This window comes from Lathamus discolor, chromosome Z, assembly GCF_037157495.1.
Source record: "Lathamus discolor isolate bLatDis1 chromosome Z, bLatDis1.hap1, whole genome shotgun sequence".
Lineage (NCBI taxonomy): Eukaryota > Metazoa > Chordata > Aves > Psittaciformes > Psittacidae > Lathamus > Lathamus discolor.
In genome coordinates, this window is record NC_088909.1 from 99,609,593 (window position 1) to 99,670,540 (window position 60,948).

Genomic DNA, 60,948 nt, shown 5'->3' on the forward strand with positions numbered 1-60,948 from the left:
TCACATGGATTCTGTGATTATTTTAGCAGCAGCATTTGTTTTTCCTTATTTCCATTGTTTAATTGGAACAAAAACAACCGTAGCCTCACTCTCAAAAATCATAAATCTCCCAGTTCAGTGGTCTGTTCAGTTAAATTGTGTTCAAGCTCTTGGGCAGTATGAGAACTCAGGCAGTCCAGGAAGTGTTTATACAGATAAGAGATTTGCAGAGAGGGAGGAAAGAGTGCATGTGGGATTTCAGTTATTCTGCGTCTCAGAGCGACAAAACAGCATGGCAGGGATTGCAAAGAGGACTGTGGATATGATAGCACCACACAATCTTGTTCCCCTTTTAGAGACCTTCTCCTGCTTGAGATTCCAAGCATATGCACTGAGTAACAGGCTGGGAAGGCTTGATCTGACGTGCATGTACATATTTGGGACTGAGAGGTCCCTGCAGAGCCATTCGCCTGCCAGCAGCATGATAGCAAGCATCACATCAAGAATGATGAACAAGCAACTTGAGGACACATGAGCACCTTTCACGTTGCCCAGAAAGCTTATGATGGAAGAATTAAAGAGTTGCATGGCTTATAAACAAAAGCCAGAGTAAACAAAAAAAAACGATAACTTGTCCCTTAGAAGTCATCAATTTCCCCTATTCTCACACCAAGTGCTGCAGCACCAGAAATCTGTGTCTGCAGCCAGCACCAGGAAATCCTGACCCCTGGGGTCTAAAGCTCAAAGAGATCATTAACTGCAGCAGAATAGCACACATGCAGGAGCAAGGCTGGGAATGAGACAAGCAGGAGCCCCATGTGGATAGAGGGAACCCTATGAAAAGTATACTAAATGAAAGAGGGCATCTGCTGCTTTCCCACTGGGAAAGCGAGCCACAGCTTCAGAGGGCAATGGGCAGAGAGAAATGTGAAATAATATATCACGGTGCTGAGAGCTTCAATTCTGGGGCATTGATTTTATGTGGTTAAATGCAGCAGAGCTTTTAAAATAATAAAGAAAATCTTAGTATTAAAGGTTTCTTTCAACACATTGAAGGAATACACCACCAAAGTGTCTAAATTAGTCTGCTCTGGGAAGCTTTCTGAAGTTGCTGAATCCAATGCAAGAGCACAGGGGTACAGCAACAGGGGCTGCCTTCCTGCTTGCACACACTGAGCAAGTAATTTAATTAAATGCAAGTAATACAGGAAGTTTCCTTAACCCAGCCAGGGGACATGTTGTGATCCTGAAAGGAAGGTGCTGAAAGAGCACAAAAATCGCATAAATTCCCAATTTCATGGTCCCTGTAAAAGTTGTTAAGAGCTAGGTAAACAAACTTATTTTCCCAGTAGCATTAATGTAGTGGGAAGTGAAAGGATTAGTTTGATTTAACTTGTGACAGAACACTTATAAACCATGCTGAGGGCTTAGGCCATACAGATGCGGCGTTTTCAAAGCACAGTTCTTACAGGCATGTTGCCTCGGCTGTTCAAAACTGAGAGTTTCTAAGGACATTTCAAGGTGTCTGGTTGAAATGCCTGCTTGGAGACCAGCAGCTGCCACACAAGCAGGGCTGCCCAATGCCTTTCAAGAGCAAAGGCTGTAGTCAGTGTTGGTAGAATAACGTAGATAAACAGAAAGGGTGTGAAGAGGAAGTAAGAGTACCAAAGGAGAGTACTTAGGGAAGCCTTACCTCTTGATTTGTGTAACTAAATAGCACAAATGTAAACACAAGGTTTCTAAGTTTGCTATTTGGATTTAACAAATGTCTACTCATATACAAAAGGATGTAAAAGTCTACCCAATTATTTGGACCAAGGAGCTATCAAACATATTCCAGAAGAGAGAACTGGGTAACAATAAGGCTGGGAGCAAAAATTCACAACAGGAAATAAGTGTTTAAAATGCAGGTATTGTATTTGATTGACTAGGGACTTACATTGAGTTATTATAGACAAAGTCCTTAAAGCAATGTACAGCTGCAGACAAAAGCTGCTTTTGAGCCAATACCAACCTTATTACACTCTTTATTGACAGAGATGGGGTTTTAGTTGATCAATTCAAAGTATGCTTTTAGGGGTGAATCTCATGTTATTGCTTTCCTAGATCAGCCTCACTATAATTGTCTCCTTCTTTATACAATTGAAAGGAAATTGCTGGTTATCCTGGAGAGCCTCCCAAGGTCCATCATGAGTTTCCAGCTTGCTTTGAGGGGACTTTGTGGTGACAGCTTTCTGAGCTATCCAGACACAGGCAGGCCCAATTTCTTATGGCAGGTAAAAAAGGGCAATAAAAAGACAGGCTCTAGGGTAGCTCATAGTAGACTTGTCTTCTCCAGACTGGCTACAGGAGCAAGGGCAAATGCACACGGATCGTTAAGTCTAAGTGCAGATATGTTCTGCATATACCACTAGGTTTTCTCAGGATTTGCCTTGCTTTGTGGAGGAACCAGGTGCACTGGGGATTAGCAGACATGATTCCCCATAGCCTTTCATGCTGCTCTTCTCTGCTAGCTGCATGCAACAGGGCACCCAAACCCTGTCCTCCTCTTCACCCCTTTCTGCTCTTTCAGTTCTAGTTGGCATCTTCCAGCCTCTCCAGGTAGATCCTGACAAAGCTAAGAGTCAGATCCTTACTCCTCAGCTGAATTGCAGATACGTCTAATATACAAATCACCTAGGGTCATGTTTCCTCTGCTGCTTTCTGTTTAGAAATTCTCCAATGCAGAGCAATGAGCACTTGGAGACACTATCAGACACACACCTATGCTCGAGGTCCCACAGCCTGTGACCTCCTGTGGCAGAGTTGCTGACTCCTTGCTGCTCATTCTAGCTACTTTTCTCTTGGTCCAGCTTAGAGCTGTTGGGATTTCTTTGTTTGTTTTGCTCTGTTTACAGAGCAGCCTGCATAGCTATGCTTCCTTATCCCACTAGGAAATCATCCAGTGTCTCACTGCAGAGGGGACAGAGGTCAGTGTTTGTCCAGTGCTTAGAGAAGCTGAAGAGGATTGACAGCAATGGCACAGCTTTTCCGTGGTGCTCTGAGTAAAACCAGAGTCTGAACGCTGAACCCAGAAGAACAACTCATGTTGTTTGTGTGTTAAAGAGCCTTCATCCTGACTATCCAGTCAGCAACATGCTACTCCTACCACATCACCCAGAACACGACTGTGTTCATTGGCATGCTTGCCTGTTTATTTAGGTGTGTGACAGGCTTCCGTTGTTATTTGGATCAAACCTGCCTCATTATATTCATTCCAAGCACTGCTTGCGTGCCGTTTTGGAGACATCTCCTAGACATGCAAGGCACCAAGGGGATTAATAACATTCATCCAAATGTTTTCCCAGAGGAAGGTGTGAGAAAGAAATACTGGTATTGACCTTGCAGTCTTGGGATACAAATAAGAGGCGCTCAGAATATGAGCAGGCTTAAGGCTTGAAGCAGCAGAGGGGGAATATTACACTCCACAGGAGTTCAAGCTGGTTTTCTTTTTTGGAGACTGCCTCTAATGCAAGGCCTCAGGGAAGAACTGCTCTGTGCAGTTGCAGCCTACAAAGAAGTGTGTGAGCACTGCAGAAAAACAGTGCTCTACTACATGCAGTGAGTCTTTTCAGAGAGACCTTACCATCACCTCCGATCTACAGATTGTCCAGTTCTGTTTATTTTTAATCTATGACTATCATCTGTGACACTTTGAGTAACAATGCTGTCGCAGCTCTCTTATTTTGGGAACTCAGTGTTCAAGAGCTTGCAGCAGCTATATCAGAAACAGCCACAATAGATTTTAATTATCTGGAACTGAAAAGGACATCATTTGGGTGTTCGCTAATAAGAACCTGTGTAGACACCCATAATCATGTCATGTCTTCAATAAAAAAAATAAACTTGTTTGGGGTACTAGAGCTGAAAAAGAAGTATGTGCAAGTTTTCAGATGGGCTTCCAGCACCATCAGGACCTTCCAGGAGCTCCTGTATTTCAGGACAAATCTTTTAAAAGGGTAGTAGCGTTTACCGGTGACGAGTTCCGTAGACACATAGGCTGCATCAAAAGGAGCGTGACCAGCAGGTCGAAGGAGGTGATCCTGCCCCTCTACTCTGCTCTCATGAGACCTCACTTGGAGTATTGTGTGCAGTTCTGGTGTCCTCAACATAAAAAGGACATGGAACTGCTGGATCAAGTCCAGAGGAGGCCACGAGGATGATCAGGGGACTGGAGCACCTCCCGTATGAAGACAGGCTGAGGAAGTTGGGGCTGTTCAGCCTGGAGAAGAGAAGTCTGCGTGGAGACCTCATAACAGCCTTCCAGTACCTGAAGGGGGCCTATAGGGATGCTGGGGAGAGGACGCTTCATCAGGGACTGTAGTGATAGGACAAGGGGTAACGGATTAAAACTTAAACAGGGGAAGTTTAGATTGGATATTAGGAGGAAATTGTTTCCTGTTAGGGTGGTGAGGCACTGGAATGGGTTGCCCAGGGAGGTTGTGAGTGCTCCATCCCTGGCAGTGTTCAAGGCCAGGTTGGACGAAGCCTTGGGTGGGATGGTTTAGTGTGAGGTGTCCCTGCCCATGGCAGGAGGGTTGGAACTAGATGATCTTAAGGTCCTTTCCAACCCTAACTATTCTATGATTCTATATCAGGCTAGTGGGGCCAAGTCCTCAAACATCAGCCCTTTCATTGCCATGAATACCAAGGGAGGAAATCTTCCTCACCCTGAGCACTACACAGCACAGTGCTCACATAACTGAGATGCTTCTGACTGACCCCATGAAGCCCTCCTTTGGGGAGCTCCTGAAGTCGAGGTCTGGGGTTTGCACAGCCTGTGAAGCTGGCTCAAGAAATGACCTGCTGTTTGGGACATGGGAAGACTTGCTGGCTCCCTGCCTCTTGCAGCAAGGGACTGCCACTGCCCAGCACCCCTGTGGCAACATAGCTTGGCCAAGACACCATTTGTGGTTTCAGAGCCATGCAATTGCCACAATGTGTGCCACAGAGGCCGTTTCCAAGCAGTGAGTTGGTTACAGCCAAACTCCATTTTCCTGACCTACTTCCTGTTTTCCCACTGCACTTAAAGCCAAATTTTCCTCCTGCGTTGGAAAACCTGGAGGGAGATTTCTTCCTACTCCTGATGTGGAATTCACTGTCTTTCACCATGCCATTCTGGTCCTTGATACCCTCTTGTGCATACTGTTCTCTCTCCAATACATTAATGCAAAATCAAACAACGCATTAAGTATATGTGCCTTGACATGTAGCCCCATGTCACAGTATATAGCATACCCATATCCGATAACAGTTTGTCTCCTTGGCACCTGAAGCCTTGCTGGTCTTGTCACCTATGCCTGGCTGCTCAGGCAGTTTCTCAGCAGCATCTACCTTAGGTTCTTATTTTTGGCTGTTTGATTTGAATACTTCCAGCTGGGAAAATATACCCTTACATGTTCCACCCTTGTAGATCTTCAAGACATGACTACCAAAGTCCGTAAGCAATTTGATCTAATTAGATCTGCATAGAGGGGAGGTTGGACTAGATGGCCTTCAGAGATGCTTTCAAACCTAAATCATTCTGTGACTGTGATGCCTGAAACAAAGAGCAAAGAGGCCTAGCATCAGGTCAACCAAGGTGGATGAAAAAGGATGGGGTTAAACATGCAGCAGAGGAGTGTAAGACAACCCTGAGGCCATAAAGCCAGGAAGGCAAAAATGGGAGGATTGGCAGCTGGATGGTTGAACCACCAGAGAGAGGTTTAGCAGGCCTTTTGGTGCCGAGAAGGGTTAGGATAATCTATGACAGATTTGGTGGTCCTAGTGGAACCCATCAGTACCAGGCAGGAAGTTTAAAAAGCAGTCTGAAAGTCTGAAGAAATCATTCAGCATGACTGCAGGAATGACGTGGAAAAAGAAATGCAAAAATTTGTCTTGAGTAAGTGCACTTAACATCAGCAGAATGGGTTATGAATTTAACACTGCACTTACAAAGAGCTGGACGTCTTTTCTGCTGTTGTTGGATGGATGCAAAATACCACTTCATTCGCTAGAGAAGGAAGAAGGTAATATGCAATAAATGCAGCACAGTCTAGACCCTCAACACAGGAGAAAATCAGAAAGGTAAGGATGTAAATATAGTTGAGTTAACTCTTTCATACTTTGACCAGCCCAGACTGAAGGTAGTTGCTCACTTTCTTTACTAAGTGCAATCCCAGATCTGCCATTACCAACTCCAGAAGAGAAAGAAATATTACTTACATTATATGGTCAGGTAAGGTTCATGCTATTTTTGGATGAAGACAGGGTGCAGAACCCATGAGTGACTTCATTAAGAAAATAAAGATCTACAAAAGAATTTACCAACACATGGGCGATGATTGGAAGAGTGCAGAGTTACAGTCCCAGGGCCAGTTGGGCATGGGACATAGGGAGATTTTATGTGAAGGCTTTTTGTTTTGTTTAACAAGAAGTAATTCCATGAGTGGAAATCATGTTTATGACCCTTTTCATAAGCCTTTAAAGCCACTTGTTAGTGTTGGACGCTAAATGGGATTTTGGCAAAGAAGTGACAAAGGAAGAAGCTTAACAATCAGTAAAAAACACTGCAAGAAAAGAATAAATATATATGTGCTATGATGATTATTATCCAGAAATAGATTATTTAATGCTTGAGGGACAATGTGCTGGTGAGATCCTTTGGTCTGCAACCTTAGTGGGGTAAGGTACGGAGATCCATGTCACAGCAAAGAAACAAGGGTTATTGATCTGTTAGAAACCACAGAAGCACCTGAGGAGAAAGTGAATGGGAATCAAGGCTTCCCCCCGCAAAAAGTAGCAGGATCAACAGCCCAACTGAAGTGCATCCACACCAGTGCACTCAGCATGGGCAATAAACAGGAGCTGGAAAACATTATGCAGCAGGAAAACTATGACATAGTTGCCATCAACAAAGTATGGTGGGATGACTCTCACAACTGCAGTGCTGCAGTGGATGGCTATAAATTCTTCAGAAGAGACAGGCAAGGAAGTAGTCAGTGGGGTAGCCCTGTATGACAGGGAGTGTTTTGACTGTCTAGGGCTTGATGATGGTGATGATAGGGTTGAGTAGGGGGAATCAGGGGGAAGGTCAACAAGGCAGATATCATGGTGAGATTCTGTTATGGACATACAAAATACTCTGTAAGCAGCTGGAAGAAGTCTCTGTCACTGGTCTTTGTTCTCATGGGGAGTTCAACTTGCCAGATGTCTGCTTGAAATACAACACAGAGGAGAGGAAAGAGTCCAGGAGGTTCCTGGTGTGGAAGATAACTTCCTGACACAGCTGGTGAGTGAGCCAACTAGGGAAGGCATCTGCTGGACCTGTTGTTTGTGAGCAGAGAAGGACTTGTGGGTGATGTGATGGTTGCAGGCCATCTTGGACTTAATGATCACAAAATGATAGGTTTTGATTCTTAGAGAAGTTAAAAGTGAGGTCATAAGGAATGCTAACTTGGTCTTGCATAAAGCAGACTTTGGCCTGTTTAGGAAACTGGTTAAGGAGGCGGTCTCATTTGGAAGCAGGTCTGAAGATCAAAGGAGCTCAGAAAGACTGGGCACACTTCAAGAAGAATATCTTAAAGGCAAAAGAACAGTCTCACCCCATGTGCCAAAAGCCAGCAGGGAAGGAGACAGACCTGTCTGAACAGAGAGCTTTGGCTGGAACTAAGGAAAGAAAGGAGAGCTTATGACCTTTGGGAGAAGGGTCAGGCAAGATAGAAGGCATGCATGGATGTTGCACAATTATGCATAGGGAAAATCAGAAAGTCCAAAGCCCAAACAGAACTTGATCTGGCTACAGCTGTAAAAGGCAATAAAAGAAGTTGCTATAAATGTATTAGCAACAAAAGAGGGCTAAGGACAATCTCCGTCCTTATCAGATGCAGGGGTAAACAGTGACAAAGGAAGAGGAAAAGTCTGAGATACTTAATGTCTTCTTTGCCTCAGTCTTTAAAAGTAAGACAAGTTGTTCCCTGGGTACCCAGCCCCCTGAGCTAAAAGACAGGGATGGGGAGCAGAATGAGACTCCTGCAATCCAATGGAAAATAGTCACTGACTTGCTACACCACTTAGACACACACATGGGGCTGGATAGGATCCACCCAAGGGGACTGAGGGAGCTGGTGAAGTGGTCACTTAGCCACTTTCCATCATGTATCAGCAGGCCTGGCTTACTGGGAAAGTTCCAGTTGAGTAGACGTTAGCAAATATGATGCCCATCTACAAGAACAGACAGAAAGAGGATCCAAGGGACTACAGGCCTGCCAACCTGACCTCAGTGCCAAGGAAGATTACGGAGCAGATCATCTTGAGGGTCATCACAAGGCATGTACAGGACAACCAGGCAATCAGGCCCAGTCAGCATGGGCTTATGAAAGGCAGGTCCTGCTTAACTAACCTGATCTCCTGTGTCAAGATGACCACTTCGTGGATGAGGAAATGGCTGTGGATGTTGTCTACCTGGACTTCAGTAAAGCCTTTGATAACGCTTCCCACAACATTCTCCTGGAAAAACTGCTCACTGCTTGTACAGGCATAGGCTGCAGCTGGATGGCTGAGCCCAAAGAGTTGTGGTGAATGGAGTTAAATCCAGTTGGAGGCCAGTCAGAAGTGGTGTTCCCTGGGACACACAGCTGGGGCCAGTTCTGTTTAGTATCTTTATCTATGATCTAGATGAAGGTATCAAGTGCACCCTTACTAAGTTTGCAGATGACATCAAGTTGAGTGCGAGTGTTGATCCGCTGGAGGGTAGGAGGCTCTGCAGAGGGATCTGGACAGGCTGGAACCACGGGCTGTGGCCAGTGGGATGAGGTTCAACAAGGAAAAGGGCCAGGTCCTGCACTTAGGCCACAACAACCCCATGCAATGATCCAGGCCCAGGGAAGAGTGGCTGGAAACTGCTTAGCAGAAAAGGACCTGGGGGTGCTGGTTGACGGAGCTGAACATGAGCAGCTTGTGCCCAGGCAGCCAAGAAGCCACCAGCACCCTGGCCTGTACCAGCAATGGTGTGGCAGCAGGGCCAGGGCAGTGATCATCCCCCTGCACTGGGCACTGCTGAGGCTGCACCTCGAATCCTGTGTTCAGCTCTGGGCCCCTCACTGTAAGAGGGACATTGAGGGGCTGGAGCCAGTCCAGAGAAGGGCAATGGAGCTGGTGAAGGGTCTGGAGCACAAGTGTGATGGGGAACGGCTGAGGGACCTGAAGGGGTTTAGTCTGTAGAAAAGGTAGGGGTTGATCTCCCAAATAACAAGTGACAGAACAAAAGGAAATGGCTTCAAGTTGTACCAGGGGGATTTAGAATGGATATTAGGAAAAATTTCTTCAACAAAAGGATAGTCAGACATTAGAACATGCTGCCCAGGGAAGTGGTGGGGTCACATGTAGATGACGCTTAGGGCCATGGTTCAGTTGGTGGACTTGGCAGCATTGGGTTAAGAGTTGGACTCAATGATTTTAAGGTCTTTTCCAACCTAAATGATTATGTGATTCTACGTAACAATCCTAAACAGCAACCATCCGTACTGACAGCTATATTAATTCATCTGCACTTAGACGGAGACAGGGACATCAGACATTTAACTTCAATTTTAGTTGTTTTCCAAAATCAACATTTACCAAACTCCTGTTGAAATGAGCAGGCACAGAGCCAGGATTGCACATTCATACCATTACGTTAAGCTCCTATTGAAGTTAATGGAAGATCTGCCATTAGATGAAATCAGAGTTTTTCATATACAGCTGATGTCGGGTGAGATTTGGGAATGCTATTTGAAATCTGATGACTCTGCATCTGATTGATTTATTGTAGTATTAAATTGCATTGTTCATGTTTTTGAGATCTAATTATGATAGCTGACAAATCTGGTTTGCTTCTCCATTTCACACCCACCTTCTAGATACATATTTTTACAGGTTACTCTAGTATAATCACACTATATATTAACTGTGACAGTGTTAAGCTTGAAATTGTTTTCTGGACCTCAGCTCTTCCAGAAAAGGTGTACAATAGACTGGTTTCTTCAGTTATTTTCTTACATCAAGCAACCTAAACTGGGGATAGGGCTCTGAAATCAGGTACCTCTTCACTGTTGGACACATTCTTGGTCATCAGTAAAGCCAGCCTCATGAAATTCCAGCTGGCACATCTTGCTACAGGCCTTAATTAGTCCAGAAGTCAGTTATCCAGACTTAATGATTAGTCTTCTTGGTTGCATCTGGACAGTTCTTGTACCTTCCCTGCTAACATCCTACCAGCTTTTCCAGCAGTTGCTTCAGGGAACATACAGTAAAAATCTGTCTGTCCATCCCAAAGCCCTTGCCCAAAGCATCCCAGGCCTTCCAAAGCATTGCATGCTGTACACAGGAAACCTGGGTGATGCATACCATAGTAGCTTGTGGCTCAATGTATTTTTCATTCCTTTCACAGGACTCTAAGGAACTGAAACTTCATTAAAAGCTCTTCATTGGTATCTCTATTTCTTTGTCCTACTGCTCATTTCAGTCCCTTCTTCTCACAAAGTGTAAGGGATTGGGGTGAGAAGTATGAAAGGAAGGTAGTTTCCTCCATCCCCAAAACTACAGTCACCTCAAAACATTCCACATTCTTTAAGACAGAAACTGCATTCATTTGTAACCAGGAAAAATCCCATTGCATGCTGCAGTTTCCCCTCTTGGCACCAGTATTGAAAGCCTTTTCTCTAGCTGTGGCTCATCTTCTCCTGTTCCTCTTCTCCGAACAATACCATAAGTCTATCTCAAATCAGCTCTGAGGTAATCACCTTTGACTGCTCAAGCAGGCAGATGCACAATACATGGGGAGAACAAGCAGTTGATTGTTCAGCTCCAGACTAAGGTGATCATGCACAGGCTGAATGTCCCTGCAAAGCCCTAATCTGCTGCTTTGTCTAGGTTTCTTTCACTCCCAAATAAACAACTCACTCTGCTTTAAACTTTCCCCTTTGGTTCTAGTGTTGTTTATTTTACACCCTTGTTTTTAATTATGGCCTTGGTCAGCAGCTCCACTCTGGTTTTGCCATCTTTCAGTATTATTCAGCTAAGTGAGCTCCCAGTGACTCTTTTTGCATTTTTTGTCTGTAAGTTTTACCCACTATTGATTCATCAGTTCAGCTCCAGGCTGGGTTGGCTATATGCTTTTCCTCATGTCCAGCAGTTTCTCCTACTGCTACCTTGTTAGTTACCTGCAGCAGATTCTCCATCCACAGAAATTTAGACAGACACATAGAGGTAAAATTTACTATTGGTTATAGTCCTGATCCAAGCAGAAGGCTGGACTACATCTTTGGGTTACAGGACCTCCATAGAACCCTCCTCACTGCTGCTTCTATGATTCCTTCATGGCACAGCATCCATAAGGATGTTTTCTGTCAGTCACTCTGCATTTGGGACCTCTGTAACATCATATAGTCTTTGCCCGATAAGTTTGTATAGCCTTTCTGCTGCATTAGGTATATTTGGCTTATGTCCGGAACAAGACCTACACAGGGACTAAAAAAAAATCAAAGATTTCAATACAAAAAAGAAGTTCTATAAAAATCGGTAGGTCCACCAGCCTAACGCCGATATGACATGCCTTTGTATTAAGCTGCCCCTTAACTGACAACCTGCCTGTCAAGGAACAGACTTAACAATGCTCTTCCATCACCACATCACGCGATTCAAGACTTCCAACATGTTGTGTCCTTTCTTGCCACCACACAGTTATTTTGCTGTTGGTTCCAGGCTGGAGAGCCAGTGGAACGCATTCTTGCAAAGCGTAATTTTGAAACCATTGAGATTTGTACAAACTATTGAATCAAGTCTTGCATCCTTATTCCAGAACTGAGCAAATGGCACAAAATAAAGTGTATTCTAGGAGAACATACTGGAATGTCATAAGAAGCAATAATGAGTAAAATTTGTTTTCATAGTGAAACATTTAATATGCATGACATACACTGCACAATTACTCACATTCTTAAAATGAAATGGATAAATGTTTCCAGCAGGCATCATCTTCTAACAATTCTTTCAAGTTGATGCCAAAGGAAAAAAAGAAAGGGGGAGCTAGTAAAATTTCTGTACAGAACATGCCAATATTGTCTCCAAAGCTATCAGACATGTTTTCATGAAAATTAAAGTCAGGTTAGAAGAGAGGCATCCAAAATATATTTTTTCTAAGGGTGGGGATAAGTAAGTGAATCACGTAACAGCACTGTTTCACGTAAGATATTCTGCTTCCATTAAAAAGTGGCTGTGGACAAGAGCTTCCAAAGCATTTTTATCTGTATTTACAATTCCAGTTTAGCTTAGGCTAGGTTCAAATCTGATCAAATGTCCCATGAGATATGATGCCAAATGGCTGAATGCTTGCAGAGGTGTCTAAAAGCCTGGCTGGGGTATCCTGTTAGCGTAGCTGGCACCACCAAAATCTGCCTATATTTAGACTAGGTGCTTAACTCCCAGGTTTACAGAACCAAATGCAAGAAAGCTGACCAGCTGCTTTCTGGTTGTATTTATATTACCACTCCCATCCTTCTTGCCTACATAGCACTTGAAGCAATCCCGAGCAGTCTGTAAAACTCCCCGTCTTTCCAGGTTCCTATATCTGTCTCTTCAGCCTCTACTTCTGCACCTTTTCCAAGTAGTTTTAGAAAATTGACTCCAATCTTTCTGCTTTGAGAGCCTTGTCCTAACTTTACACTGGAATAATCTGTTGTTATTGCCCCACCCCTGCAGCTGTCTGTTTCTCTGCCTAACCATGCATGAAATTTTATCATTTCTTATTTGTCTATAAAATGCCTGGCATGAGGCAGACACTGACACAAGTTAATAATAATGTTTGGTTTGCACACTGGGATCATATCTAGGTTTTGCAAGCAAAAACAAGTCTTCAGCTATCACCTACTATTACAGCAGTGTTTAAGGTGGCACATTGGCAATATCTCAAATGTCTGGACCAGGAACCTTCAGAAAGTGGGCATGTGATTGCCAAAGTGGTTAAGTGCAGGTAGGGCATGACTGAGCAGCAGTCAGCAGCCAAGATTAAAAGAGACCATCTCATGAGGCAGCTGCCTTGGATACACACACAGCTATGCAAAACTAGGCAGTAATAGTTACTACCTATTGATCACAGCAGTAACAGGTTGCTTGCATACACTTCTAGTTGAACTCAAGTAAATATTGTGGAATTAAACCATCTTTGCTGAGTCTACTGGCCTTTTCCATGTGGAAGGGCTGGACACTGAAATAACTGCAGTTTCAATTGCTTTGTCCTCCATTTCCTCCCTTGAAGTAATACCTTTCATAAGTAACATCGGGTCTGCAGCTCAGCAAAAAGGTCATGTGTAAGTGATCTGGACAGAGGTAGTGAGATGCCTGGTTCTTCCACACACAGATGGGTACTAAAGTCATCCACAATGTGTCACAGATTACACCTGGTATCATAGCCCAAATCTTATTTAACAGCAATTAGTAGGTTAATATGTTGCTGAAGTCAATAATTAAAAAGGAGACATTGCCTGTGATATTGAATCATGGTGAAAGAGTATTATCTCGTGCTATAAACAGTTGCCACAGCCTTATTAGTACAATTCTCAATGTGGCTGGTGACATGCTAAAAATGTTGGAGGAATGATGGGTCTATAATTTTCCTTTAGCTTTTCTCACTGTAATGCCATATAACATTTCTGCAGTGTTTTCTGTTGCTGAGATGACTCATACACTAAATTACCACATACCCAAGTAACTGTGAAATGCTGACCCACTCTGGTTTTACTGCATGTCATCCGATCATGCTGCCTATGAAGGGTTAAAGTCGTAACATCTCCCTGACTTACACTGTCTATGCAAAACAACGGTCTGTGCTGCTGCAGTTCATCCTTAATTGCTCACAGAAAGAGCAGCAAAATGTCTGCAAATAGTAATTGACAGTCTCTGTTGAAAACCAGATCACTACCTCATTAAAAGATTCAGAGGAAATTTCACAAAAGACATGCAAAAAAAGCTAAGAACTTTGTGTTTAGGCATTTATGGTCAGCCTGTTTCAGACCTCTGTGTCTTTTTCTGAATCCTTAACTTTTCTTTGCTGCATGTTTTCTCATTTACACAGTCCAAAATTCTTGAGGCAGGGATTGTCTTTTATTTCATGTAAGGAATGTGCCCACTGTGCCCTCAGCCCACCATCTAGCTTGAGGCCTCTGGACATAAAGAAATAAAAATATTATTACTGAGAATAATAGAATAATGAGTTGTCCTTAGAAACCTCATTAATGCCATATGCCCCACTGTGTGTCCTGTTTTCGTCCTCTCCTTTTGACCGATGACTGGGCATATGAAAGAAGATGCTTGATTCAGGGTTACCCTGCAGAGACTGGTTTGCTATTCTAACCAAGTTCTGGGAATAACAGTACATTTTTCATCTTGGAGAAACAAGATACAATAATAAAGAATATTAATCAAATATTGTATTGTGTTCTCATGTTTGTTGAGCCTGAAACTATTTTCCATGCTAAAGAAAATAAATAATTAATAAAGAAAGCTTTTTTTGGGTAAAAGAACACAAGCTGAAAAACATCCTATAAAGTTACAAAGTAAAATGCAGTGTGTTTTTATAACGACCTTTGAAATGTTTATAAATATTGCTTATTTTCAGTACCATGGACTACTGAACATGGCAGAAATGGCAATGCAGTGTCCAATTCATTTTTTGACGTATTTTTCTCACAAAACTTTGTTGTATGTTCATCCAAGCACGCCACATGCCAGTTCTTCTCTGTTTGTCATAGTAAGTGCAGCCAAATGCCATCTCAGCTGAAGTGGTGTCCTACGAAGACTGGAATGTACCACTTAACTCAAAAAAATAAGGGATTGTAATGCCAGTGTGTTCACTGTTTTTGAAGGGAAAAGCATCATGTTTTAAAGCATTCAATACGTGCAGGAAGCACACTTCAGGATGCCTCTCCTGGTGTTTTTTGTTTCCCTTACTGCACTGCAGACAGTCCCATGTTGTTATTTCCTAAGTGTAGTTTCCCTGCACTAGATACATTCCAGCACAATGGGGAAAATGTTTTGTCCTATGCTATGTATAGTAATTTCCTCTGAAATTCTCTTTCTTGCTGGAGAAAAAGAGCCTGTGCTGCCAGCCAGCACGAAGACTGATTTTCCAGCAGCCATGTACTGCTGACAGAATGCTGCTTGGTTCAGAGACTGCTCATCCAAGAGGAAAACTGGTGTTATCAGTGGGAAGGCAGCCTTCAGAATGACACCAGTATGCATAGAGGAGCCCTTATCTTCTGTTGTAGCCAGAGGGAAACCAGCAGGTTATAGCGTTATAACATGCCTGTTGCACAGCTCAGTATTCTCTCCTCTGGCGGGCCTGGTTCAAGTAAATATCTGTATGTGTGATAGTAAATAAGTACACTCATAAATTAGAAATTCTTGCTAGTATGACTCTGACTTCTAGTGAGGCTGAGTCCAAACACTGCCCAAATAGTCAGAGACTTTGGCTCTTATTTTTAAGGGCATTAAAAAGCCGAACTCTGGCTCTGATGTGCTCCGTGTTTTGATACACAAAGCACTTCCTGCAGATTATTGAGCAACCTTAGGTGGATCCAGATTGGTTAGTTTATTTATTATTTGATCTCCCAAACAGCAAGAGCAGAACCATTCTCCAGGGTTTTACAGCACACTATAGTGAACATTTAAAGCTAAATTGAGACTGTAACTGCTACACAAAATTCAGAGCAATGGATTACAGTCTCCTAAATCTCAGCTTTGCCTTCGTGTGTCTATGTACTAGCCATTTGGCACAGACTGCAAGGAAAACAGTTGTGCTTTGCAAAATGCATTTCTGTCATATTTTGTTAATAGGGTCTTAACAGTTCATTGAATTCTTTGCTGTTCCCAAATTCTTTCCTTTTATTTGTTCTTTGCTGTGTGACAGAGGTACAGCTAGTGAAGGAATTCAGTAGCATGTTTACTTTCAGCCTGCTCTGCACATGGGTAGTCCTTGAGTGCGAGAACCCTTACTGGGATGGTGGGGGTGACATAAAATGGCACACAAATTGAAGTAGAAAAGCACTTGAAAGGTAATTTCAAATCTAGGTGCACTGTGTAGACAGTGGCAGATTTATCAAAATACCTATGGAGCTGGAGCTCCTCCATTAGCCACAAAAATGAGTAATGAGCGCTGCTATTGGGATTGCTACTAAATTGTCCTTCAGGGGACATGGTGGCTTTCTCTGGCTTTATCCTCAGAGCTTGTCTGAGACAGAAGGTAATTGGGCCTGGTGCTGATCTCTCTCACACAAGCTCAGGTTGGCCATTGAGCTGCATGAGCTGTGGCCTTCAGTGCCAACGAGCACAGGACAGAGCTCTGGGGCTTGGAAAGTAGCAAAGGGCTGAGGCATCTTTTTCAGGTGATAGTTGTGTTGGAGCAATTACACTGAAGCAAAACTGAGTTCATCAGAGGTTGGGTTTCACTTTAAGCACTTTAGCTGGCAAGTTATAGGACAGTGGTATAACCTTCACAGGGTGGTGAGCACTGCATTAGCCCAAATTTGCAGGCAGCTGCAATTATAACCATATACACAAAAGTCTTGCCAGTGCAACATTCCACTTTTACTAAATTTAGTTAACTCTAATAGCAATTTCAGAAATCCCAGTTTCAGTAAAATTTACACACTCTACTGGAGTTTGACCTGAGGGGAAGGTCAGAACAAGGCTCCCGCCTTCAGCTGTAGCTAAGAGTCAACCTCCCCCACCACAACTAGTGCAGTAGCCAAAATTCAGAACTCAACTCTCCATATGTTTGGCCCCCTTCACATCAGTAGGGAACACATTGCATATGCTACCTACCGCTACCTTGCTATTTGGCAGTAACTCTTGAAAAAATAGAACATAAACACTCCAGCAACACAGAGCTATACTTTTTGGCAGATCCTTCTTAATCAAACACGTCTAGGTCTGTAAGCAGTGGGCCTTCTGTGGCTAGTCGGCATCTCAAGAGTTGGAGCATGCACGTGGAGGAGCCCCAGCCTGCACGCTGCGTTAGGAGGCAGATTAAATCAGTCATCACTTGGGAATAACAACGGTATAGAAGCACTGGTGACACAGGTGCAGAGTGAGGGATGACAGGCGCTTCCACCGCAGCCATAAATCTGGGGGAGAAGCAGATACCTCACGCCTAAAACTGTCTTTCCATAATGTGACTCAAGCGAGGCTGTGTCTCCTCTTTGGAAAACCTTCAGCTGCCTACAGACAGGATACATGGTAGGTACTGCCTGGCACACTGAAAGACGGGGCAGGGGGAAGACTTGTGAAGCTGCAGATTTCCAGGCAAACTTTCTGTGCTTCTAAATTCCCCTGCCAGATTACATTCCATTGTCTCTACTTCTGCACTCTCTCCTTCCTCTTCCTTGCTGGCAGGAGGTACTCAAACAGGATCAGCAGATTCAGGCAACAGGGGAGCTGTTGAATTGCCTGACCTTTCCCAAAGGAAGGTGGCCCACCAGATAGATGTTTCATCAACTGTTCTATTTTCTTCTTCCAGTGAAGTTCAAGAGATAAAGGAGGATCCTTGTCCCCTCACCATCATCCAGCAGGAGAGGGAAGAGGAAGAAAGGCAAGCTGAACACCGCACATACAGTCTCAACTGTAAAATTTATTTGCATGGTTTGAAGGTGTTTGGGGATTTCCAGGCCACCATTCTCTCCATCTCTGCACATTCTGGCATCACAGCCACCACCACAGGGCAGCCCGCCCTGCTCAGGGCACAATGTCACTGCTGCATCAAATGCAGTTGGAGCTCAGCCCTGCCATTCCCCCTCTTAGCCTATGCATTGTACAGGTCATATTCCTGCTGAATATCAAACATAGACATGCCCCAGTTGGTATATTAAGGCAGAAATGAATCCCTCTTCCATCACAAACTAATTAATTGACCTTGATGAGCCCAGAGGACACTTTAAGGCATGGATTGTGCACTTCTGCCACAGAAACTGCTATGGTGGGACAGATACATGATAGACACTACAACTTCAAATGGAATTCAAAAGCTACCGAGGACGCCATAATAGTATAGTAAAACCTCTGCCATGTGTCAGTACACCTGCAAGGATGTCTGCAAACTTATGACAGTTCTTGGCAATGCTTCCACTGCAGCAGGCAGGCTGGTGGGCTTCCATTAGCCAGGATTGCTGTGCGCCATTGCTAATGTGGTCTGACTGATCTGTCCCTCTCCAGCCAAGTAGCCTGTGCAGGAGAGAGTAGTGGAGTGAAGCGTGTCTTAGCTTTTTGGTTTCTTGGTTACTGAAACTGAAGATCTGGGAGCATCAAGTTTCTGGCCACCAACTTTGGGTCTCACATCAGTGGAGAGTTGAGAGATGACAGAGGCACATTCCTACATGCCAGATTTCCTTGGGCCAAACATAACCAGCTTTCAGAATTTCTGTCCCACATCAGTGAGGTATTACTCTGTCATATTTTCTAGCACTAGTATTCCCTAACTAATGAGACGTGCTACATAGCTAATGATCTCCACATCACAGACAGGCACAATACAGCCACTCTTTCAGAAAGCGTAAAATTTCATTACATAAAAATGAACCAAAGAAAGGTGTTTGCATAAATTTAACTTCTGATTAGGTCTCAGATTCCAAAATAAAAATTCATCTTCCTCTTATCAGCTGGGAAAAAACTTGAGATAGTCTGGACACAGTTAAAGTTCAGTGTCACCTTGGCTAAAGAAAGCTGGAAGCCACCTGAGCAGCATTTCAGACAATCTTGTACCCTTGCAGACACTTTTTAGAAGACCCTGGTTTACTGTGCCCAAAGCAGCACTGAAGTCCAGTGAAAAGAAAATAAGAACCCAAGTGAGACACCATCAGTCACTGACTCCTGAAGATTCATGTAGCCCATAGAGATCACATTAGAAACTGCTGCAACTGAGAAAACAAGTTCTTGTTTCAAGACCGTTTGACCAGAATAGCTGATCAGACACTGGCTTTGGCCTTTCCCCTTGAAACTGCAGCAGATTTTTTGTTTCTTTGTTTATGTAAAACAATAGCCTGAAATAGGACCCATTTTCAAAGTAAGTAATGTAACGCTTCTTGCCAGAAGAAGAACAAACATCTTTGATTGCTGAGGAGCTGTTGCAGCAATGCGGGGCTTGAGTCATTCAGGTGGTGAGGAATTCAGGATGAGTGGTGGGATTTAAGTCAGAATTCAATGCAGCAGTCTCGTATGCTGAGTTTGCTGCTTTATTTGAAGAAATAATATTATGAACGTCAACAGGAAATCGAGAAACTGGAGACTCACTTTTAGTGATGGGAAAAGCAGCTCTGATCCCATCAATTTTTACTTTAGAAAAAAGAAATTAGAAAAATAATTGCTTTTCTTCGCAGAGCAAGAAGTAGAATGATAAATCCTTCCACGGGGATACAAACTCTAGACATTAATAAAATGCTGCCAAAGACTATTCCTGATTCCTGTTTGCAATGAAACCAAATTGAAGTAGCGCACATCTAGCAGGTGAAAAAGCAAAATCCATCATACATGAGTCAGTTACTTTACTGAATGTAATAGCAAATGAGGGTTGTAATTTCCAAACCAGACAGTGAATTGAATGCTGGTTTCCAAGTGAGCACCAGAGGGATCTGGACAAAAACTTTGCCTAGGGTCCTGTGATAAGGGAATCAAATATCAGCATTTTAGCTTCTGGGAAATATTCCACTGACCCATAAGACCATCCTTTTAAAACAGGTAGATGGTGTTACGTGGCTAGTGTTACACCACAGCAATCTGCCTGAAAGAACACTTCTTTTCTTTCCCATGCCTACTTGAGTCCATGAACATGTTCCCACACACCTGAGATGTGCTGGGGGTCAGCAACCACTGTGCAGAGGAGAAAGTAAATGAAATCACATGATTATTTCTCTGCTTTTTTGCATTTCACAAGCATAAGCACATGAAAAAAGATTATGAGATGTCCAGATGCACATTTTTGTGGGGACAACAGAACACCAGCCAGATATAAACAAAAAACTTCGTCTTCCAGGTTACCATGTTCCTTCTTAAAGGCTTCTATTCCTTCAGCTATTCAAAATATACCACAACAAAGTCATATTTTACCCTTCTTCTACTCCTTAAACCGGTCAAACTTCAGGATGTGGTTTCATGATCAGATAAATCTGAACTCCGGCTACACCATTACCAAAAGGGGTGATCTCACTCTTTAGCCCCTGTCCAGCTCCACTTTCCTGCCCCTTTCCTCACCTGGGTTCAGCCTCCACAGCTCTATAGACGGGCAGGTACATAACGAGATGATCTGAATACTACCCATGCCCCTCTCCCAAATTAAAAATTAAGATTGTCTGAAGCTGACCATAACCGATCGTTCTTTTCCTGTCTGTTCGCAGACAGGATTTCTGGGTCACCCATGCAGCTTGGGAGCCCACTACTGATCCTGCAACTGCAAGCACTACGCTTTGGGAGCCCGCACTCCCAAACAGGCAAGGACAAGGTCAGAGAACACAGGAGAGGTGAAGAAGATTAGTGAGAATATGTATCACGCCAGATGCAGCGAGCTAGGAAATGGAAAGAATGAGAAATCAAGATACAAACTGAAGATAGTGCAAGAGATAGTGAGAATAAGCGAGGGCAGGAAGGAACCTGATGATAAGGGAAAATCATTTGCCAGAAGAAAGGAGACAGAGACCTACACACAGCATGCACAGAAATGCAGTTTGCTGAATGCATGAGAAACAGAAGTGAAGAAAAGCAGCCAGCAAAGTTCCTTAGAACAGAGGTGATGAACAGCCAGAGTAAGCTGTTTGCAGCAGATACATTTTACTAGTCAAAAAAAGGAATGAGGGTATTACTCAGATTGAGTAATGCACTTTATACCTATTCAATTTATTTATAGACAGAGAATGAAATCCTTATTATGCTCCCTCAAAAGTATGCACTGACACACACCAAGCATTGCTTAGTGCTTACATTTTCAGCTGTGTCATGAAGCAAAGATGCCACTACTCCTGGGTATCTTGCCAGTAAAGATCATGGCCTAACCAAGTCAGTAAGATTGAAGTCAACAGTGGCTTTTCCGTTTAATACCCTTCAGTGTCTGACCGTTTGCATTTGAAAACTGATGGTCAACATTAACTAATTAAGAAATGTAATAATATAAATAAAGTGGTACTGGAAGAAGAGGGTTTACCTTCAGTTTGACTGATTCCAGGGAAGAAAAGAAAATAATTTGCTTTATTAAAAGATAATGAAGAAACTACCACGTAGACTAAATTCTTTCTCTTTCCCCCTTAACTTCAAGTCCACCATTTTGGAAAAGTAACTTTATATATATAAAAAAGAGCAGTTCTGCTACCCAGCAAACTTAAAAGTGAAAGATGTTGGCAAACTTTACTTCCAGTGGAAAAGAGGGAGAACAGTTGTTAGAACAGCTGAATAGATCAAAAAGAGATCTCAGCTACATCTTGGAAGAAGGATTTTCTTTTAAGTCTATTTCCCCTGTGGGCAGCTTCATCTGTACTCTATTATTCCTGTGCAATTGATATTGTGATAAAAGGTCACATACTGTGTGTTCAGTAACATATAAATCTAGAATAGGAGAATTGACTATGACACTGAGTCGTCATTTCCTGAAAATACATCGATCATTTTTAAATATGTCACTAGGCCTCCTTATCACTTTTAGTAATGCAATTTCTTATTCTTGAATCACAGATCATGCTAAATACATTATTTCCTTCTAACCATATAAACATTCTTTGCCTTCCTTTCAGCCTGGACAGACTTCCAGTTAGTGTTATTTTCTGGTGCCAGGAAATTCACAGCCTGGATCAGCCTTTTGACCTCTAATTCAGTGTCTTGTCTCAAATACCAGCTGCTTCAAACACCTCTCTGATGATGGCAATACAGTTTACTCCATGGAAAGCTGCCTTCTACCTGCCATCGCTTATGCATTGGCTTGAATCCTTCAGAATAATGATTTTCTGTCATGCTTTGATACAAAGCGTCACCAACTGACTGCATACCCTTGTGACAGGTCTCCTATCCTGAGCACGCTCAGTTTCTGGTCCATGGGGAATCTACCCTCTTCTTATAACCCCTCCATCATTGCCTTACAGAAAGGCTAGATGACAATTAATACCAACCGTAAACCACCAGATCAGAGATCACCCTTGTCCCACAGATTTTAAAACCAATGGAAGTCATACTTACAAACCCTGGAGGAGAGCTGTGATCCTCCAGCTTCACACAAACAATCCTATAGCATTTGGCACATTTGAGGTGAGCAGCAGGTGCATGGTGCTGGTACCCTGAGGTCTGCCCTCCCTTCCCCTCTCCCAAAAGCAGAGAGGTTTGGTCTCTGCTCTTCAGGACACAGGTATATGGGGATTTTTATGATACACGTGAAAACACAGAATAGATGAAGTTGCCTCAAGAAGCTGTGGCAATTTCCCACTATTATACCCCAAAAAACATTCTTCCTTCACCAGAAAGTATCTGTTCTTTCCTTGTTTTCGTGGCTATGCCAGTAAATTGCACTAACAGCAACATAAATGTAGTCTGTAGGATTACAAACTGCACCACAAAAATCACAACGGGATAGAAACAGAACTTTATACTTTAATCCCCACTTTTTTACTGCAGCGCTTAGGTCCCTTGTGTAACTGCGCAGAGGAAGTAATAGCTCTATATTCAATATTATAAATGGACACAACAGATCCACATGGATCAGATTATTGCACAGCTAATAAACTTGTTGAGAAAACATGTTAGAAAATCACAAAGATTAGCAGTGATCAAATTCCACAGGATCTGCAGGTCAGCTCTGCACAGGAAGCAGACTGAAAAGAGTCAGACATTCAGACAAATGAAAAGAGATTTAACCTGCAACTGGCTTTAAGCAAAGCCACAGAAAGCCAAATATACATCTAAACACTACTACATCTAACAATTTATAATAGATTTTGATGCTTGCTTTGTAATATTTGTTTAAGAATGAACTAAGACATTGCTCTCTAGCTACAACAGGTTTATATGCAATCAGTCATATGTTGCTTAAGTTGCAGATCTTCCAAAAAAAAGGAAAATATTATTAAAAGCTGAAAGAAAACACTTAAGAATTATATTTCAATAAGCTAAGAAAAGATACCCAGGCCAAATTAATCTGTTGCAATCACAGTGACCACAACAGAATTGCATTTGGAAAGCTTTCCATCAGCTTTGCCAGTCACGTATCTACATCTTACAAAACTAAACCTAATGCAATGAGCCGCATTTCTAGTGCTGTCTACTGTCCTGCAAGCTTATTTGCTTTCACAGCCACTCAGAAGGAAACCTGCCAGTTCAGTTCTGTCACTGCATAGGGCTGACCTGCCAGTTACCAGAAGAGCAACAGAGCCGGTGAAGGGTCTGGAGCACAAGTGTGATGAGGAATGGCTGAGGGAACTGGGGGGGTTTAGTCTGCAGAAGAGAAGGCTCAGCAGGGACCTTATCACTCTCTAGAACTGCCTGAAAGGAGGATGGAGCAAGGGGGTGGTTGGTTTCTTCTCCCAAGTAACAAGCAATAGGACAAGAGGAAATGGCCTCAAGCTGCAACATCTAATCCGATCACTGCTCAGGTTAATCAGCAGGTTCTCAGCCTGACACAGCTGGGGGAGATCCTGCTCATGAATGAGAGCCAGGAATGAGAATGTCTGCTTCACTGGTTACATGTTCATAGAATCACAGAATCCTGGAATGGTTTGTGTTGGAAGCGACCTTAAAGCCCCTCTCTCTCAGTTTTAAGCCATCCACCCTTGTCCCATCCCTACAAGCCCTTGTTCTCCCTACAAGAAAAGAGGGACGATCACAGGATTTAAGGCAGCCAGAGTACTTGGCTGCCTGCTCAGCCAGCGGAACTCTCACACCGAGTCCAAAGCAGCAACTCTGGTGAAGTTGCTTGAGGTGTTCTTGATAACTCCTAAAGCACCCCAAGAACATGATTGTCACCCACCTCATTCCACACTCGTGTGTCCACAGGCATCACCAGCACCAAGACACAAGGACAGGAACCACCAGAGGAGCTGCTGCTGCCTCCTCCACCAGTAGCTTGTGTTCCATGTGGCAGTTGTCGTCTCCCGTTGCCCTGGTGATGGGTTCCATGGGGTTCCATGGCCTGACACACCCCATTCCCACTCCAGAACCAGGGATGTTAGCAACTACATTCCTCCTGGTATTTTTCCCCTTACACATGTGCCTTTTTCAGATCATTTTGGGCCTGCCCCTACCACCCTGTGTGGCAATAGGCTGCTGAAATGCTTTCCTTTTCCTGTCCTAAAACTCTCTCCATAGGCTACATCTAGTGCACCTATTTCTTCTGCTGTGGGAGTTGTGAGAACAGCAATCCTCCACTTCATTTATCTGCCACCTTCTCCATTTCCTAAATTTAATTCTAAACCTCCCAGCTATCTCCTCCCAGATTGGAGAGACCCAGTCTTTGCTGTGGCCTCACACAGCTGCAGCAACACCATGGATCAAACTAGGTGTTCGAGAGCAACTGCCTTTGAATTAAACTAAAGTTCTTTGCTTTCGGCAAAAAGCAAATAGGCAGGAATTGCGATTGTTACAGCATACCTACATTCAGGATGAAACCTAGATGGAGAGTAGGTAGGCATAAGGTTTGAAAGGCAAATATTTAAAATCTCATTGAGTCTTTGAAATACTTTTTTCTAATAGCATAAGTAAATAATAATAATAAAAAAAAAACCCAAAAAACAAAAAACTACCAGTCCTAATTACGGACTTCACAGCATCCTAGAACGGTTTGGCTTGGAAGGGACCTTAAAGCTCAGCCAGTTCCAATCCCATGGCAGGGACACCTTCCACTAGAGCAGGTTGCTCCAAGCCCTGTCCAGCCTGGCCTTGAACACTGCCAGGAATGGGGCATCCACAACATCTCTATGCACCCTGTGCCAGTGTCTCACCATCCTCACAGTAAAGAATTTCTTCCTAATATCTAATCTCAATCTCCCCTCTGTCAGGTTAAAGCTGTCCTGTCACAACACTTTGTAGAAAGCCCCTCTCCAGGTTTCCTATAGCCCCTTTAGGCGCTGGAGCTGCTCTCAGGTCTCCCCTTCAGGAGCCTTCTCTTCTCCAGGCTGCCCCAGCCCAGCTCTCTCAGCCTGGCTCCAGGGCAGAGCTGCTCCAGCCCTCACAGCATCTCCATGGCCTCCTCTGGACTCACTCTAACAGCTCCACGCCCCTCCTCTGTCGAGAGCCTCAGAGCTGGACGCGGGACTGCAGGGGCAGGTCTCAGGAGAGCGAAGTAGGAAGGGAGAATCACCTCCCTCGGCTTACACTCGATGTACCATTATTGAAAGAGTTTTTATGTTGTTAGGCACAGACAAGTTGGATTTTAGTTAAAACAAATTAGAGCATCTTCCACAGAAACTCTGGGAATACCATAATCACAAACCAGCCAGTGGGAACAGCCATTCCCTGCAGATCCTTTGGATTAGATTGCCCACCTGGAGCTGAGTTTTGCTGTCAAAGATAATCACGTTTATACACTAGCCTTGCCCTGGGGCAATCAAATTGTAATAAAGATTTCTCAGTCATCACCTTGTCACATTAGGCCTTTGCAATTGGTTTTAACAGGGAATTCAGAACATCCAGGCTCCACTGTGTAATGTGGTCACGTTAAAATGTAATGTATAGAAGTCCTCTAATTGAAATTACTGGTTAGAAACTGTCAGTGAGATTCAAATAAACAGTATAGGTACTGCAAAGTAATGAAGTTCACAGCATTTCTAAAATAAGTCACGAATGTCCCGACAGGATCTGTGACAAGGAATAACCTAGCTTAGCTTAATGAAAAGCCTTAACAACATTCTCCACATTGCCCGTCTTTTCTAGGATGAAACATTATTTTGCAAAGCAAATGAGGAACCAGCTGACATTTTTCCCCTTTCAGATTCCTTGGAAAGCTGAAGGTCTAAACAAATCGCACTCACATTTCAGAAGATATCAGCCTCCCATCCTGAATGCTCGTCTGCCAGATTTCAGCCTGAAAGATATTTGGGGCTAGGGGGGGTGATATAAAATGTAAACTCCACTGGGTGTTATAACAGAAGCACTGACAGCACAATGACAATAATGCAATTCTATCTTCCTGGATGTTCCATAGGACCAGCTGTCTTTCCCAGCTCGTGGTTTGAAACCAGGAACTGCTGGGATGTGCTCTTTCCAACTCTGTCTTGCGTTACTTGCACTCGATGTATACTCCTTCCAAGGACTCGGGGCCCCTTTCTTGCAAGCTGATGCACGTGAGCCTGCACAAACTCAACATTATCCTCAACAGGGCTTTGTGTGGGTGTGAGGGTTTGCCTGAACAGATCACTTTGCAAAATCAAAGCCTAAGAGACTGCACTTAAGTGCATTTTCATCTCTGTCTCCTCTCCTCCCTGCAGCTGGGCCCTACTATCTCTCCCCCTTAAAATATCCCTCCTCTTCAACTCGGTCAATCAGTCAAGGCTCATATCCCAGACTTCTCTGCACTGAAGTCCAGACTTTCTTGGTCTCCATCTTTTTATTCAGAAAGAAATACGCTTCATTCACCAGTTTTTCTTCTCCTTGTTACCAGCCACCTCTTTAACCCCATTAAAAGAGCAGTCTGCTGCCCAGTGGATCAGCTTAAGATCAGCCTCAGCTCATCATAACCTTCACTCGTGAATGAAGCCAGGTCTGCATCACAGCTGACACTTTCATGAACCAGAACAGGGTTAGGATATCTAATTCCCCAGACAAGGATTTGAGTCTTAGGGTCATATGTTTATGATCAGATTCTATTCTAGAATAAACTTCTTACAGATTTGTTTTTAAACTTACAAAAAACCTTGTTTGTACTAAGCTCTTTAAAATGTGTTTCTAAAGAAAAGCTAGTGGTACTGTAACCAGCAAAACTGCCCTTTTAAGCCTGGTGTAACAGCTTTCACTTTGAACATTTAATTTCAAGGCCAAACTTGCAAATCTACAGATACCATGACATGGGGGATCCTTAATTCTCTTTGATTTCAGAGCCTGGTTTTCACTGTCGTCGTTGCTGCAATAGTAAGAGTCAGGTTGCTCAGCTTTTGTGATTCAAAAAAAATGTTGCTGGAAACTAAATATTTGGTAGGAATTTTTGTTAAATCTTTTGTAAGGGGCTCTGCAACCTTGTTCTCAATGAATCGATTTTTCACAGAAAGGATGTGGTTGGAAGATGATCTGCAGATCATCTAGTTCCACCCCCCTCCTGAAAGGGGACAAATGGAGGAGGTTAACCAGCATCATGCCCACCTGGGCTTTCAATATCTCCAAAACTGAAGACTCCACCAGCTCTCTAGAGGACCTATTCTGGTGTTGAATTGCCCCTGGGATAAAAAGGGGGTGTATGTTTAAACAAAATTTCCAGTATTTCAAGTTCGTGCTCACTGCCTCTTGTCCTTTCCCTAAGAGGAGTCTGGCTCTGTCATCTTTAGTCCTCTTCATCAGGGATCATATGCATTGATAATCCCTCCTCAAGCCTTCTCTGCTCCAGGCTCAGCAGACCCAGCTCTCTCAGCCTCTCCTCACAGGACAGATGCTCCAGTCTCTTCGTCCTTGTGGCCCTTCATTGGACCCAGCTCTGTAAAGCCATCTCTCCCATCCTGGGGCATCCAGCACTCCAGCTGAGCTTCAGCAATGCCAAGCAAAGGGAAAAAGCCACTGCCCTTGAACATTTGCAATCACAAATAAATCCTCTTGTCATGGAGAGCAAAACCACACAGCTGATCCTCCCTCTGATCTCAGTTCCTCACCTCTTCTCATGGACACCCTAAAAAGTCAAGCAATTGGTCCTCCTGTACAGAGTTATTTGCCAATGTATTGACTGGACTGGGACACTCTTGAGGTATTTACCAGTTAATCCCAGGTCTTGCTTCAATCCAAAGCAACTCCCTTGCATAACAAATTTCCCAAGTGTGCATATCAAATCCAGAACTCCTTGGGGGGGAAGGCAGGTGTGTTTCCACACTTTTTCCAGCTCCATCCACTACTACTTGCATTCCTGAACCTGAAACGTTTTGTTTCACAGACATCATCTGATTTTCCTTCAGGATGAGGCTTAACTTAATCTCTTTTTTTTTTTCTTATGGTGCATTTTTCAGATTGGCAATTTTAGAATACACTCTTTTTTGCACTTCCTTATGTTTAGAAAACTGGAAAGAAAGACCCAGTATTGTCTGAGAACTCACACTGGATGAGAGATCTTCCTTTATGGCAGTAAATTCCATACAAGCTAGAAAGCATAAAACATTCTACGATCACTGGATTTTACATGTGAGGAGAGCCTGCTTTATTTTTTTGCATTTCACTGTAACAAGGTAAGTCTCTGTTGGTCAATAAAGGTTTTTGCGCAGTTATCCTCAGCAATTACCTCTGGTGAAACTCTTAACTACACAGAATAGCTTCTTGTCAAAATGCATCTTTGGCATAATCCTGAATAACTTACTAAGCAGTTAAATTTTGCTCCTTTCCTAAATCTTTACCAAAGATTCCCCTTTCATGCTAAAGGTAAAAAAGAACCCCAAACAAACAAACACCAACCTTAGCAGCAGATGTACTAAAGAAATGTACCTTCCCACTTCTATCATAGGAAATATTCACCTAGCTTTCTCATTGTATTTTATAACCAGACTTTTTCCCGAAGCTTTCTGTAAGTACCATGGTGAGAGGTATATTGATTTAGCTGACTGTGGCAGAGCTTTATCAAAAATATAAACAACAAAACAACCCTTTTGCTCTTTTTTTCCTGTCCTCAATCCTGTAAACCCCAAGAATCACTTGAACATGAGTAAACAAGTTATCACTAACAAAACAGATGCACTGTGAAGCCCTACTAACAGTATCTCTTGGCTACAATTCACACACAAAGGCGCCCCACCTGGGCATCCCAACTCCCTTCTGTCCATCTGCTCCCCTCCCAGCAGCCAGTCCTCATGCACCTACCACACAACAGGGAGTTGCTTAGTTATACCATGCCTTGCTTCTATGCAATGCAGGAAGCCTGCACCCCAGCGACAGGTACGTGCATTGTAACTTCTGAAACACATAAAAGGTGTAATAAATCCAGCGGCTGAGGCCCTTTTGAATTGATGGGATTTAAAGTTCAGAGCAGGGATGGGGACTCTCCGTGCGTCCAATCTTCACAGCTTTTGAAAAATGGTAAAGGGATTCTACCTGCAGACCCACAGGGGAGGCGTAGGAAGACGATGCATCTTGTAATTGATGCAATTCAGACTTATTTATCCCTACCTTTCCATCTAAACAACCTCTAAAACTAGAAAAGATATTGCAATTAATTACAGGTTAACAAGATTGAAAAATTCTGATCTTTTCCAATATTTAATCGAAGTAGAACAAATTATAATGTGCACTTCACCACTTTTCAGTGCTAATTTTTTTGCCCTCCCAAAACAACAACAGAAATTATGTGTAAAAAACTATTTTTTTTTTATTAGTTCTGGGCTGAGATTAAGTTTCTAAATGGAAGCAAATTTTAATTTCCAATTTATAACCTCTGAAACACAGCTTATAATGAGAATGCTGACACAATTCTAAGTGGAGTGATATGAATGGCGCCAATATAATGTAGTCAAAACGTGGGAAATAAAAGATATTTTGTTTCAGAAGGATATGAAATTCCCAACTCAGAATAAAGTATACGTCTGGTATTTACTGGATTCTACCAAACATAACAATTTTGCAAAACACATGAATGCTTCAGGGAGTATAGGATTCAATCACAATTCAAAACCTCTTCATCTTGGCCACATTTGAGACAAAGGGATTCACGAACCACAGGGACTAGCTTCTTTCCTTCCACCAGAAACTCAAGTGGGCTTTATCCCAAGCGAATAATGGTAGTAGATAAAATGGGAGTTCAGCAAAAGATCTGCCTAGCAGAAGCATTCATAAGCCCACATAAAATCCAAACTGTTATAAACCACTTAGAGTGATACACTATGAAGCAACTAAGCAGCATGGGAACCAAAACAATATACCAAAAAGGAAGCGGATCAGAGTTCATACATCTTTGAAAGTCAGCAGAGGTAGTTTCAATGCTGACATGAAGCAGAGCCTGAGATGAGATATTATTGTCTTATTCTGTATTTGTTTTTAAGCACTGATGTTGTATTCAGTTCTTTGCCAGAGAGCCCTTATCCTAATGGATTTACAGTTGCAGGCCCTCAGACATTTCTTCCAGCCAACTCGTAAGTCCTCTCAAACTCCTAATGTCAAGATGGATAAAGAGACCTGCCAACACAATGATTGCATGATAGAACACAACAGAGAAATGATACAGTGCTACAAATACAGAAAGAGTTAATTGCACTTCTACAAATCTCTTACTGTGGGAAATACAGAGAAAGGAAATGTTTAAGAATGATGTGAATGGGAAGAGATGGATTAGTGGAACAATGGATTAGTCCCCTCCTGAGGACAAGAAAACTGGCACAGAGTAGAGAACTGCAGAAGACACAGAGCTCTACCCAGCCTCCTCAGTAAGACAGACACAGGAAGGAATAGCCATGAAAAGCAAAAGGAGCAAGAGGGGATGGAAAGCAAGGTCTGTACAGGACAGGTAGCTATTGTGACCCCTGGGCAAAAAAAGCAAACAGAAATTCAGAAAAACCTAACAACTCACATTTGTCAGAAAGAGTTGCCCCTTTGCTGTGCAGCTGAGGGCAGGTCTGATGAAAGGCGGAGGGGCATCAGTCCTGCCCTCAGCTGCAGGCCATACCCTTCGTGCTGACACAAGCATTCATCTGATGGGAGAGGGATCGTCTTCCAGTCAAAAGAAACTTACCTGCTGTTCCTGCTGGGTTATTTTTCTGCCAGATTAGCCACTTGAAGTGCAATGGAGAGAGGAATGGGACTTTATCTTTTCTACATCAGAAAGCTAAATTGGTTTAGCCCATTTCCCACCTAGGTGCAACCCTCATCTGCACACAAAAGCTCTTCAGCTTTGCTGGGGTGGGGGGTGGAGGTCCATGACAAAACCGCTTTTGATGGCAGGAAGCTGCCTCCCTCATCTCTTTGATAGGTACATGCCTGAGTGCAAACACAATTGAACTTCAAAGGCCTTATTATTAAATCTTGCCTTGTTACCTTCTTTTCACAAGGTCTAAAATGTAGGAAATTATGGGGAAAAATTCACCCTGGTGTGCAGCTAGCAACATGGGTGTCACTGAGCATTCACAAATACAAGAACCTGCAGCCTCTTGGTACTGGTTACCAAGTTTCATGTTGTCAGAAATCAACATCGCATCAGCACATTTTAAGCAGCAATGGCCAATTGGTTTCTCAGTTGTTAATATTTAAAATAATGCTGACATCTAGTGGCAGGCTGCACTCATACATGTGTGTGCAGGGCTCTCTGTCCAGCAACATCTTACCCTTTGGAATCAACAGGCTCCACGTGGAAGCACCATGGCTCTCCCAGTTGGGCACTGTTCAAACAAAGAAAAAGCATCTTAGTTCTGCAGAGATCATAAATTCAATTTAAAGATATGGGTAGAAAGAAAGGAAAGGAAGAAAATATTATTCCCCTCTTGCTTCTCCTTGTGAAATTACCACTGAACAAAAGGAATTATACGCCAGTTTATTAAACGCTGATGGGGTCAAGACTGCAGCCAACTAGAGCTGAAGAAAACTAAAGAGGAGCTCAGACTTTCTCAGAAATCAGGTGCTTGGAAATGGTCATATTTGATGAGCTGGAGTGAGGCACAGTGATTACTGGCCCTACCCCAATGTCTCCCTGCTGTTAGCTAAGAGCCCCCTCAAAGCACATGGCTGCTGGCTGGCTCTGCACTAGAGCACTGCTGCTCCTGCTCTTTCAAGGGGGAGACTTGCTGGGTTGAAGTGTCTTAAGTGGGCCATGTACAAAGGGAACACACCCAAAAGAAGCAGCCGGACCTCAAAAGGCCCCAAAGATATCCAAAGATGAGCTTGAAACCTGGCTAGAGCAAAGATTAACTATGTCTTGTACTGTCTTATCTGGACAGTGAGCCTTCTGTTGAAAGACCTATAAGCTACAAATCAAATAAAGCTATGCAAAGGTAAGCTTATTTATAAGAAGTCCTGCAGAGACATTCATGTGGCTCCCTTTCTGCCTCCAGACTGCAGTTATTCTCACTTTAAGTGCCAGAAAACCGGAAAAATCTAAGTAGATACATCTCCAACAAGTTGATATAACTGTCCATACATCCCTCCCACATTGCATTTGCCTCCTACTATGCTAAAAAGCAGGAACAGACCCCTTGCTTATGCAGCACATTCGAATTTTCCAGTATAACTTAAACATCAAGCCCTTAAAGATGACACTGGAATGCTTTGTATATATTCACATGCTAAACTGTGAGATGGTTCCCTGTCTTCAGAACTATGCAAAGCTGGTCAGAAATTTTCTTAAAATGTTGGTTGTTTGGAAAGACTGATGATAGAAGAGCAGAGACTGATCCTGCATCTTACCTGATGCAGGAGAGAATCAGGTAATAGATTGATGAGCAAGACATCTTCCTCAGGCTGGCGAAAGAGTTGTGGCTCTTTCTAGTGACAACAGGCACATATTCATGTGGAAATATGTTACTGGACTAGACATACAGTTTATATAGCTGCTCTTGTATTATTTTTTTTTCACCAAGGATAGTTCAAAGAGACTATCACTGTATTATGCAACAGTGCCTTGCCTCATTTCAGAGCAGAGTTAGGTGAAGCTGTTCTTTTCCAAGGTGCCAAAGAGTGCTGGAGGTAACAAGGAACAAAGCAGACAGCAAAATCTCATAGATGACCCAAGTGCATCCCAGGAGGTATGGCCACTGGCACAGAGAAGCTGACAGGGATGAAAGATAGTTCAGGGATATTACAAAAGGCAGGACCATGGCAAGGTCCTTCATGAAAACCTGTCTGTAGCAGAGACTGAATTCACAATCCATGTCCCAAAAAATACTATATTTAAGTACCAGAAGAGATATGAGCAGAGCCCTCCCCATCAGAGGACTAGCCATGAAGTCCACATACAGAGAGCAGACAGCAAAATCTTCACAAATTTTGCAAATTTTCATATACTTTACAGCAGTAAATGCTCATTGTTGTCTGAAATAGTGAAATCCTGAGACAACAGAGGCACTAGGTGGCCCATGTGCCCTGCACTGCTTTTCAACTCATTGCTCTGGCAGTATTCCTATAGGCTAAGCCTAAACTCCTAGCAGTACTAAACACATATTATTCTAAACATCTTGAACAATTAACATTATCTTGTTTTAACATATTGCTCAAAGTAGTCATATTAAGACTAAAATACATCTCCAAAACACTGGCCAATTAAGTCATCAAATGGAATGACTTGACTTCCTGAGGGCTGAAGTCAACTGCTCTCTAATATTCCCAGTCCCACCACTAACACAGTAAGAGGGTGTTAAGACAATGTTTTAATTTCAACTCTCATTACTTCGAGAACAATTACTCAAATCCCTGTTCCACTAAAGTCAAAGTATTGACTGAAGGTTCATGTGTCAAGAAGCAGTGGAAACACTCACTTCATTCCTAAGTGCTGCAAGTGACTCGGCACTACTGGCAGTAGTAGCAGTAGAGCACTTAAGCAAGCTTTATTCACAACTATTTGCTGTCATAACCCAATACTATCTCTGAGCTGACTTCACTCTTTACACAATACAGTCCTCTATAAAACAAGGAGGAGGCTAACGTCTAAAAGACCAAGAAAATATCATGGAGGTTTAGAAACACTTTGAGGATTCCAACCCAACAGCTCAGCATTATTATAAGTCACACACATGCAGATTTTCAGTAGTTCTACAACAAATACTTGCAATGACCTTTCTAGTGTACAACATGCAAGAAATCTGAGTGCAGATTGAGCACTTAGTAGCTGTTGCAGGTGATTTATTAAGAGAAGTCATTGCTATGGAGCTAATTAAAAAGGTTTTATCAATGATTAAATGATCAAATGATTGAATGGGAATTAAATGGTGGTTTAAGCAACTACTGAATTGTAATTTAACAATGATTTAGCAATTGTTTATGGGATGATTTAAACAATTTAGGCAGTGGTCAAACACTGCTACTTACTACACTTCTAATAATTAAGCTATAGCTGGATATATACGAATGTCACTAGCATACAATATGCTTTGAGGCTGAATGTAAGCAAAATGCCACTTACCTCACTGTAGGTGCTTGGCTGAAGAGTCTCCAGGAGCGACACTGACAGACATCCACGCCCTTGGGCATGCTGCTGTACAGGAGAGTTCAATAAGCCTGGGGCGGCTACAGGTATTTATAGCGTGAAGCCATGGACTTGTATTCAAACCCTCCTTGGTGTTTGCGCTCCTACCTCCTGATGTGTCTGGACTCCTTGGTCCTTGAGAAGATGCGTCCTTGCATAGTTCTTACGGTTTGCACAACAGGTCTGGTGTAGGTCAGGCCTGCTTGACTGTGATGCCTGAACCAGAGCGCTGCTCACTCATCCATGGGGCATCCGTCACAGTACCACTTGTAAACCCACCACTGCACGCATACGCTGCACTAACCTATACTGAATCATTACTGAAGTATTGTTGCCAGCTATTTACACAGAGGTTTGTCTGAATATTTGTAACACAAAATGTAACACTTACTAAAAAGTAATTATTGAGATTTGCACAGGAAAAAAATATACACACTGTTGAAGATTTACCAACAGATTGTCAAACTTTAATAGGGTTTCAGTTCAGATCTCATTTACTTTTAATGTGAAAAGTAGCAGTATGAGTTATTTTATTCCACTTCTTTACACCTTTCATACATGTTCCATTCAAAAGATCTGTAATAAAATAAAAAATACGCTGGTAACAAGACAGTATTACCTTACCTTGCACCAGGCCTCCCATCCTAAGCACTGCACCCATCAATGATGCCTACAGAAGTGCATTAGCAGTGACTCAAGCAGGAACGTAACCAGACACAAAACAGAACTGAAAATTACCTAAACTGTATGTCAATTTCAGATTTATGAATTTCTTAGCTATGTGCTCATCTCAAGCTTCTTGGAGACAAAACCACACAAAATCAAATGTTCCATTAATAAAGCTAAGTATCCATCCAAATCTGACTCCAGTAGAATACACCAAGAATGATAAAAAAAAAAAGGCAGTTGTGCTCTTCAGTAACGTGGCAGACTGCTGATGCTAAAGTTCTGGGGCAATACTGACCTAAAGCAGATCAAACCCATTGCCCAAAGCACAGAGGAGCCCCTTTGTCCCAGAACTGCCACACAAGAAATCAACAGGTCTCTTCCTTCACCCTCCCTCTGTGGAAGGCCCCGAAGTTCTCACAAAGCTTCGCAGAAATTTACCTATTCTGTTAAAATGAATGCTTCCAAGTATCAAACCCACAAATAAACCACTTAAAAACTATATACTGGTATAGATTCAGTGTCCTGGGTTCAGCAGTAACAGTCATTTTTCTCCTTCTTAGTAGCTGGTGCAGCGCTGTGTTTTGCCTTTTGGCCCGGTAACAGAGCTTGATAACACAAATGTTTTAGTCTGACCAAAGACTTTCTGAGCCTCATGCTCTGCCAGGGAGGAGAGAAAGCAGGGAGGAAGCAGAGACAGGACACCTGACCCAAGCTAGCCAAAGAGGTATTCCATACCACAGCACGTCATGCCCAGGATGTAACGGAGAGTTACCCAGAAGGGTGAGGGAACTGCGGGGTTGGATGAGGTATTGGTCGGTGCTCGGTTGGGTGGGGCGAGTTATCAGTCGGCTGGTGTTGAGGTGTTGTAGTCTCTGCCCTTTTTATTTCCTTTATCATTATTATTATTGGTGGTAGCAGCAGTGATTTCTGTTATACCTGAGTTACTAAACTGTTCTTATCTCAGCCCATGGGAGTTGTGTTCTTTTTAATTCTCCTCTCCGTCCCTCCAGGAGTAGGGGGAGGGCAAGAAGTGGGGGATTGAGAGAGCGACTGCGTGATTTATGGCTGACTTTGTTTAAACCACGGCATTCAGTTAGCTTTAAAAGTTCTCTGGTGCCAAGTACAATGTTTATCCAGGCAGATTTCTTAAAAAAAAAAAAAAAAAAAGAAAAATAACAACAAACATTGCTATAACATTTACCAAAATACTGCATAAAAAAGGGTATGCCTGACGAACCTGTATTTGAATAGAAGCAGTTCTGTGTTTTTTAACCGTCTGACGTTTAGTTTTTGTTTTCAAAGTGAGAAAAATACTGTTTCTAGAATGCATCCTGAAAAAGTTCAGAAAATAACTCACTTCAGCTGTACATTTCCCTCTCTTCACTTTTTCAAACGGCACATTGCAAGCTTGCAATTCTGTAGTGTTAATAGGCAGTTCTCTCTTTTCAAGTCATTCAGACTACACAGCAAACAGACTCAGCCAGATAACGATCCAGGAATCTAACAAAATCTAGTAAGAAATGCACCCAAGCATAATCTTTTCAAGTTCATTTGCAAAAGCTGCAACTGGACCATGTTAAAAAGGCAGCTGCAAAACTCCTTAATGATCACTGACAAAAAAAAAATCATTTTGATTTCCTGCAAAACAGTATCATAAAATTAAAATACCAAGGCAAGAATTAATTTACAGCAAGTACCAAGAAAATGCCTAGATAACAGGTTACAAAAACCTGACCCCAAAACCCAGTGTTTGTTCCCAAATGTTTTACCAAATAAGCCACAAACATTTTCCACAGGTTACTACAGGATGTTTTGATGGATGAAAGGCACATTACTATGGGACAGTAGCGTAACAGATGCTGAATGGAAACAGGGAAACCATACACACTTTCCCTACATAGACTCAGAGGAGTGACTCAAGAGTACATTAGGGTGATTAGCTCTCCCACTACCGAAACAGGACTACAACATACACGGAAAAATCACTCTAGAAAAGAAAGCGAGGGTGAGAAAGTGTTGTATATGTAGGGACAAGCATATTGCAAATTAATGTTGTCCAAATTTTTCTTCGACTCTACAGGAGCATTTATGATTTAATCATAATTAATCATTTATGATTTATAATTTTATAAATAATCATTTATGATTAATTAATAATTTATGATTTAATCATAAATGCTGCTCATGTCCTACACGGCACTGTAGGAACTTTTCAGGCTACCCAAGCAACTGTGTTTTTTTTCCATTAACCAAACAATCACAACTACAAATGCCACTGTTTATGGCAAGCAGAAATCCAGGTGAAACTCTATTCTTTTTAACCAGAGAATAGTCTCACTGCAGCTATTATCCGAGTTGTTAATAATTCACTTCAGGGGAAAGAGCATTCCACCAGTTCTTTCATTGCAGACAATAATCTGAGCTAGTATGAGGAAAATTATTTCCTTTGGGAAGTATCATGTTGGCTGGAGTAATCCAACTATTTTAAGTATACTTTATCACAGTGCTGAAAAAAACCTGCAAAATATATATGAAAACACAACCATTAATTAGCCAGTGTTAGCAACAGCAGCTTCATCTGCCAACTATAATCAGGATCCAATTCCTCATACTCTAGTAACATGAATGCATCTAGAGATTCTTGTGTTCCAAGAAATGGAAGGATATTTCCAGTCAGAATACAAATAGCAGAGGAAATTCAAAGGCAGCTGCAGATCTCAGTAAGACATGGCAAATGAAAAGCAGACTCAACAGCAGAGCCCTGCAGAGCCATTTCATGTTGAGATAGCGGCAGAACGCTTCAAAGATAACATAAAAATCAACATCACAAACACACAGCAAAGTTTTATTGCTACATACCACCTAACTTCGAATTTCAAATAGTTAATTGTTAGGGTCACATCAGTCTCAATTTTGTTGTCAATATGCAGTGTCATTCACTTCTCCCTCAGATATACTGTGTGTTGATACTTCAGCAAACAGCCCAACTTTGGGGTCTTTCTAGTCCTAAAATGTAATGGGCTTTATTTTCAACAGCATGAAAATTATTCTGACACTTTAGCCCATTAGCAAATGCATAAATCATTTAAACTCTTCAGGTGCAAAGCAGATCTTAAGATAATACACAAGTAACAGGGTCATGTAGGAATCTTACCATTTCTTTACTTCAGAAGTTTTGTATCTCATTACCTTCTGTGAATTGGTAACAGAAGACTACTAGGCACGGTAGCTGTGTCAGTGCCAACAGATAATGGCCCGTGGTGAAATGCACAAAAATAGAAAAGTACTGCTCAGCATGGGTTGTAAGAACACAACCTTGAAAACAGCGGAGTTAACACCACTGTTAGCAAAAGGGGGTCTTATACCAGTTGCAAGACACACGAGGTAATGGTCCGTTGGTGGCTCCTTCCTAAAAGTCCCACAGTCCGCTTTGGAAATCCCTGAACAGAGACCCTTTTGTCATAGCTGCGCAGTTGTGGCAAACAGCCATAACTGGCCACTCCTGATGCAGGCTGGCCCCCTGCACTGGGGTAAGTATACACCTTAGCTAGCATAAAAGCCCAAGCCTCATGCAATGTGTGGAGGCAGAACCTCATACCACCCAGGCCGACGTTGCCTCTGCGCAGATGCCCGCTGAGGTTGAGCCTGCCACCTCGCACCTCGCAATGCAATGATGTTTCTCGAGGCTGGTTTCCTGATTGTCATCACATGGTCTTTGCCGTTGGTAAGACACTCACCAAAAATATCCGTCACTGCTTCTTTCACCCTTTGCTGGCTCTTCCTCCCTCTCTTTTCCTATACTAATAAACTATTTGGGTTTTTTTACCCACCGTGTCTCTTCTCTCTCTCTCAGCCTGGAATCCTTGAACTCTGGAAGAGTGGCCAAGGAGGCATACACTGTATTTCTTACTTAGGCTTATCAAATACACCTAGAGATTTCCAAGAACAGTCTGTTCATTACACCAACTTTCGCAGTTTTTACTGAGACAAGGAGGCACAAAATCACAAAATTAAATATAAACCTTTGTAAATAAGTAGAATCAGTTTTAAGTAATATTAAGTTTGATGGCTTTGTGACAGTAGCAGTGGAAAATTAACTTAGGTGCATGATTCACAGAAAGAAAAACAACATAGAGTGCGGCTAGAGAACATACTGAGAATTCTTGTGTAAGATAAACTGTTGTAGTTGACGTAGTTTTAGGTCCTTATGATCTTATTACAAAGTGTAAGAAAAACAGGACAGTAGAATAGGACGTCAGGATGGGGAGTATCTGGGAAGGGCAGGTGTCCAGGATGGGCGGCAGTTAAACTAACTGGTAAGTCGAAGGACAGGATGATTGTTGTCTGTGGTGTTAACAAACCAATTAAGCTGGTATAAACATCTACTGCATGCTTCACAGGCTGCCAGAAGTGATGAAGATTGTTGGAGGAAGTAAATGACCCCGAGACCACCACATTTTTGCACACGTGAGGAAACTTTCTGAAAAATTATGTAATTCATAAGTATCCTCATGAATATGCATGTATGTATGAAATGAATATATATGATTAGCAACTATATAAGGACAGCTTGTTTAGCAGTTATGGGAGACACACTAGGAGGAGCTATCCCCCATGCCTCCCAGGGCCACAATAAAGAATAGCTGCTTATCAACTTAAACTTTGTCAGCAAGTTCCTGTCCACTTCTCCAATCGTCACAGCAAGCTCGATTCACCTTTACAAACGAGACCACCTCCTTCCAAAAACTTCAGTCCTCAAGCCAGCCTCAGCTCCTACTTCATTTGCTATCCCATTCATGATTAAGGATCCAGTAAAAGAGATAAAGTATAATGAAAACCAAATTAAGCAGATCTTACAAAAAAATTATGGCATTTTTGTTAAATGACGCACAATACCAAGGCAACAGCTGTCACCAAGTTCCAGGCCTTTCCATTATTCCCATGACTAATGGCATGTCCTTCTGCTCACAAGACAGAGCAATTTAAGCTTCCCTGACAAACCACCACTAAGCCAAGGACCATTTATCTCAGTTCTTCAGCAGGTGTCTTCACGCTTTTACATGACAGTATCAAGCTGAGCAGGGGACACACAGGCTTGCTTCACAACAGGAAAAACTGCCTATCAGATTGCTTTTCCTTGCAGTCACCAGAGCTACAAAGATGAATCCTATCAGTAAGTGGACAGCAGTACAGAAGGAATAAGTAGGACATGGTAACTCTCCATTTCTTCCCTTTGAGCCACAGTAATTTCTGCTTCTGTGGCTATAAATTGCTAATCAACACTACCTGAAGAAAAATCCACTCAGTTCAAGGCTACAGTCAGTTAATCCACTCCCGTACAAATCAGTCACAGCATGCATGTGAAAAACAAATACCCTTCCCAGAGAAGCCTACACTGACCTAACTTAACACCGGCAGTAAATAAATGGGTGAGAAGCTTTTCCCCATCTCAACGATGGTTACATTTACTGTCAGATCAAAAAGAAATTCCACTGAAAAAGATAATCAGCCATTTTCTTAACAGTAGCGATTTATTAGGCACTTCCTTTCTGTTTGATGTTTGGAAGTGCGTTTACATCTTCTTCTTCCCTATTTACATGACATTTGCCATTCTATCATAGTGAAAAACTTCTGTCCCTCCAGGCTACACAATCAATTCCCCCACCCACAAACACAGACCAAGCATGAGACAACAAAGTTTTCAAATTTCCAACTGACAGCAGTTGCAAGAAATACACAGCAGTTTCTGTAACAATTCTAAGAAAAAAATAAGTTTTAGTGCAGCTAAATTGCTATTAATAATAACACTATGCCAACGGAAGTCTTCATTTATTTCCACGCATTCAAGTTGTTATTACATGTATGCCATTTAACTTTTTTTTTTATTTGAACATTAAGGTAATTACAGTTGGAGGGCTCGTATTCCCAGTGGCTTCTCTGCAGCAGATACCACCAGAGCAAAACATGAAACATTCCACATAGTTAACAACGACATGTGTGTTACCAGAAGTACAATAATAACTTTTTTGCTAACAGATCACATAAAGAGTATGTAACTGGATCATTTCCTTTAACAGAAATATCAGACTTAGTACTGCATTTGTTTAATTTCAATATGAACATCTCTACATAAGAGCAACATTGTACATGACAGTTCGATATATCACACATATGGTACTTTGGCAGCTCTAACTGTGATGAATTTTCCCTCCTAAGCTCTACAATAGGTTTAACTTGGAAAACATATTGCTAATATGCCCCACATAAATATCAAGAACCAAATGCATCTTTCCTTTGCCACCTTAATGGGAAAGGGAGCGGTGTTTTTATCTCTTATTACACAGCCTTTTCATACATGCACCATCTTCTTCTACATGTCCCTAACTACCATTTTGTCTGCAAAAAAAGTCTTTATTCAAGAAAGTCTGAACTTTCTTCTCAAATTAGAAAGACTACAGCCCTAGACAATTTCATGACAAATCACTACCAATCACTATATTAAAAGCTTTTCACTTACTCCCCCTCAAATTAATGAATTTAATTCTCTACCATCCTGAACACGATCATATTCTCTGATAGATAGCTGGAATCCAATGACCTGCTACCACAACAGTCAAAGTGAGGACAACATTCCCTCTAACATAATCATGCTCTTTAGAGCAGTCATGTGAAAGTATTGAGGTAAAACGGGTGAAACCTGGTTACAAAATTTCAGATTTAAAGGAAAATAAAAAATCATACGTACATACTGCAAACACCTAGAACTTGTCGATAGCGATCTGAAGCAATTTATTTCATTCACTCACCTGTGAAATTTTAGCATATTTCATATTTACTCTATTTGTCCAAAGATCCCTACATTTAAGAGTCACTGAAAAAATAATGTTGTGCTCAAAAATGCATTTGCTCCCACAAAACACCTCTTTACCCTTTTATTCACCCTCAAGCAGTTCTTAAAAACTCAAGATTTCCTGAGCTGTACAAAAAACAATCTTAACTTTGTATGGAATATGCCAATAATGGGTACATTAAAGAGCAGGCAGACGTATCTGGCGTAATATTAAATTTAACAATATGTATTTGATGAAGCCACCCTTCCTCACTCTTCAACAAATACTTGCATTTAATTACAAACTGTGCAGCACAGGAACAGTCTGTGTATGCACATCCATGCATGACTGCAGTAAAACCAATCATATTACGATATTCCAAAATTAAATACTAAATCCTGTCTGTATAAAACTTGAGAACTGCATTAAATTTAACATTGAATGAGAAAATTACAGCCAAACCAATTAGGTAGTGCATTCACTACGTAGTCTTGAAATGTCAGTTCTCATGAAGTGGATTCATCTTCTTCCTTCAATTAACTGAACTAAGTCAGAAAATAAACTCACCTCCAATTCTGCTTATGTACATGTCTTCACTGTAGGCATTATGTCAGCTAACTTTGATCTTTCACCATTAACTTCTGTACTGGTATACCCTTATCTCTCCAAGTTCTACTCAAACATAATTTTCTCCCTTCTTCATCCCATTGTTTGTGACAACTATCAAAAAGCCCCTTCAAATGGCGCAGCATCTGGTTTAATAGAGCTTCCACTGGGCAGAAGCTCTTCTTATCAGAACAGTACAATGGTTGACAGCGAAGTCCACTACAGTCATGATGCACTATGCATCAGTGCTCCACTGTAAGGGCCAAATATCTTCTGTACAAAAGATAAACCAGCTGTGCACATGTAAGCCACACAAAGCAAGCCAAGTCGTTTGGGCAGGCAGTATGGACAGAGCAAATGCTCCATCCCTGGCAGTGTTCATAGCCAGTCTGAAAGGGCACAGAGCAACCTGGTCTAGTGGAAAGCGACCATGCAGGGTAGTTGGAAGTAGATGATATTTAAGGTCCCTTCCAACCAAAACAGTCCTATGATTCTATGGAAGCCAGACCATTTTGGCTGAGGAAGTTTTAATACTGTTTAATCGTTAACCTGTGTTACAGCCTAGTTTAATCGTCTTTGTTTATGCAGTACACTCAAATGAACAAGAGACCCACAAATACAGGTTAACTGTTCTGTAGGTGACTAGTTAGTGTGTCCGAGAACGATCTAATGCAAAGCTTGAAAAGGGTACCTAATAACCACATCTGGAGCTTTCAATACTATCTCACTCTGAGGTATATGTCTATTACTGTAAAAGTTTATGCATCACATTCTAAAATCTAGGGTCCAAGAGAAAAGGCTAATTTTATTTTCTAAGTCAAGCAAGCTAGAGAAAGAATTAGAAGAAATAGCACGTGGCTTGTGTTCAAGTGTTATTGTTTAGCATAACACTTCATGCAAGTAATGCAAAAAGTCTATACTCAGGACTGTTTACATCTGAATAAATACGGTAAATTAACAAATACCGTATTGAAAATTATCTACAAAAATGTGATTTACCAAGTATTCACTGTTTGTATCAAGTCTTAAAGCAGAAAACTGTCAGGGCAATACCATGGATTACGAAATAAAAATTTAAGTGGAGACATTTTAAGAAATGTCCTCAGAAAACAAATTTATTCAAACTGCTAACTAAACTGAAACTAAAATAAAGACTAAAGCTATTAGGTGGCCTTATCAGCAAATACCTTCAATCAAAAGGCCACGAACAAGTATCCTTTGCATATTATTTATTTTACATCATGAGGCAAATGCAACACATTTCCTTTTAGTAAAGTATACACAAATAGCCTCACTCAAAATACACTTATAATGCACATAAAAAAAGTATTCATCTTACAAATTGTTTTGCAATCCAAATATACAATAGCTTGGAAAACAATGTTTTAGAAAACTAAAGCCAATGCAAAAAGACTGCTTAGAACAACTGAAGTGATAAATGTTTCTGTATGGCTCTCTTTACAGTTTTCTTACTGCATCATCAATATCAGAAATCTGTTCCTTCAGCTGGTTCCATTGTTCTGGATTTAAAGAAATACCTGAAATGCATTGAAAAATAACACTTAAGACAAAAAGAAAACTAGTACAGGATCTTGCATATTTACTATCAAGGCTGGCTTCATACACAAAGTCTATGTCATAACTACCATGCTTGAGCTCCTTCAAAAAGCATCTTAATTACTCACCTGGAACACTTCAGTTTAACCTTAGACTTTAGCTTATTTCTGGTCAAGTTTAAATTACAAAGAAAATCAGTACAGTGTAACAAATTCATTCACAGGCAGTGAAATACAGGTCTGGCCTTGACAGAAGGCAGCACAAAAGCCCTGGGTGAGAAGTAAGAAGTCACTGGTATTCCCATTGGCTCTCAAAAAGCCATACGTTTGTGGACTGAACTTCTACAAGCTTTTCAAGTACCATAATACTGGGAGGTTGAGAGCAGGGTGTAGGGGGGAATGTTCCTCCTATTTCTCAAAGCACAGTAAATAATTCATACTGTAAGTAACATTTTGAGTTACTCTGCTCCCTAGCACTCCCAAGCCAACATGGAAGTTACTTTTCCACTTCAAGTTCACTACAGTTTCTAGTGACAATAATAGTTCAGTGTCACACAGCCCATCTTCTCAGTTCTAAGTTTGTACTGCCTCAAATTTGAGTCCAGACACATAGTTACTTTGCGCATTAGTCTCCTCATTCTTCCCTTACAATCTCTGCGCCACATCTATGCTAGTACAGACTCACAGGCCTGCCTCTCATACTATCTCCTGACAGGTTCTTCTACTCTTTACCCCCCACTCTCCCCTCTCAGTGATCAGGCTTCCTACATTGCTTTCTCCATGTGGGTGGAGCAGGACCTGAAAACAGGTGAAACTTTGAATTCCATTTCTGGGGCTCATCACCTTTTTTTAGTTCTACCGTCACTGTCTTACGAGAGCATCGCCCTAATTTTGAGCAGCAAGTAGTTTGCACAGAACTAATCTAAGAAGTTTTCCACCAGTCTTTAATGGGCAGGTTTCTTTAGAGAAAAGTTAGGCCAGATGCACTAACCATTATAGGGAACCAAAGGTCCCTGAACCACATACTAGATGAATTGCATACAGTTCAGATCTGCTGTTTTATACAATCTGACACAATAATTTAAACAGATTTTTATTACACAATTTCAACTGCTTATACTGTGTTCAGTATAACTAGGTAAGCAGCTTCTAAGTACGTAAGTACTCTATCTTAACAGAATTCAGACCCTTTTGCCACACTGATAAACATTTCTACCTTATCGTGTAATTTTTGTCACTTGGCCTACTCATCAAATCTCATTGTAGTCTGCCACTCAAACTGCATACACTTTTGACTTCCACCTGAAAACACAGCAGGTTAAAGCCCTTAGAAAATAAAGACATCTTTTTTGTTAAGTAGCAACAACAAATCCAAACCAAGGTATTTTCCTGTACCATACCAGTGCACCTCTTTATACAAACCTATTCTCAGTGGTCATCTAAGAAATTATGAAAACGCTTCTCAAGCTTTCCAAATGTCTGTTCACTAAGTAGCCCCAGGACACACCAGAAGAATGTGACAAACCTTACACTGATTGTATATAAAAATGTCTACAGTCTCCATAGCAGAATGTTTCACACTTACCTCTTTACTTCACACAGTATGAAAACCGATTAAAAGCAGGCTTTTCTAACAGAAGCAGTATCAAATTAATTTAAGCATTGCTACTCAACTAGAAGGAAGTGCAGCAGGAGGGTCAGGACACCTCCTTGGATGTATAAGGAGCTGCTGAGGAAAATTCAAAGGAAAAAATAGGCTTATAAAAGGTGGAAGCAAGGACAGGCGTCCCGGGAAGAATACAGGGATGTTGTCTAGGAAGCTAGGGACCAGGTTAGGAAAGCTAAGGTCCAGCTAGAATTAAACCTAGCCAGGGATGTTAAGGATAACAGGAAGGGATGCTATAGGTACATAGCGAATAAAAAACAGACTAGGAAAAACGTAGGCCCCCTCCAGAAGCTATCAGGAGAACTGGCTACACAGGATTTGGAGAAGGCTGAGGTTCTTAATGACTTCTTTGCCTCAGTCTTCACTGTCAAGTGCTCTGACCACACCACCCAAGTCTTGGAAGGCAGACACAGGGACTGTGTGAATGAAGACCTTGGGCCCACTATAGGAGAGGATCTGGTTCAAGACTGTCTTGAAAACCTGAATGCGCCCAAGTCCATGGGACCTGATGAAATCCATCCGCGGGTCCTGAAGGAGCCGGCAAATGAAGTTGCACAGCCACTGTCCATCATATTGGAAAAATCACAGCAGCCAGGTGAAGTTCGCAACAACTGGAAAAAGGGAAATATAACCCCCATTTTCAAGAAGGGGAAAAAGGATGACCCAGGGAATTACAGACCAGTGAGTCTCAACTCTGTGCCTGGTAAAATCTTGGAGCACATTCTCCTGGAAGGCGTGCTAAGGCACATGAAAAACAACAAGGTGCTTGGTGACAGCCAGCAGGGCTTCACTAAATGGAAATCTTGCCTGACCAATTTGGTGGCCTTCTACGATGGGGCTATGGAACTGATGGGACAGGGGCAGAGCAGCTGACATCAGTTACCTGGACTTATGCAAAGCATTAGACACTGTCCCACACGACATACTTGCCTCTAAATTGGAGACATCAATTTGACAGATGACCCACTCAGTGGATAAAGAACTGGCTGGATGGCCGCACACAAAGAGTTGTGGTCAGTGGCTCAATGTCTGGCTGGAGACCAGTAACAAGTGGTGTCCCCCAGGGACCTGTGTTGGGACCACTCTTTTTCAACATCTTTGTCACTGACATGGACAGTGGGATTGAGCGTGCCCTCAGCAAGTTTGCCGAGGACACCAAGCTGTGTGGTTGATACACTGGAGGAAAGGAATGCCATCCAGAGGGACCCTGAAAAGCTTGTGAGGTGGGCTGATGCCAACCTTATGAAGTTCAACCACGCCAAGTGCAAGGTCCTACACCTGAGTCAGAGCAATCCCAGGCACAGCTACAGGTTGAGCAGAGAAGAGATTCAGAGCAGCCCTGCAGAGAAGGACTGGGGGTGTTGGTTAATGAGAAAATGAACACGAGCCGGCTTCAGTGTGAGGTCGCAGCCCAGAAAGCCAACCATGTCCTAGTCTGCATTAAAATGAGCAGGACCAGCAGGGTCAAAGGAGGTGATCCTGCCCCTTTCCTCTGCTCTCGTGAGACCTCACTTGGAGTACTATGTGCAGTTCTGGTGTCCTCAACATAAAAAGGACAGGGAACTGTTGGAACAAGTCCAGAGGAGGGCCAAGAGGATGATCAGGGGACTGAAGCACCTCCCGTATGAAGATAGGCTGAGAAAGTTCAGCCTGGAGAAGAGAAGGCTGCGTGGAGACCTCATAGCAGCCTTCCAGTATCTGAATGGGGACTATAGAATTACTGGTCATGGACTCTTCCTTAGGGACTGTAGTGATAGGAAAAGCGGTAACAGGTTAAAACTTAAACAGGGGAAGTTTAGATTGGATATAAGGAAGAAATTCTTTATTGTCCAGAAAAGTTGTGATTGCTCCATCCCTGGCGGCGTTCAAGGCCAGGTTGGACAAAGCCTTGGGTGGCATGGTTTAGTGTGAGATGTCCCTGCCCATGGCAGGGGGGTTGGTCCTTTCCAACCCTAACTATTCTGTGATTCTACTCCCAACTATCCTTGAGCCCTCACGCTGCAGGTGGCAAAGTTCTGAGAACTGTTCAGTGAAGGTATGCCATAAAAAGCTAGTATGGGAGTAACAATTAAAGATAAAATGGCTTATGCTGTGCTGCAAATTAGAAGCACAGTGAACAACTGAGGTATTTGCACCTCAACTATAATCTTTACACATTTTTCCCAAAATTAATCATATCAAATGTTTTAATTATTTTAATTAAAATTTAACAGAAATCAAAGGGCACTGTTTAAAAGAAATTAGAATCTTATCAGAAATGATTAATTTTTTTTCAGTGAATTTTGATAAAAATCAAATTATAATAAAAGAAAAACTGCATCAATTTTATTGGGGTGGTGGTGTAGGGTGTGTACAGCTACGCATATAAGTCCCATACTGAATTTGTTTGTATTTGATGCTTTGCTTTCCATAAATCATGGAGAATCCATTTAGGAAAAACAGATTCAAGACAACAAACCCAATTCGCCTTTGTGTATAATCTGCAGATAAAACTAACCCTTTTTCAAATATAAATGATACAGTAAAATGAAACAATGCAGCAACAAAGTATAAAGATCTGATACACAAAGCTCTCCAGCAAACTGCAGACAACATTTTAATACAAAGTAACACAAAGCAGAACAATACCTTTTCTGCCAGGCTTCATTTCACCTTCTTGATCCATCCAATATTCTCTAATATCAATTAAGACTTTCCCTTTAAAGTCACGAACACTGACATATCTCATTTTGCCAATCTGTCAAAACACACACAAGGGCATTTTAGCTATTTTACATGTTACAGCATTCACTTTTCCCAGCAGTATCAGGATTTAACATGTGACATTGCACACTGCAAGCTTATTTTAGACAGCAGAGAAACATCTAGATAAAAAGCTTAATCCAGAGTAGTCAGTAGGCTAATAAGTAACAACTTAAAATTAGTTGAGCACTCAAAGCTTAATGCAAAAATAGCTCTCCAACAACAAAAATATCTATACTCTTAACATGCTTACTTCTTACAAAAGCCACTAATTTACTGTTTGTGGAAATAAATTTTGCCTAAAAAAAAAAAATAGATAAGCCTTTGCTGAAATAAAATTTTACAACCATCTTCATTTGCAGCAGCTGTAAACAAACAAGGAAAGAGGGAGCTCTACTCCAAAACAGATTTTATTCAGTTTCATGCGTAGAGAAAGCAAGTTAGATACTCACATGTAATAACCGCAATTTTAGAGGTTTTTGGTTTGGGGTTGTTTGTTTTTTTCTTTTTTTTAAATACAGTAAATACAGATGGAAGCGAAAGTTAACCAACTGTTTCATGCCCACTCCCAAGTCCTCATGGCACTTCATGGGAACTGTGGTTAAAAGACTAGCTCACTCTACCAGGTGTCCCAAAGGAAACATTCAGATCCTGTAAGTTTACCAATATGTAGCATAGTATGAAATTACTTTGGAATTTCAAATTTCTGCACAACAGTGGCTTGAGTTATGAGGATGCAAAGAGAGGGGAGCAGGGACAACTCACACTGACAACTACATATCACACTACGTATTTAGGCTCATTAAAGATCTTTCCTAATTTGATTAATAAATTTGTTAATATAAATTCAAAGTACAATGTGAATCTGAGAATCAGGAATTGGATAATAAAAACACAATCAAATACAATCCACACAAAAACCTCTTTGAATTCTGTATACTTTTTATGAGGAAAGAACACATTCTAAAGTAAACAGTTTTAAAACAGAATACTCCTTCCTATTAAAACATTTCCCTTTAGTTTTCAGCTTCACTAGTTGATGCATCTTGCATTTCATAAAATAGATATAAAAACATGCTTTGTGTTTGCTTAAAGCAATTCTTCTTACGTAGATCATTAACTCTAAAATTGATTTTAAAACCATCAGGACATCTTTAGATACTATAAGCCTGAAGCAGTTTTCTTGCTTCAAACTACCCTTTAAAATGAACAAGATACTACAGTTTACAAGATTAGTGTTGTGTTTTGGTTTTTTTTTCAAGTGATTTATTAAATACTTTCACAGTACTACAAATTTAACATTAAAAAGGAGGTATGATGTCATGATAGTGGAGCTCTTTCAGACCAAAGTTGGTACCATGCCCAAGTCCACCAGTGCTGCTGGCAAAGAATATCCTAAATAGCCTACATGAACAACATTTCTCAGTTTTACACTTTAATGCGTCAGTGACTTTTAAAGTCACCTCTAAGAGCAGCTTTAAGTAGTACTACACACAATGCTTCCCTCCCACTCCTGGCACTGAATAATTTCTGACCAATTTATTTTCCAAACAGCAGCTGATAGTGCTAGGATAATTTCTCTGATCCAAGGCATCTTTTTATCTCTATAACCACAGCCGTGTTCCATGGGTTGTATTGATTTATAGCAGCATAGTTACTGTAGTTCAACCTTCATAGACAAGTTCAATGCTTTTTATTACATATTACATTGAATTACATACACCAGAAGACATTGAAAGCATTATTTCCAGGTTTCTATTTCTTTGAATAAAAGGCACTGAACTGTATCTCAGTTCCTTTCACAGCTATGAAACAGACTTCCTGTTATGAGATTCAGCAACAACCTTCTTCACCACTTTTCCCGTTTCCAGTTTGTCTTGACTAAGTAGAAACAGCCAAAAAACACCCTTCTTTCTTAGGTGGTACCTACATGTACTGCATTAGGAAGAGCACAATGAAAAATCCTGTAAACAGTGAGATCTGCAACACAGCAAACTGATTGTGGTATGCATCAGTGACGACCTAAGCTTCAGAATTAATGTGCTAAACCAATGACCTTTCCAGAGCATCACAAATTTATATTTCTCTACTGTCAGCCTATGATAAAGACATTACACTGGGAAACTGAAGAACTTTTTTTTCGCAAGTGACAACGCAAATACAATCCAAATAAAAAAAAAAATAAAATTGTTAAGTATATATGTGTGTGTGTACATATGTATATGTAAGAGAAAGGAGAGGGGGGGAATAGGCAGAACAACACACAGACAACTTCTGAAGTAACAATTTCAGTGAAGTGTGATCATGCAATGTGGTTCCACTCTGAGTAGTCATTAATACCACATACTGACAGCATTAAAAACCTTATCCAAATCAGCCACAGGTAGATGACGGGATTTGTCAAACTAACCAAAGAACATGATGCAGAGCTCATGCTGGCTTGAAGTCACAGACAGGAATTCAACGTATCAACACAAAACCCTTCCACATAATCATGGAAAACACTTGTCCTTCGGTCATCCACTCATCATAATATCCAACCCAATTGCATCTAAATCCTTCAAGAAATTCCAAAGTATACTAGGCTAACTATAAAACCCAGGAAGACCAAGACATCTAAATAAATGAAATACACTTGGTCTTTTATATTGAAATAATTCTCTCCAACATACATTTATGGTATTGTCCGTAAGCAGTTTTCAAAAAAAAAAAAAATACCATCACACCAACATTAGACTCAAAAAAAATTGTAAAATGCACATCTTGATGAAAACGCTGAATCTTCTGAACAAAGCAGTCACAATGACCTCTATACGAAGGAAAGCTGTATACTTCAGAGCACAGAATAACAAGCCTTTAAGTTTCCCATCATTTGGTGCCACTCCCACACACAATATGGAATTAAAGAATTGCTGTCCTACAAATGCTTTACAGCCTGATCTCCATCAACTGCAGCCACACTTGTTAAGTTATCCTGCATAGTCCCTTGCACATCAGACATGATTTTACTGCCATACGAAAGCAAAAAGGAAACCTTATATTAGTAGCAGCCCTAGAACAAAACATTAAAACACATCTAGATCTTCTATAGCATGCTCTCCTGGGGTGGAGGGAGAGAGGTTAATTATCCTCAGACCCACAGTGCTGTTTGTACTTTGTAACAGTTGTATCCTAGTTAACACACATAAGGTGATGTAGTATGAAAAAACTCACCAAGCTTCACATAATACAATAAGCGATCTAAAAAACAACTTTTGTTGTCCATTAACTAAAAGGCAGGCAGAGACTAAGTAACACTGATGTTTTAGGTCAAGGTGATTATCAAAATTTTTTTTCTGTATTATACTCAACACTGGAAGAATCCTGTTCTCAGACTAACAGGAGTCCTCTGCTGTCTGTTTTTAGTAACTTTTTATTGTCTTAGGTCAAAAACACTGAAAGGAATCAGAGCACGCAAATACTTCTATCTGAAAGGATTTTGGGGTTTTTTGCATCGGGGGAGTTAAAAATGTAAACAGCTTTCTCCAAAGCTAGAATTTCTGAACTTATTACAAACATGGCATAAAGCTTACAGATAGCTTTTTTGAGTTCTAAGTGCAGTTCACCTCATAATGTGTACAAGACACGATCTCATTTTTTCTGATATGGCTCAAAACATGCCCCAGGAGAGCTAGAAGCATTATATTCTTTCTTTGATGAGGAAGTCCAGGCATTGCCTTCAACTGAACTTCTCTCTCCCAGATATATATGAAGAGGAAAGTGAGAGCTGAAAAATCAAAGAAAAATTATATATATATAAAAAAAAATCCAGTATTACAGTGTTAAGCAGATCTTCTCTCAGAAAACACTGTGGGGGGGGGAACCAAGGTTGTGTCACATTACTTTGCACAGCTGCAGCCCAAAACCATTTATTTTGCCCTACTCATTGTTGGTGCCATCTTACTAGGCACCTCTCTCCCATCCTTTCATAAACTTAAGAATCAAAGTCTTCAAGTTCCTTTCTCTAGGCAGCTAGTCAAAGACATTTAGTAAAGTCATGATCTATACCCATAAAACAGGTAATTCCAAGCCATGTATACTGATGCACAGAGCTTTCAGCACACTGCTGTTGCCTTGGCCAAACGCTGGAACTACAAACACCCTGACTTCACAGATGGATCTTGCTACTGAGAAATATACACTCACCTTAAACTGTACATCTTAAATACAAGGACAATAAATTACAATCTTTCTGGAAGATCGGTGGGGAAAAAAAAAAAAGAGAAACAAACAAAAATCCAAAAACCCTGCATCATAAAACAAAGGAACAAGCAAAACTTATTCCAAGACACTGTCTTATAAAGAGCAGAACTGCCCTTGACCTAGATAAATGGGCACAAAGAGTCCCTACTTCAGTTTCTAAGAACCTTTCTTTCTAGAGTTCTGAATAAAAAACATTTCTATGTAGAGACAGTCCTGATCTAACATTTAAAGTATATTCATGGAAAGTGCTGTATTTACCAACAAACTGACTACCCAGAGTTACCATGGGCAAAGACATATGGGTTAGATTAACTGCTACAACTCATACTTTTTACTCTGCTGAAACATGACAACTTTTTTTTTTAGCATCTCATCTGCATGCTACCATTGTAATCCCTTTTAGTAAAGGCTTCAGGAAACCAAGCACTGCGTCCCCAGAATATTCAGACCACCTCGTAAAACATATGCTGATTACGACGCAGTATGTTAATCAGGCTCTAAGAGTCATCAATTTTACCTGAAACATGTTTTCATCCGTGGTACTGCTTTGCTTAGAAGATGCTGCAGCACCTTTTGAACTTTCACCAGTCTTTTGTTTCTTTACAGGCTTTTCTGGAGTTGCTTGCGTTTTCCTCTTTGCCTTGGAGCAAGAATAAATAAAATAAAATAAAAATAAAAAAAAAAAGAAAATCATGAACCACAACTCATCACAGAAAACTTTGTATCAATGGTCACAAGCTACTACTATGCAATGCACATTATCATGTTCCTGCTGTGAATGCAGGAATGCAATACTGTACATTTAGACTGGAACTTAATTAAAAAATAAATTACTCAAATGACTTTAATTCTGTTCACAAAGTTCACCATAATACTTCATCTTTAAAGAGAACTGAACTAGATTAAAACACATTTCAAATATCCTACTCTTTCTGTCCAGTAAGACTGTCAGTTAGTACTTTTCATGAAAAATTTAAAGTCTGACAGAAGTTTCACCTTCCTTTCCACTAAGTAGCACAAAAAATGCAGGACAGCTTATAACTCTTCTAAAAAAAAGAAAAAAAAATAGATGAGATAGTGAAGAAAGATCTGGAAACCATCTTCAGAGTATTTTTTTCTTTTTATGAAGTCAGTGTTGAATCTCTTTCCATAGCACAATAAATTAAACGTCTTTAAAACATTGAGGCTATAAAACTGATTACCCACAGATGCTACAAAGTCTCCATTTCTACTAATGGTTATATGGTAACCATATCCATTCCCAGAAAAGAGTAAGACAAAGATACCAAAACCTAGTCTCATGTGCTAGAATCATACTGGGGACAACCGCCTTTAAAGACAAAAAAAGTTCCAACAAGTATGGGAGGTTAAAACTGGGGAAAGAAGGGGAAAATGACACACCAAGCCAAAACACCACCACTTCACTGCCCACGAAAGCAGACTGCTAGACTGTCTTTTCAGGAATTCAGTTCCTTAACAAAAAAATAAATTCACCTGCTCGTTTCCTCTTCTATTACGTCACAGAATGCCTAGTTTGCAAAGTGCAACAAAGCCACATGTGAACCAATTCAACAAAGCAGAGTCTTTTCACACACTACATTAAAAGCCCTGATTTCTGCATTGCAACCTAGCATTTCTTAAGATAAATTCAGTTTTTTCTGGTTTTGTTCGTAATGATTGCTACATCTATACAAACTTATAAATTAAATAACTATTAAAAATAAATGTGAACACAGAATTCAGACATTGTAACAGTCAACGTATGTTAAAATTAATAATCTCAAAGATATTAATTTCAGTTCAGCTTTTAAGTGAGAAACTAGCAGATGGTATTACAGTAAATGTAAGAATCTGGAACAGAAAAAGAACATGCAAATAAGATAAGCAAGCAACACATGGACTACAGGGCAAGTGATGGTTTTTGGTTTGGACAAGTAATCTGGATACCAAATTGAACGAGGCAGGGATGGGGGTGTTATCTTTGTCTTCAGAATTAGTCAAAATTCTTCCCACCAGGGCCACAGAAACCTGCTATCACATGCCAAAAAGCAGCAAAGAATTCCAGAAAGCTTACAGTTAGATATATCACATCGAAAACCCCGAAGAGAGCAAAACTTGAGAAAAAAAGTTTACTGCAAGGCAAAAAGCATCCTATACACACAAACCCTGATCTTGGGAGCTGGAGGGTTTTTTTCGTTGCTGTTGTAGTTGTTGGGTGATGTTAGGGTGCAAGAGATAGTGTTTCGGGTTAGGTGCCTGACAAATCACATGGAATGACATGCATGCTGTGACATAATGCTCACCTAATTCCTTAAGACCAAGATGAAATCTAAGAGTTAATACAGTAGTAATAAACTACACATAATGCTCACCTTTTTGTCAACTTCACTATCTGAATCACTGGCAGATGAGCTTGATGACACAAGTTCCTTTGATTTAGGCATTCTAGGAAGAGAAAAATAACATTAGAACACTGCAAAAGAACTACATCCCTTTATGGCTGAAGAGCCATCTTCAAACTTGTTTGTAAAGCCTCATCTTCCCTAAAACCCTTCTAAAGACTTTCTTGCCTTTTTATACAAGTTCTAATACATGTTGTAGATGCAATATCAAACACTCTTCCTGTTGATACCTCTTCCTCTTTTGGGTGCAACTGCATTAAATGCAGTGATTTTGCTTCCAAGTGAGTCACAAAGAGACAATTTTTCACCAGTTTCATATACACCTAGATATGGCAGAAACCAAAACGTAAAACCACAATATTTTCCTCCAGTTGAACTCCTTGTATGTTATTTACAAATATAAACTATTAAGCCCCCTAGCATTATCTCTACTCTTACACAGCCACTTCACCAGTTGGATCATACATAAAGCTAAACCTCCCACCAATAAGACAAAAAAGTCTGAAAAAAACACTTCAGTTACAGTGCACTACAGTACTGAAATTAGTATTTCCACTGCAGCTTCAACAGAGTCACTAGAGTCTATTTATTTGAAAACAAGAGGGCATTCAGTCTTCCTCGAAGGCATGCTGCCAGGTGTGCTTCTGTATCTCTCTAGTATGCAAACATGTGGTTAGATATAGCAGCCATACATCTTGCCTACTACTCCCTGTAACAAGTAAATAGCTCATTTGTTGTTTCACAATAAAATAAGCATCCCTGAGAGAAATTGCATAAAATAAACTACAGCTAGGAAAGGCTAAGAGAAGATTAAACAAGCATAGCTTAGGTAAAAAAATAATAAAGAATAGCAGTGTTTTTAAACTGATAGAGAAAAAAACATATGCAAATTAGAAAAAATGGCATTTAAATAATGATAATGGATCAGCGCGATTCTAAACAATGGTAATTTCTGCCGTAATAGCTTCAAGCACGATGGTGGAAGCTGTAGCACTGCAAATTAAACAGGGCACGTGGAAGCACAATTAAGCCAAGCTGCAGGAGGGAGGCAGAGGAGAGCTGCAACGGGACAATGTAAAAAAGCACAGTGAGGACATGAAACCGGGTGAGCCGAATTAGAACAGACAGATACGCGGTGGGGCGAGGGCAGCGGCAGGGAACAACTCCAGGGTCCGGATGAGGGAGCGACAACATGGAGGAAGGTGGGGGCGGAAACTGGAGGGTAAAAATCAACGGGGGGTAGTAGGGGCCCCTCAGGAGAGACTGGCAGGCGCAGAGTGACGAGACACCCAAGCACCGGGGAGAGCGAGGGCGGAATGAGACGGGCCAAATGAGGACGAGGGGAAAAGACAGAGAAAAAAGACAAGCCAGGGCGAGCTAGGAACACCAGGTAGGCGGATCCCAGCCGCCATTTTCCTCCCCTATTCCTCTTTTCTATGGCTCGTGTTGCCCCCCCGGGGGAAAGCAGCGAGGGCCTGAATACAGCGGCACAGGCAAGGACGTCCTGGCTCTCCCAAGGCAGGGTGGCAGCAAGCAGGCTGCAGGTCACCAGCGAGGAAGTGGAAAAAAGGCAGCACAAAAAGAAAAGGGTCAGGGGTCTTCTGCGAGTAGGGTCAGATCCCGCAGCGGGGGGGCCGCAGCCGGGCGGCTCTCCGCCGCCATTTTCTCCCTCACTCAAATCCTCTTTGCCCCCTCAACATGGCAGCTTCTCCTCCCGCGCCTGGCCTGCTGCAGAACGGGACATCCCTCCCGCGGGGCACAGCAGGCACTCGAGGAAAAGGGGAACCCTCCCCACCACATGGGTAACCGCGTGCGATTTACGCCCCCGACGGGGGTTACCGAGGAATCGGCAGTCAGCGACAGAGGTGATGGGGGGGGGGAATGGCGGCGACCCCGACGGGGCCAGACAGAGACCCCAACACTTACGTCCTACTTCACGCGCTCAGCCCCTCCGCTGCGAAAAAAGCGGAAGTGACGTCCCGAGCAATCCCCGCCCCTGCTGTGTACCACGTGGAAGGGGTGGGGGAGGCGCTTAAAGGGGACGCGTCCCTTTGTTACTCGTGCGCTCCCCACCGCGTGGTCCCGCGGGGCGGTCGCCTCCGGAGCGAGGGCGGGGAACGGCAGGGCCTTGCTTGCGGCCCAGCCCAGCCCAGCCTGAGTCCCCCGGGGTGGCGGCCTAGTTGCGGAGAGGCGCCGCCGGGGCTGGGCTTTCCCCGGCTGCCTGCTCTTCTCTGGGGCGCTGCGAGGGGAGGCCGGACACTGGAAAGGACCAAGTAAACCACTCACAGTAACCTGGCAGTGGGTGTTTTCTTCCGCCCGCCGCGGCGGTTCCTCGATGTAGCCGCAGCGCCGGCCCAGCAGCAGCCCCGAGAGGCGGCTTTGCATAGCGAAACCGCAGCGCGGGGCCCCGCAGCGCTCTGGAGGAAGGCGCCGGTTCCTGTTCCCGTCAGCGGGTGGCGGGTCCCGTGTGCCTCCCGCGGGGGTTCCCGGCGCGGCGGTCGCTGCCGTTGGGTCAGGCGCCGGTTGGGGGATGAAGGTTACAACAATCTCGGCTCCTGTTTTAAACACCTGCTTTTCAAATGTCCTCCAAGCACCAAAAAACGCCCCAAACCAACAACTTGAAATACAGTTTTACAATGTTGACTATTTGTGTGCCGTGTTACCGCGGAAAGCGCTGCCTCCGTGGTGACCTGCTGATGCTGTCTCCTGCACCAGGATCATAGAATCGTAGAATCATAGAACAGTTAGGGTTGGAAAGGACCTCAAGATCATCTAGTTCCAACCCCCCTGCCATGGACAGGGACACCTCACACTAAACCATCCCACACAAGGCTTCATCCAACCTGGCCTTGAACACTGCCAGGGATGGAGCACTCACAACCTCCCTGGGCAACCGATTCCAGTGCCTCACCACCCTAACAGGAAAGAATTTCCTCCTTATATCCAATCTAAACTTCCCCTGTTTAAGTTTTAACCCGTTACCCCTTGTCCTGTCACTACAGTCTCTGACAAAGAGTCCCTCCCCAGCATCCCTATTAGGCCCCCTTCAGGTACTATCTGAAGAGCAGCTGTAGGCTCAGCGCACCTACACAAGTATGCATTAGTTTCTGAGATGTACACCTCTTTCTGAGATGAAACAACACCTCTTTGGAGGAGAGGTGGGGAAAGGGTCTTCTGCTCCCAACTTTGTGAAAGGAGAAGACTTTCAGCAGCCTTTGGAGGCTGCAATAGGCCAAGCAGGCTGTTGGAGCATGGGTGGTTGCATGCTGTGTCTTCCTGGGTTACCTATTTCAGCCAGTACTTTAGGATGAGATTTAACATTAATACATTATAGTCAACACAGCTTCACACAGAACTAGCACAGCCTCCTACTGTTTGCTTACCACTGTTCGCACTGATGGGTCACATAGCTGTGCTGCAAGCATGGCAGGCTGCCAGTGTTTCAGATGCCTATTACCAGTCTTGTCATTTTCTCAGTGCTATTACATTTAGACCTGCTTTTGCTGCAATGTAAGCTTTTAGTAAAAAGTGCAAGCAGATTATCAGAAATGGGAAGTGGACTTCAGTCGCAATGCTAGTTTCCAGATACAGCTATGTCAGGCTTTAGAGCACAGGTTTTATGAGCAATGCCTGAGGGAACTGGGGTTTTTTAGTCTGGAGAAGGCTCAGGAGGGACCTTATCACTCTTTACATTCTTACACTCTTTACAACCTGAAACGAGGATGTAGCCAGGAGCTGGGTGATCTCTTCTCCCAAGTAACAAGTGACAGAAGAAGAGGAAACGGACTCAAGCTGCACCAGGGGATGTTTAGACTGGCTATTAGGGAAAAGTTCACCAAGAGAGTGCTCAGGCATTGGAACAGGCTGCCCAGGGCAGTGGTGGGGTCACCGTCCCTGGAAGTGTTCACACACGGTGTAGATGAGGCCCTCAGTGATGTGGTTTAGTGGTGGCCTTGGCAGTGCTGGAGTAATGGTTGGACTTCATGATCTTAAAGGTCTTTTCCAACCTGGTCTATTCTATGATTCTATTGTTGGTAGGGGTGGAGTGGGGTGGTGGCTGATCAGCCTCTGTAGTTTCAAAGACAACCAACTATTAATAAAGTGTTTAAAATCAAATGTCATGGGCTTTTTTAAACTCCAAAGATCCCTGTTTGTTAACACAGACCAGAAGGATAAACATAATGTTTCAAATTCACCAAAGTCAGCATGAGCAGCTGCAAGTGATATAAGGAAAGCAAGTGCTTGGAAAACATTGGGTTAAAATATTTTAAATTAACTTAAGGATAGCAAGTGCCTGGAAAACATAGGGTTAAAATGCTTTTAAATTAGGTCTAAGATGGAGAACAATGTTTGTGTTGTGAGTCTGTGGTGTGATAACAGAATTTAGTAGTCTTACTAACAAAAGCGAATTGTTTCCTTTCATCCTTCTAATGAGTGAAGTATTTCTTACCATACTTCTAACTATCAGCTTGTTTGGAGACCGTGACTCCCGAATATCTGCTAGCTTGGGAGGCAATAAATTTTGTATACATAGGTCACACTGTTTAAATCTTTGCCAGCTATCAGAAACTTGCAGATACGGTTGGTTTCAGCTAATTTGTGATTACTGGGGCATCCAACTGTGCCAAAGGTGAAAAGTGCACCCTGAGGAAGACTGCTTACTTCATCTTGAAGACCCCTGCCCACGACCATCGGAGGGCAGTGCACAAGCGCCAAAAGGGAGGAAATTTATGATAATGAGTACCTAAACTAATTGTAATATCCCTGCCAAACTCTCGGGAACCTAATGAATATGTACATTTGTGTATAATAAATATCTGCTTGCTTAACCCCTCGGTGTTCCAGTTAGGAGGAGCGATCCCCCTTGCACCTGGCGCCGTAATAAACATACCTGCTTTATAAATCTCTCTGTGTTGTAGAGTCTGATTCTGTGCTTCCCAAGTCCTAATCAGGACTTTCAGGTTTCTGAAAAAAATACTTACAGGAGGTGGGCAGCAGATGTTTGTAGAAGGGATCCGTGAAACCTTTACAGCCCTCACCATGAGGTGAGGTAAACTGACTGCCACTGTGAGCCAGTTTTTCACATTTTCACTTCAGTTGCAGGAAAACAGGAAGTCAATACCAGAAATTAGAAGTGCACTCTTCTAGCTAGTTCTTGGAAACTGGCTGCTTTGTAACGTGACATATCTTGAAAAACAAAAATAGGAAATGTACAGTTCTTAATTTGTGCCTGATGCTTTGAGTATAATCAAAAAGCACAGTAAATGACGTGCATGCAAATATATTCATTATCACCACTGAGCAAATACCAGGCTTGTCAAGCCATATGATTGAAGATGAACAGATGATACTTTAATACCTAATGCTTAACTCCAACAAAAAAGGAAAGCAAAAAGCCTGTTGCACACAAGATAATCTCCTCATGTAGAATACTAATTTGAGAAAAAAAAAAAAAAGCCATTCTTTTCAAGGCTTTTACTGACTTTCATATTAGAACACCAATGGCAGTTCAGGTCTTTGTAATCCCTATCTGCCTTACTTTCTTACAGGGCAAGACCTAGTACACAAAGAATGCTATGGTTTTTGGAGCATCACATTCAAATCAACAATTCTTTATGCATTTTTAATCAAGTTCTTCAGCCTTGAAATAAATCAAAAATACTAAGAGATTTTCCCATTGGACCTTAAGGAGTTAATTTCTCCCACCTGCAACATTTCCTCCAAAGCAAGCACTGAGTTTATTTTTACAGTTGAATTCCTGAATAATAGGTCAGGGAAATGGAGTGTTTGCTGAAACTAGGGATTTCACATTCTGGTTTTTTCAGTAATGATAGGTTTCTTTGATAATTTTTCTGGTCATTTAGTATAGTGGCTGTTGAGCTTTTTGATAAATCACCCTTACTATATG

At 41.9% G+C, this 60,948-nt stretch overlaps 1 protein-coding gene across 4 annotated transcripts; it reads right to left on the reverse strand.

Moving 5' to 3' along the window:
- Positions 1–40,808: 40,808 nt before the first annotated feature.
- On the reverse strand, positions 40,809–57,421 carry SUB1 (SUB1 regulator of transcription). Of its 4 annotated transcripts, none has more exons than XM_065662044.1 (5): positions 57,327–57,421; positions 55,011–55,083; positions 53,156–53,278; positions 48,283–48,391; positions 40,809–43,970 (listed from the first exon to the last, which is right to left on the reverse strand). In XM_065662044.1, the coding sequence occupies exons 2-5, from the start codon at positions 55,080–55,082 to the stop codon at positions 43,891–43,893; spliced, it is 384 nt and encodes a 127-aa protein (XP_065518116.1). In that variant the 5' UTR covers position 55,083; positions 57,327–57,421; the 3' UTR covers positions 40,809–43,890. The 4 variants fall into 4 exon arrangements, with proteins under 4 accessions (XP_065518116.1, XP_065518114.1, XP_065518115.1 ...); XM_065662042.1 differs by lacking the exon at positions 57,327–57,421 and adding an exon at positions 56,967–57,060; XM_065662043.1 differs by lacking the exon at positions 57,327–57,421 and adding an exon at positions 56,880–56,967.
- Positions 57,422–60,948: the final 3,527 nt, after the last annotated feature.

Excerpts from the sequence above, each read along its gene's own strand:
- SUB1 (XM_065662044.1), bottom strand. The coding sequence starts at position 55,082 with ATGCCTAAATCAAAGGAACTTGTGTCATCAAGCTCATCTGCCAGTGAT. Across the intron at positions 53,279-55,010 it reads ATAGTGAAGTTGACAAAAAG|GCAAAGAGGAAAACGCAAGC; the intron begins GTGAGCATTATG and ends TCTTGCTCCAAG. Across the intron at positions 43,971-48,282 it reads AATGAAGCCTGGCAGAAAAG|GTATTTCTTTAAATCCAGAA; the intron begins GTATTGTTCTGC and ends AATGCATTTCAG.